The following is a 72,089-nucleotide window of genomic DNA, read 5'->3' as shown; positions in this document are numbered from 1 at the left end:
TAAGCAAGTAGATCTGATGTAATGTCTCACATCATCTGTAAGCAAGTAGATCTGATGTAATGTCTCACATCATCTGTAAGCAAGTAGATCTGATGTAATGTCTCACATCATCTGTAAGCAAGTAGATCTGATGTAATGTCTCACATCATCTGTAAGCAAGTAGATCTGATGTAATGTCTCACATCATCTGTAAGCAAGTAGATCTGATGTAATGTCTCACATCATCTGTAAGCAAGTAGATCTGATGTAATGTCTCACATCATCTGTAAGCAAGTAGATCTGATGTAATGTCTCACATCATCTGTAAGCAAGTAGATCTGATGTAATGTCTCACATCATCTGTAAGCAAGTAGATCTGATGTAATGTCTCACATCATCTGTAAGCAAGTAGATCTGATGTAATGTCTCACATCATCTGTAAGCAAGTAGATCTGATGTAATGTCTCACATCATCTGTAAGCAAGTAGATCTGATGTAATGTCTCACATCATCTGTAAGCAAGTAGATCTGATGTAATGTCTCACATCATCTGTAAGCAAGTAGATCTGATGTAATGTCTCACATCATCTGTAAGCAAGTAGATCTGATGTAATGTCTCACATCATCTGTAAGCAAGTAGATCTGATGTAATGTCTCACATCATCTGTAAGCAAGTAGATCTGATGTAATGTCTCACATCATCTGTAAGCAAGTAGATCTGATGTAATGTCTCACTACACAGCGCTACTCTCGTCGCTCTTACACGTGGTTGCGACAATAAGGACATTTGTATACGATCCACACACAAACACACGCACACACAAGCACACAACAAGCTTCTAGAAAATTCTGATAAAGACAAGATTAGGAAAAAACTAGAGATAAGTGCCTAGGATTGTTTGATGTAGCTGTAGTACTTTGGTACTGGTTGATAATTTTATCACTAGAAGGCTTGAAATACCGATACGTTTAGTTCGGTGGTATCGTATGGGTAGATACTTGATACGTTATCGATACTTTCATATCGTCGATACTTGAGATTGTTTTAGTATTGATCTGTTTGGTGAGTTGCCATCATCTCTGGTCAGTCAAAGTCTGTGGTCTTGTCATCAAAGTCTGTGGTCTTCTGATCAAAGTCTGTGGTCTTGTCATCAAAGTCTGTGGTCTTGTCTTGTCAGTCAAAGTCTGTGGTCTTGTCATCAAAGTCTGTGGTCTTGTCTTGTCAGTCAAAGTCTGTGGTCTTGTCATCAAAGTCTGTGGTCTTGTCATCAAAGTATGTGGTCTTGTCTTGTCAGTCAAAGTCTGTGGTCTTGTCAGTCAAAGTCTGTGGTCTTGTCATCAAAGTCTGTGGTCTTGTCATCAAAGTCTGTGATCTTGTCATCAAAGTATGTGGTCTTGTCTTGTCAGTCAAAGTCTGTGGTCTTGTCATCAAAGTCTGTGGTCTTGTCATCAAAGTCTGTGGTCTTGTCTTGTCAGTCAAAGTCTGTGGTCTTGTCATCAAAGTCTGTGGTCTTGTCATCAAAGTCTGTGGTCTTGTCAGTCAAAGTCTGTGGTCTTGTCATCAAAGTCTGTGGTCTTGTCATCAAAGTCTGTGGTCTTGTCATCAAAGTCTGTGGTCTTGTCATCAAAGTCTGTGGTCTTGTCATCAAAGTCTGTGGTCTTGTCAGTCAAAGTCTGTGGTCTTGTCATCAAAGTCTGTGGTCTTGTCATCAAAGTATGTGGTCTTGTCTTGTCAGTCAAAGTCTGTGGTCTTGTCATCAAAGTCTGTGGTCTTGTCATCAAAGTCTGTGATCTTGTCATCAAAGTATGTGGTCTTGTCTTGTCAGTCAAAGTCTGTGGTCTTGTCATCAAAGTCTGTGGTCTTGTCATCAAAGTCTGTGGTCTTGTCATCAAAGTCTGTGGTCTTGTCATCAAAGTATGTGGTCTTGTCTTGTCAGTCAAAGTCTGTGGTCTTGTCATCAAAGTCTGTGGTCTTGTCATCAAAGTCTGTGGTCTTGTCATCAAAGTCTGTGGTCTTGTCATCAAAGTCTGTGGTCTTGTCATCAAAGTCTGTGGTCTTGTCATCAAAGTCTGTGGTCTTGTCATCAAAGTCTGTGGTCTTGTCATCAAAGTATGTGGTCTTGTCTTGTCATCAAAGTCTGTGGTCTTGTCATCAAAGTCTGTGGTCTTGTCATCAAAGTCTGTGGTCTTGTCATCAAAGTCTGTGGTCTTGTCATCAAAGTCTGTGGTCTTGTCATCAAAGTCTGTGGTCTTGTCTTGTCATCAAAGTCTGTGGTCTTGTCATCAAAGTCTGTGGTCTTGTCATCAAAGTCTGTGGTCTTGTCTTGTCATCAAAGTCTGTGGTCTTGTCATCAAAATCTGTGGTCTTGTCATCAAAGTATGTGGTCTTGTCTTGTCAGTCAAAGTCTGTGGTCTTGTCATCAAAGTCTGTGGTCTTGTCATCAAAGTCTGTGATCTTGTCATCAAAGTATGTGGTCTTGTCTTGTCAGTCAAAGTCTGTGGTCTTGTCATCAAAGTCTGTGGTCTTGTCATCAAAGTCTGTGGTCTTGTCATCAAAGTCTGTGGTCTTGTCATCAAAGTCTATGGTCTTGTCATCAAAGTCTGTGGTCTTGTCTTGTCAGTCAAAGTCTGTGGTCTTGTCATCAAAGTCTGTGGTCTTGTCATCAAAGTCTGTGGTCTTGTCTTGTCAGTCAAAGTCTGTGGTCTTGTCTTGTCATCAAAGTCTGTGGTCTTGTCATCAAAGTCTGTGGTCTTGTCTTGTCAGTCAAAGTCTGTGGTCTTGTCATCAAAGTCTGTGGTCTTGTCATCAAAGTCTGTGGTCTTGTCTTGTCATCAAAGTCTGTGGTCTTGTCATCAAAGTCTGTGGTCTTGTCTTGTCAGTCAAAGTCTGTGGTCTTGTCATCAAAGTCTGTGGTCTTGTCATCAAAGTCTGTGGTCTTGTCAGTCAAAGTCTGTGGTCTTGTCATCAAAGTCTGTGGTCTTGTCATCAAAGTCTGTGGTCTTGTCAGTCAAAGTCTGTGGTCTTGTCTTGTCAGTCAAAGTCTGTGGTCTTGTCATCAAAGTCTGTGGTCTTGTCATCAAAGTCTGTGGTCTTGTCAGTCAAAGTCTGTGGTCTTGTCATCAAAGTCTGTGGTCTTGTCATCAAAGTCTGTGGTCTTGTCATCAAAGTCTGTGGTCTTGTCATCAAAGTCTGTGGTCTTGTCATCAAAGTCTGTGGTCTTGTCTTGTCAGTCAAAGTCTGTGGTCTTGTCATCAAAGTCTGTGGTCTTGTCATCAAAGTCTGTGGTCTTGTCAGTCAAAGTCTGTGGTCTTGTCATCAAAGTCTGTGGTCTTGTCATCAAAGTCTGTGGTCTTGTCTTGTCATCAAAGTCTGTGGTCTTGTCATCAAAGTCTGTGGTCTTGTCATCAAAGTCTGTGGTCTTGTCATCAAAGTCTGTGATCTTGTCATCAAAGTCTGTGGTCTTGTCTTGTCAGTCAAAGTCTGTGGTCTTGTCATCAAAGTCTGTGGTCTTGTCATCAAAGTCTGTGGTCTTGTCTTGTCATCAAAGTCTGTGGTCTTGTCATCAAAGTCTGTGGTCTTGTCTTGTCAGTCAAAGTCTGTGGTCTTGTCATCAAAGTCTGTGGTCTTGTCATCAAAGTCTGTGGTCTTGTCATCAAAGTCTGTGGTCTTGTCATCAAAGTCTGTGGTCTTGTCATCAAAGTCTGTGGTCTTGTCTTGTCATCAAAGTATGTGGTCTTGTCTTGTCAGTCAAAGTCTGTGGTCTTGTCATCAAAGTCTGTGGTCTTGTCATCAAAGTCTGTGGTCTTGTCATCAAAGTTTGTGGCCTTGTCTTGTCATCAAAGTCTGTGGTCTTGTCATCAAAGTCTGTGGTCTTGTCATCAAAGTCTGTGGTCTTGTCATCAAAGTCTGTGGTCTTGTCATCAAAGTCTGTGGTCTTGTCATCAAAGTCTGTGGTCTTGTCAGTCAAAGTTTGTGGTCTGTGACGTGTCACACAAAAACTGCCGCTTATTGGTAAAACAACTGAAGGAGGGGATGGGGTGAATGGGGTTAAACGTTGTTTATATTTTGCACCATGTCCTGTTGGTCCCAGTTCAATCCTCGTGTTGTGAGTTGTGACTGTCCGGTTTGTACCTGTTTGTGTGCGTATATATAAGGTGTGTGAGAACGTGTGTGATGTCCTCAGTTATTCCAGTATATAAGGTGTGTGAGAAAGTGTGGGGTTGCCTCAGTTAGTCCAGTATATAAGGTGTGTGAGAACGTGTGGAATTGCCCCAGTTCAGTCCAGTATATAAGGTGTGTGAGAACGTGTGTGGTTGCCTCAGTTTCGTCTAGATCTCACCCAAGGTTAGTGTAGGTTCTGTACTGTTAGATAGTCACTGTATCTTAGTTTGTGTACGTAGCGTGTGTATGTTGTGCTTAGAAAAGACTGTGTTAAACAGCCGTTTGTTTTATTCAGTCTTGTGTTTTGTGAATCGTTTCTGGTTGTTTGTCTTATATGTTGGGTGGGTCACTGGATCACCAGTAAGGGCGTGTCGTGTTCACAACAGTGACACAATGGATGCATGTCCTAACTAGCCCCCCCCCCCCCCTGTACAATCAACTGTTCCTAACATCCGGGTATCACGTGATCCACAATTACCCTAAGATGGTACTGACCCCCCCCCCCACCACTCTAACTACACCAGAAAAACTACATCCAATTTTTTCTCTTCTCACTATCAGCATCATTCACTGGTGGTTAACAGAACCATCAGCATGGGTCACTGGTGTTTTATCATTCTTTTATCTTAGCTGGAAAGTGAAAGTAAGATAAAACAAACGACAAGATCTACATCAGCTGACCTGCTTAAAAGGACACACACTCTCACACACACATACAAACACACATACAAGCACACACACAAGTATAAATACATAAAAACATAAGCATCAGGCTACACTCTTACACACTTGTTTAACGTTGTATTTACACACATTTTAATAACATATTACCCCCCTCACTTTTATACACAAACCCACATATATATATACACACACACACACACACACATATATATATATATATATATATATATATATATATATATATATATATATATATATATATATATATATATATATATATATATATATATATATCGGTATATTGCTATATGCAGTAATTGCTTCCTGTGAGTTATTATTCTAACCAAAACTACATGACGTAACAGTGTGTTAAATTCCTATAACTGACAAAAAACAGCGCGAGTGATTGTTCCTTGATGACTGTCAGCAGCAGTGAATGGGATAAACATGGGATATACATGGGATAAACATGGGATAAACATGGGATAAACATGGGATATCTGCCACTCTCTCCATCTGCCTGGTCAAGTGGCTAAAACACGTGTAGATGGCTAGTTGGTTAACACACACACACATATGTAGGACCTCACACACACATATGTAGGACCTCACACACAAATCAGTAGGACCTCACACACAAATCAGTAGGACCTCACACACAAATCAGTAGGACCTCACACACAAATCAGTAGGACCTCACACACAAATCTGTAGGACCTCACACACAAATCAGTAGGACCGCACACACAAATCAGTAGGACCTCACACACAAATCAGTAGGACCGCACACACAAATCAGTAGGACCTCACACACACATATGTAGGACCTCACACACACAAATCAGTAGGACCTCACACACAAATCAGTAGGACCTCACACACAAATCAGTAGGACCTCACACACAAATCAGTAGGACCTCACACAAATCAGTAGGACCTTACACACAAATCAGTAGGACCTCACACACAAATCAGTAGGACCACACACACACATCAGTAGGACCTCACACACAAATCAGTAGGACCGCACACACAAATCAGTAGGACCTCACACACACATATGTAGGACCTCACACACACATCAGTAGGACCTCACACACACATCAGTAGGACCTCACACACACATCAGTAGGACCTCACACACAAATCAGTAGGACCTCACACACAAATCAGTAGGACCTCACACACAAATCAGTAGGACCTCACACACACATCAGTAGGACCTCACACACAAATCTGTAGGACCTCACACACAAATATGTAGGACCTCACACACAAATCTGTAGGACCTCACACACACATCAGTAGGACCTCACACAAATCAGTAGGACCTCACACACACATATGTAGGACCTCACACAAATCTGTAGGACCTCACACAAATCTGTAGGACCTCACACACAAATCAGTAGGACCTCACACACAAATATGTAGGACCTCACACAAATCTGTAGGACCTCACACAAATCAGTAGGACCTCACACACAAATATGTAGGACCTCACACAAATCTGTAGGACCTCACACAAATCAGTAGGACCTCACACAAATCTGTAGGACCTCACACAAATCTGTAGGACCTCACACACATATGTAGGACCTCACACACACATATGTAGGACCTCACACAAATCTGTAGGACCTCACACACAAATCTGTAGGACCTCACACTCACAAATCAGTAGGACCTCACACACACATATGTAGGACCTCACACACACATCAGTAGGACCTCGCACACAAATCAGTAGGACCTCACACAAATCAGTAGGACCTCACACACAAATCTGTAGGACCTCACACACAAATCTGTAGGACCTCACACACAAATCAGTAGGACCTCACACACAAATCAGTAGGACCTCACACACAAATCTGTAGGACCTCACACACAAATCTGTAGGACCTCACACACACATCAGTAGGACCTCACACACACATCAGTAGGACCTCACACACAAATCTGTAGGACCTCACACACACATCAGTAGGACCACACACACAAATCAGTAGGACCTCACACAAATCTGTAGGACCTCACACACATATGTAGGACCTCACACACACATATGTAGGACCTCACACAAATCTGTAGGACCTCACACACAAATCTGTAGGACCTCACACTCACAAATCAGTAGGACCTCACACACACATATGTAGGACCTCACACACACATCAGTAGGACCTCGCACACAAATCAGTAGGACCTCACACAAATCAGTAGGACCTCACACACAAATCTGTAGGACCTCACACACAAATCTGTAGGACCTCACACACAAATCAGTAGGACCTCACACACAAATCAGTAGGACCTCACACACAAATCTGTAGGACCTCACACACAAATCTGTAGGACCTCACACACACATCAGTAGGACCACACACACAAATCAGTAGGACCTCACACACAAATCAGTAGGACCTCACACACAAATCAGTAGGACCTCACACACACATCAGTAGGACCTCGCACACAAATCAGTAGGACCTCACACAAATCAGTAGGACCTCACACACACATCAGTAGGACCTCACACACAAATCAGTAGGACCTCACACACAAATCTGTAGGACCTCACACACAAATCAGTAGGACCTCACACACAAATCAGTAGGACCTCACACACAAATCAGTAGGACCTCACACACACACACACATATGTAGGACCTCACACACAAATCAGTAGGACCTCACACACAAATCAGTAGGACCTCACACACACATCAGTAGGACCTCACACACAAATCAGTAGGACCTCACACACAAATCAGTAGGACCTCACACACAAATCTGTAGGACCTCACACAAATCAGTAGGACCTCACACACAAATCAGTAGGACCTCACACACACATATGTAGGACCTCACACAAATCTGTAGGACCTCACACAAATCTGTAGGACCTCACACAAATCAGTAGGACCTCACACACAAATCTGTAGGACCTCACACAAATCTGTAGGACCTCACACAAATCAGTAGGACCTCACACACACATATGTAGGACCTCACACACATATGTAGGACCTCACACAAATCAGTAGGACCTCACACACAAATCTGTAGGACCTCACACACACAAATCAGTAGGACCTCACACACACACACGTAGGACCACTGAACTTGATTAGGTTTCTATACTTCGTTTGAAACCAAATCTACATAGCTTTTTGTTCCATAAGAAACAACTGGAAACCAATTTGTTTTTCTGCTCCGCGGAGTAAGACAATGTTTATTTGGCGAGGTCAAGGATCAATTTGGTTGTTTCATTTTTAGTGTGTGTGTGTGTGTGTGTGTGTTCTCCGCGAAGTTGAAATGTTTATTTACGACATGTTTTCTCTCGCTTCCAATGTGAAGGTGTGTATCTATGTATGGGGGTGGGGTTGGAATCAATTACAGTGTGTGTGTACATGTGTGTGTGTATGTGTGTATGTGTATGTGTGTGTGCATGTGTGTGTGTGTGCATGTGTGTGTGCATGTGTGTGTGCATGTGTGTGTGCATGTGTGTGTGCATGTGTGTGTGTGTGTGGCGATGACACACGAGCTTGATAATTTATTTGTTTATCAACTCGTGTGCACCTAAAATGTTTTTCCTGGCCAACTCGCTAGCGCGTCAGTCTCAGCACCCTGCCGATCTGGAGTTGACAACCTCTCACAACAGGTGAACTGACGGTTCTAGAAATATTGACTGAAGGTCTCACAACAGGTGAACTGACGGTTCTAGAAATATTGACTGAAGCTCTCACAACAGGTGAACTGACGGTTCTAGAAATATTGACTGAAGGTCCCACAACAGGTGAACTGACGGTTCTAGAAATATTGACTGAAGGTCTCACAACAGGTGAACTGACGGTTCTAGAAATATTGACTGAAGCTCTCACAACAGGTGAACTGACGGTTCTAGAAATATTGACTGAAGGTCTCACAACAGGTGAACTGACGGTTCTAGAAATATTGACTGAAGGTCTCACAACAGGTGAACAGACGGTTCTAGAAATATTGACTGAAGGTCTCACAACAGGTGAACAGACGGTTCTAGAAATATTGACTGAAGGTCTCACATCTTGTGGGGCTTTAATTTCAAAAGAATTACGTCATATAAATCATCAATTATACTTTAAATCATAAATCATCAATTATATTTTGTGTGAATTTAAAACTTGAGCCGTGTGTCACATTTAGGAAATCTATTTTTAGCTTCCCGATAGGACGCACGTGTGTGTGGTGGCAGTCACGTGATCCATCGAGTCATGCGTCCGAGAGTCACATGTTACACACCAGCAAGTGACGCCACTCCTACTGTATCAAGCTAGCACTGCCTGACATAGATGACATATGACATAGATGACATGATAACATTATCAGCTACAAACACGATACGTTATCTTTGAAAGGACAGTCAAACGTCAGGGGCGGCAACTCTGGTGGTTACTTTCACCTGCTCAGTCAGGCCACTCCAGCTTTACATGACATGGCCAGAGTTGGTTTAACTATGGCCAGAGTTGGTTTAACTATGGCCAGAGTTGGTTTAACTATGGCCAGAGTTGGTTTAACTGTGGCCAGAGTTGGTTTAACTATGGCCCATTTGGCCACCTTCCCCAGCCGTATATGGATGAGAAATCTCGAAGAAAACACCGAAACGAAACAACTGCTGCCTTGTAAATCTTGATTTGGACAATGGCAGCGGAAATAAACATAACATGTTAACACACATACTTAACTGTGATTGGTCAAATCCCGTACTCAATAAAGAACGAAAGAGAAGAAGACTTGTCACTTCCGGTTCACCAAAAGGTGACCAAACCATGTGACGAGACCCAACAAAAGGTGACCAAACCATGTGACGAGACCCAACAAAAGGTGACCAAACCATGTCACATGAGACCCACCAAAAGGTGACCAAACCATGTGACATGAGACCCAACAAAAGGTGACCAAACCATGTGACGAGACCCAACAAAAGGTGACCAAACCATGTGACGAGACCCAACAAAAGGTGACCAAACCATGTGACATGAGACCTAAGTCTCACGGATTTGAGACCCACTCTTTTAACCCATGGAAAAGTCTCAAAAATCTCTTGCCAGATTTCTCTGGTGGGAAATACCAACGTTAGTTGCCACGTGATTTAACTTTAGGCTGTGATTGGTCGATATTTTAACACCCCCCCCCCCCTGTACGTGACGGTAGAAACTTCCGCATGAGGCAGCAGAGTTGAGCTGTAAGGATGGGACACTGCGTGCTGTGTCCAATGTTGTTTTTTAAACGAAAATTCTGTGACGTCATCTTTATGCCGGGGCGGGCAGTTAGTTTACGTATGATGATGAAATAGCCAATCAAAACAGACAAATCCTGTTTTAATTGAAGTAAAAACAGCTTATTATCTATAAATAGATCACATCACGTGATGCTGGGATTTTTGCCACTTGGCCCACACGGCTGCAGCTGACTTCATGGCCCCACCGCTCCCAACCCCAGCCCCACCAACCCCAGCCCCACCGCTCCCAACCCCAGCCCCACCGCTCCCAACCCCAGCCCCACCGCTCCCAACCCCAGCCACACCAACCCCAGCCACACCAACCCAAAGCCCCACCAACCCAAAGCCCCAGCCCAACCACTCCCAACCCCGGCCCCATCCCCCCATCCCCCCATCCCTAACAACCCCACACCATCACCCTACCCCATCCCCCCACCCCCCGTGACACATATCAAATGAAAATATGACAAACTAGTCGCCAACTGCGCATTCAGCATGTTGTAAACAGACGTGACCTTGATATGTAAATATACGTGACCTTGACATATAAACCGATGTGACCTTGACAAAACCTGCCAGTGACTGCTTGCTTCTGCTCGCGAATCTAAAAAAAAATTTAAAAATTCGAAAATTAAAAAAATGAATCAAAATATTTTCGCGATGTTGCTGCTAGACGTACAGCTAGACCTTGACAAGTTATTTGACATCTAGACCAGACGTCACAAGCTAGACCAGACGTCACAAGCTAGACCAGACGTCACAAGCTAGACAAGACGTCACAAGCTAGACAAGACGTCACAAGCTAGACCAGACGTCACAACCTAGACAAGACGTCACCAGCTAGACCAGACGTCACAAGCTAGACCAGACGTCACAAGCTAGACCAGACGTCTCAAGCTAGACCAGACGTCACAAGCTAGATAAGAGGTCACAAGCTAGACAAGAGGTCACAAGCTAGACCAGACGTCACCAGCTAGACCAGACGTCACAAGCTAGACCAGACGTCACAAGCTAGACCAGACGTCACAAGCTAGACAAGACGTCACAAGCTAGACAAGACGTCACAAGCTAGACCAGACGTCACCAGCTAGACCAGACGTCACAAGCTAGACCAGACGTCACAAGCTAGACAAGAGGTCACAAGCTAGACAAGACGTCACAAGCTAGACCAGACGTCACAAGCTAGACAACCATCTTACGGCTGAAGTCTAAATGGCTGTGTGAGACCTTCACAAACTTGTCACAAACTTGTCACAAACTTGTCACAAACTTGTCACAAACTTGTCACAAACTTGTCACAAACGGGACAGTTTGTGACACATTTTACTCTGGATAGAGGGATGGGCAGGGGGCATTTACATTTCAAACGGGGGGGGGGGGAGGGGAGGATTTAAATATTTTTTTCTATTTCTTTCCGAGGGGTCGGAATAGTGGACTTCTTCCTGTAAGCTTAGAAGAGATTCAGGACAGAAATATTTAGCAGCAGTCACCATTTGTCACAAAACTGTCACCATCGTGACACTTTGTTACATTCACTTCGTTGCTGTTACCACCCCACCCGCACAAGTTCATTAAAAAAAAAAACAGTCCCCACCCTACCCCGCCCACATACCCTCACCCCCTACAGCCCACCCCCCACCCCCCCCCCCCCCCACCTCTACACACCTCTACCCCGCCCACACACACCCCCACAAAGCTTCACTACCATCAGCTCACACATCAATCCGACCGCCGCCATTGTTGTTTACATCCAAGTCACGTGGACAATTCGCTCGCAAGCCAAGAGAAACAAAAACCCCGTGTCTATAAATAGCTTCAGCTTTCCTGACTGTAAAATTCCACAGGGAAATATTACTACAATTATTCCCTGGCTATTTTAAACTTCGTGTTTTTAAATCAGGCAACCTGTCTAGAAGATTAATTTATTCACGTGCAGGATGTTTAATTAATGGCTAAAACCCAAGTTGTTAAAAAAAAAAATGGCCATTGTTTTGGTCGAGTTTGGAACGTTTGACTATCGTCTGTAAGGCCATCTTTGGCGGGCTGCCAGGTCGTGGCGTTTGGCTGATTCAAAACTAAATTTAGAAAGATAACAAACGGTCATGTGACTGTGTTTACAATTTGTTTCACTTCACCGCGTGACGAATTAATTATGCGCGGATTCGGGTCACGTGGCTACGTTAGACACCCCCCCCCCCCCTTCCACACCCCTCCCCACTCTCACTTGGAAGGTAGTTGTTGTGTGATGAATGATATCCGGGGTTGTCGTTACTGCCACTTGTTGCCGTGGTTGGTGTGTGGTTGTCGTTACTGCCACTTGTTGATGTGATTGGCGTGTTGACGGGGTTGTCGTGTGGTTGTCGTTACTGCTACTTGTTGCCGAGGTTGTCGTGTGGTTGTCGTTACTGCCACTTGTTGCCGTGGTTGTCGTTACTGCCACTTGTTGCCGTGGTTGTCGTTACTGCCACTTGTTGAGGTGGTTGTCGTTACTGCCACTTGTTGCCGGTGTTGTCGTTACTGCCCCACCATCGGCCCTACAGTCTGCGTCTGCTGGTCGTCAGGTGTAGCACGAGGGAGGCTCTCTGGGATTCGAACCTCGGTCTGTGGAATAAGTAGATGCCAGCAGGAAGTGACGTAATGTACAGGTTCATCTCAATCAATACATTTTACATAACCATCAATCTTTACGACAATCATCAATCTTTATTCCACTTTAGTGGATGTTGATTGTTGTAGCGCTACAAAACTTGATCGACGCCCATTAAGTTTTGTTTACACTAGGAGCAGTGGCCAGTGCACAGTTTCCTGCAGGACCCCTCATCAACTCGTGTCCTGCAGGACCCCCCACCCCCATCAACTCGTGTGCTACAGGACCTCCCCATCAAGTCGTGTCCTACAGGACCCCCCCCCCCCATCAACTCGTGTGCTACAGGACCCCCCCCCCCCCCATCAACTCGTGTGCTACAGGACCCCCCCCCCATCAAGTCGTGTCCTACAGGACCTCCCCCCCCCCCCCACCATCAAGTCGTGCCCCCCCCCCCCCCCACCACCCAGCAGACGACACACAGGATGAAGCAGACGTTCTATTTTAAAGATAACTTTCCTCCCCTCCTCTGACGTCATACTATCCTCCCGTTGACCATGGCAACCAGAAACTTCTTGGGGGGGGGGAGGGTTAAATAAAAATCTCCTGCTTTTGGGATTTAACCGGGTAATTGCTAATTAGCTCGGGCATTCATTAAGGAATGACGAGCTCATTAGTGGAAAGGGGGGATGAGGGTTAGGGTTTAGGATTAGGATTAAGGGTTAGGGGTTGGGGATTAGGGATGAAGGTTAGGGTTGGGGTTAAGGTTAGCTTTTAGACAAATTTGACTGGCTAAAGAAAATTTCTTTTAGCAGTTACAGAACATAAGTAGCTGCCGTAAGAAGGCGTGAATTCCGCAAAAACCTTTAGAAATGTTTTTGAAAGTTGTGTGTGTATGGAATGTGTGTTAGTAAAATAATATGTGTGCATGTGTGTGTGTGCGTGTGTGTGTGTGTGTGTGTGTGTGTGCGTGTGTGTGTGTGTGTGCGTGTGTGTGTGTGTGTGTGTGGCTAGGTAAACAGCCGTCAGCTGACTGTGTCGTCTGCTATAGACAGCCTTCATCTTGACACACTCCCACACAAACATCAACAGGTACGTGACCTTGACCTATTGACACTGCCTTCACCCACTAGCGGCTGACCCTGAGCAAGTAAACAATTGGCTGGCCAGTGACAGCCAATCAAAACTGAGACGCTAAGTTTGGCTGGATTTGATTGGAGCAATCGTGTTGGTGTACTGAAGGTATGGAATATAGGCTACAGAAGTACTACGGAGAGGGGAGGCTGCGATGTGGGGTGGAGGGAGGGGGATCACTTCTGGAAATAACGTTGGTGAAGGTTTGGGGGGAGGGGGGTACTGTTTTTTCCAGCTAGTGGTGGGTGAGGGGTCAATTTAGTGGAATAAGTTGGTGAGAGACTTGTTTGTTACTTTATACCCGGGGTGGGGGAGGTGATGGGATCACTGGGGTGGGGGAGGTGATGGGATCACTGTGGTGGGGGAGGTGATGGGATCACTGGGGTGGGGGAGGTGATGGGATCACTGTGGTGGGGGAGGTGATGGGATCACTGTGGTGGGGGAGGTGATGGGATCACTGGGGTGGGGGAGGTGATGGGATCACTGTGGTGGGGGAGGTGATGGGATCACTGGGGTGGGGGAGGTGATGGTAGGACAGGAGAGGGTACGCGTACTGGGAATTTTGTGTGTGTGAGTGTGTGTGTGTGTGTGAGTGTGTGTGTGAGAGTGTGTGTGTGTGTGTGTATTGGGGGACGGGCGGATCCAAACAGTGGTTTAATAAGGTAGACACTATGGCGTGGTAAGTCTAGCACGTAGTTTGAGCAAACCAAACGACAACATCTGAAAGAAACACCTTAAGTCACCACCTTAGGTCACCACCTTAGGTCACCACCTTAGGTCACCACATTGCCTTAGGTGGTTGTGTCGCCACATAGCGGGGACTTTGTGTAGAGACCTAAACAAAAGGTCATCACAGTCTCACTAGCAGGGGGGGGGGTATGACGTGAAGACTGTAGCTCACCCGGAAGTAAAATCTCACCAGATGGCGGGATAAAGCTCGCGAGGTCAAGTGACTGACCTTGACCTCGCGAGGTCAAGTGACTGACCTTGACCAGGATTTTCGTTCTTGGAAAGTGTGCAGGAAGCACCATGTGACGTCAGTAATTTGAAACTTATGTAATGAATATGTTATCAGACGTTAATTGGTTCATTAATGTCCTCCACATAGCTCAGCACAATCTGTTGACCTCTAGGTCATCCCATTTTATAGGTCACCTCAACCTCTAGGTCATCCCATTTTATAGGTCACCACAACCTCTAGGTCATCCCATTTTATAGGTCACCACAACCTCTAGGTCATCCCATTCTGTAAATGATCTCATTCTGTAGGTCACCCATTCTGTAGGTCACCCATTCTGTAGGTCATCTCATTCTGTAGGTCTTCTCATTCTGTAGGTCATCTCATTCTGTAGGTCACCCATTATGTAGGTCATCTTATTCTGTAGGTCTACCCATTCTGTAGGTCATCTCATTCTGTAGGCCACCATAACCGATAGGTCTGTGTCTCACCCCTCGTCTCACCACTCCTCTCTCGCCCCTCGAACGAAATTTTAGTCCGCCCCCGAGAATTTTTATGTGTCCCCCCCCCCCCCCCACAAAAGGTTGAAAGAAACACTGTGCTGTTGTGAAACTTGACACACAAGTTTTGTTACGGAAACTCCAAGCGCGGCCCCATTGTGTGCCAAGTGTGTACCTGTTGCATCATCAGGGTCAGGTCAACCAGCACACCTGCCGTGTGACGCAATAGCCAGGTGTGTACTACACGCAGGCACAGGTAAACAGTCGACAGATGGGCGTGTCTATGTCAGGTCGATACAGTTCATGACGTCACTGTATGTCCACCATGTGGGTGAGTCCTTGTCAGCAATGTGAAGGTCAATAAATGGTGATCTTAGTGGTGATCTCAATGGTGATCTCAATGGTGATCTCAATGGTGATCTCAATGGTGATCTCAATGGTGATCTCAATGGTGATCTCAATGGTGATCTCAATGGTGATCTCAATGGTGATCTCAATGGTGATCTCATTGGTAATCTTAGTGGTGATCTTAGTGGTGATCTCAATGGTGACATCAATGGTGACATCAATGGTGATCACAATGGTGATCTCAATGGTGATCTCAATGGTGATCTCAATGGTGATCTCAATGGTGATCTCAATGGTGATCTCAATGTTGACATCAATGGTGACATCAATGGTGATCACAACGTTGATCTCAACGTTGATCTCAATGGTGATCTCAATGGTGATCTCAATGGTGATCTCAATGGTGATCTCAATGGTGATCTCAATGGTGATCTCAATGGTGATCTCAATGGTGATCTCAATGGTGATCTCAATGGTGATCTCAATGGTGATCTCAATGGTGATCTCAATGGTGATCTTAGTGGTGATCTCAATGGTGATCTCAATGGTGATCTCAATGGTGATCTCAATGGTGATCTCAATGGTGATCTCAATGGTGATCTCAATGGTGATCTCAATGGTGATCTCAATGGTGATCTCAATGGTGATCTCAATGGTGATCTCAATGGTGATCTCAATGGTGATCTCAATGGTGATCTCAATGGTGATCTCAATGGTGATCTCAATGGTGATCTCAATGGTGATCTCAATGGTGATCTTAGTGGTGATCTCAATGGTGATCTCAATGGTGATCTCAATGGTGATCTCAATGGTGATCTCAATGGTGATCTCAATGGTGATCTCAATGATGATCTCAATGGTGATCTCAATGGTGATCTCAATGGTGATCTCAATGGTGATCTTAATGGTGATCTCAATGGTGATCCCAATGGTGATCTCAATGGTGATCTCAATGGTGATCTTAGTGGTGATCTCAATGGTGATCCCAATGGTGATCTCAATGGTGATCTCAATGGTGATCTCAATGGTGATCTCAATGGTGATCTCAATGGTGATCTCAATGGTGATCACTCAATGGTGATCTCAATGGTGATCCCAATGGTGATCTCAATGGTGATCTCAATGGTGATCTCAAAGGTGATCTTAGTGGTGATCACTCAATGGTGATCTCAATGGTGATCTCAATGGTGATCTTAGTGGTGATCTCATTGGTGATCTTAGTGGTGATCTCATTGGTGATCTCATTGGTGATCTCATTGGTGATCTCAATGGTGATCGCAATGGTGATCTCAATGGTGATCTCAATGGTGATCTCAATGGTGATCTCAATGGTGATCTCAATGGTGATCTCAATGGTGATCTCAATGGTGATCTTAGTGGTGATCTCAATGGTGATCCCAATGGTGATCTCAATGGTGATCTCAATGGTGATCTCAATGGTGATCTCAATGGTGATCTCAATGGTGATCTCAATGGTGATCTCAATGGTGATCTCAATGGTGATCTCAATGGTGATCTTAATGGTGATCTCAATGGTGATCCCAATGGTGATCTCAATGGTGATCTCAATGGTGATCTTAGTGGTGATCTCAATGGTGATCCCAATGGTGATCTCAATGGTGATCTCAATGGTGATCTCAATGGTGATCTCAATGGTGATCTCAATGGTGATCCCAATGGTGATCTCAATGGTGATCTCAATGGTGATCTCAATGGTGATCTTAGTGGTGATCACTCAATGGTGATCTCAATGGTGATCTCAATGGTGATCTCAATGGTGATCTCAATGGTGATCTTAGTGGTGATCTTAGTGGTGATCTCAATGGTGATCTCAATGGTGATCTTAGTGGTGATCTCAATGGTGATCTCAATGGTGATCTCAATGGTGATCTCAATGGTGATCTCAATGGTGATCTCAATGGTGATCTCAATGGTGATCTCAATGGTGATCTTAGTGGTGATCTCAATGGTGATCTCAATGGTGATCTCAATGGTTATTTTAGTGGTGATCTCAATGGTGATCTCAATGGTGATCTCAATGGTGATCTCAATGGTGATCTTAGTGGTGATCTTAGTGGTGATCTTAGTGGTGATCTTAGTGGTGATCTTAGTGGTGATCTCAATGGTGATCTCAATGGTGATCCTAAAGGTGATCTTAGTGGTGATCTCAATGGTGATCTCAATGGTGATCTTAATGGTGATCTTAGTGGTGATCTTAGTGGTGATCTTAGTGTTGTTCTTAGTGGTGATCTCAATGGTGATCTCAATGGTGATCTCATATGTGATGTATCACCCTAACCCAAACCCTGACCAAACGTTTAGTGATCAGACAGAAGAGCACCAGGTTTATTTACAAAAACCTCCACCCCTATCCCCCCACCAACTCCCCAATCTCCCCCACCCCCTCTCTTCTAACAGATTGTGAGCACAAATGTCGCCGCCATACCAGCGGTGTAAAAATAAACATCGGGCTATCGATTGGTGGTGTGTTGGGCTGTTGCATCAGTTGAATGGCGTGCTCTCCACTGTCTTGTTACCTCCCCTGTCTTGTTACCTCCCCTGTCTTGTTACCTCCCCTGTCTTGTTACCTCCCCTTCAACAACAACACATATAACAAGTCCAACCTCAGCTGAAGGAAATATGCTGGTGATGACGTCAACAAAATCCGTCAAGACATTTCAATAGAAGTCTATTTTTGTCATCTCACTTTTATTGTTGTCTAGCGGACATCCCCCTCCCCCCCCACCGTATATAGATCCTCCCCCGCACATAACTATTGACAGATGTGTGACGTGTGTGGGGTCAGGTCCAGCCATTGATTGATGCCACAGCAGATGTGTGGGTCAAGTGACACAAGATAGCCTCCCAGGGACGGGTCTATTCACAGCCCGGGGGTGTCTCCCCGGGGGTCAGGATATCAGGATACCACGTGTGGGAGGGCTATGATACAATGTGTGGGAGGGCTATGATACAATGTGTGGGAGGGCTATGATACAATGTGTGGGAGGGCTATGATACAACGTGTGGGGGGGGCTATGATACAACGTGTGGGAGGGCTATGATACAACGTGTGGGAGGGCTATGATACAATGTGTGGGAGGGCTATGATACAACGTGTGGGATGATACAACGTGTGGGATGATAAACGTGTGGGAGGGCTATTATACAATGTGTGGGGGGCTATGATACAACGTGTGGGGGGGCTATGATACAATGTGTGGGAGGGCTATGATACCACGTGTGGGATGATACAACGTGTGGGAGGGCTATTATACAATGTGTGGGAGGGCTATGATACCACGTGTGGGATGATACAACGTGTGGGAGGGCTATTATACAATGTGTGGGGGGCTATGATACAACGTGTGGGGGGGCTATGATACAATGTGTGGGAGGGCTATGATACAACGTGTGGGATGATACATCGTGTGGGATGATAAACGTGTGGGAGGGCTATTATACAATGTGTGGGGGGCTATGATACAACGTGTGGGAGGGCTATGATACAATGTGTGGGGGGCTATGATACAATGTGTGGGAGGGCTATGATACAACGTGTGGGAGGGCTATGATACAATGTGTGGGGGGCTATGATACAATGTGTGGGAGGGCTATGATACAACATGTAGGAGGGCTGTGATACTACGTGTGGGATGATACAACGTGTGGGATGATACAACGTGTGGGGGGCTATGATACAATGTGTGGGAGGGCTACGATACAAATGTTGCTGTTGTTAAATGTTAATACACCAAATACCAGTTGAGACAGTGAACAGGAGATAAAAACAAATGCAAGGAAATAAAACACAAAAAATGAAAATTGTATTGGAAAAAAGTCACGGAAATAAAGCAACAGACAAATAGTCACAAAAGTGTATTGAGAGTTGTACGATTTTGGTCCTTGTCTGCTGAATGCCATGTCATGTGACCGGATGTGCCTGTTGATCCAAATACCGCTCCCCCTGACGCGACCAATGTCTGCACCCTCGTATATGTAAAACGGAAGCACCATTAAATCATACAAGCTTAACACTAAAAATCTTGTATGTGTGTTATAAATATGTATATAACCCGCGCATATATATCTAACATGTTTACATTACATTTATTCAATCGTAAGTTGATTTGCGTAATACATATACGTATCAACAAATTCCATGCAAATATACATTTGTGACTTTTTTTCTGTCACTTTTTTTCTGTCACTTTTTTCTGTGACTTTTTTTCTGTGACTTTTTTTTCTGTGACTTTTTTTTCCCTACAATCGAACAACCTCGTGTTCAGATCGGCACGACCTAGCCTGGTCGGGTGAAAGGATCAGCTATTAGACTGGGTGTCCCGTGAAAACAGACCCTGATTAAACACCCACCCCGTCCCCCCTCCATGAAATGACCAGAATGTATGAACCCCCTCAAGACCGCTAACCACAAAATGACCCAAAAGGGCCCCAACAAAAAGGTTAAAGAGAAAATGACTCCCGACTGCTTCCAACAAAAGAGCTGCGCCTGGCAATAAAAACAATGCCAAGTTTCCCGAAAGTTTCCCGAAAGTTTCCCGAGAGTTTCCACGATTAAAATATTTTTATGCTGGAACTCACCACCCCACCCCCCGCGTGACGTCACTAGTAAGTGGTTCGTAAATCTCAAAGCTCACACGACCTTGAAACACATGACTGACCTTGCTCTACATTTTTTTGTCAGGTTCACGGTTGACATGAAAGCTAAATATAGCACGCAAACAGCGAGATATTGAAGAAAGTAATTAGCTTTAATTAGCTTGCTGATATTTGAGGACGTCCATACCTGGAGCAGGTTCTGTTGTCTGGACAATTGATCGTCTGCTCCAGTCACTCAACCAAAATAGTTTCTGTTTTCTGAGAACTTGAGCACGGATCTATTTTTAGATCAAACTCTGGAACTCTTGTGTCCTGGAGAAATCAGCCTGGGGTGGGGGGGGGGGTGGGGGTTATTGATTTGTGGGTCACGTGGTCGGCGTACCGGGGAGGAGCTGACAGGGTGACACGTCAGTGATGCCAGGACCAGGCTCGTTACGCAACAGCCTGACGACTGACTGACGCCAGAAATAGGCGGGAAGCACAGCAGACGACATACGCTGGCTATTTCTGCTCGCTGGTTGCCGTGGAAAGTTCGAGACAGTTCCAACATAGAGCTGGGAAATTGATTTTTCCAATTTCTGCTTGAACTATGTTGATATCAAGTTTCAATCTTGATGTTATTGTTAGCGGCGGTCTGTTATTGAACCTGATGTTATTGAACCCCTTACACATAAACCCCTTACAGCTGAACCCCCACACCTCATCCAATTACATTTGCAACAACTGTTTAAAAACTCTCACACAACGCTTCACTGTGACGTCATGGGTGGTGTGGGGAAAACCCGTTGTGAAATCCACCACACTCGCTACCATTAGAGTAATCGCTTTACACCACACTCGCTGCCATTAAAGAAATCGCTTTACAACCCAATAACAAATTATTGACGATAATTATTTATAGACCACTAGGTCATGTGACCGCACATATTGTAACACCTGGCCGGTGGTGTGACGTCAGTGGACGACATACGGTAACGGACGACGGAAGCTTCAAGAGAAATGCGTCACTACACCCCCCCCCCCCCCACTTTACTTGCTATATGAATGTAAACACAAGAACGTCGTGACGTCATGTTGATCAGAGTTCGATCTGTGGTCTATTGAAGTTTGAGCTGGTCCAAATTGATGTCAAGACATTGGTCAAGTTTGACATAGACACAATTGGTCAAAGTTGATGGGTTGACGAGGGTTGGTTTAATTGACGGGTTGACTAGGGTTGGTTTATATGACGGGTTGACTAGGGTTGGTTTAATTGACGGGTTGACTAGGGTTGGTTTATATGACAGGTTGACTAGGGTTGGTTTAATTGACGGGTTGACTAGGGTTGGTTTATATGACAGGTTGACTAGGGTTGGTTTATATGACGGGTTGACTAGGGTTGGTTTAATTGACGGGTTGACTAGGGTTGGTTTATATGACAGGTTGACTAGGGTTGGTTTATATGACGGGTTGACTAGGGTTGGTTTATATGACGGGTTGACTAGGGTTGGTTAAATGACGGGTTGACGATCTACGCCTTAACGTCCCGCCTACACTTCTGCTGGGCAACAGATGGTGGGTATAATTGTTGTCAGCAGAAATATGTGGTGGATTTCACAACACACAGCAACTATACACTTATATTTACACAGCAACTACACATTTATATTTACACAGCAACTACACATTTATATTTACACAGCAACTACACACTTATATTTACACAGCAACTACACACTTATACTAACATCATAACGCACAATTCTATACACTTATTTTGATCTGTATTTATATGTGTCAGTTATAAGACAAATTACCGGTGAATTGAAAAAAACGTGTCAGCTTTTTGCCTTGATCCTAGGTCTTGTTATGTAATGAGCGTGATAAATGTGGGCGTAAAGGTGGTTGAACTATTGTAGCAATGAGTTCAGGACAGCAAATCATGTTAACTGTGTCTTCTTACCATTTCACGCTGATTCAAAGTTTGTATTTTAAAAACACGATGAAACTGAGTAGGTTGGAATATTCTACTTTATTCTATAACGGAGTTAAAACATAAATACTTCAGACAAAATGTTCGTACATATGCTACCGATACATATACATCAGACGCACATAAAACTAAATATTTTGCATTACATTTAATTAATCGTATGTTGATTTGCACTTTTGGGTAGCATAAAAGTATTAACAAATTTTATGCAAATACACATTTGTGACTTTTTCTTACAATAAAAATATCAATCACACACGCACAATAACTCACATTCCCACACACTCCCCCACACACAATAACACACAATACCACACACACTAATACCAATTCTAAACCACATTCACACCTATTTACACACACACAATACAAATTCCCACTCCCCACACAGTGCCACACACAATACCCCTTCCCACACAATACCACACACCAACACACATTTGCCCTAGGGAAAGTGACCGCCATACAACTGAGGTTACACAAGACGTACAAGATGTGATGTGAACACACCTTAAGGCAGCTTCACGTTAGGACTGACACACAAAATGGCGGGCTGCCTACACGTGAGCTATTTTTAGACGTCTAGCGTGAGTGGGAGGCTGAGAATACTAGCCAATAAATCGATCATTGATTGATTTTTTAAAATAAATTTTAAAATAAACTGCGAGATAACTTTAGACTGATGTCAAGTGTGAGATGACATTAGAGTGATGTTCAATGTGAGATGACATTTGAGTGATGTCAAGTGTGAGATGACATTTGAGTGATGTCAAGTGTGAGATGACATTTGAGTGATGTCAAGTGTGAGATCACATTTGATTGATGTCAAGTGTGAGATGACATTTGAGTGATGTCAAGTGTGAGATGACATTTGAGTGATGTCAAGTGTGAGATGACATTTGATTGATGTCAAGTGTGAGATGACATTTGAGTGAGGTCAAGTGTGAGATGACATTTGATTGATGTCAAGTGTGAGATGACATTTGAGTGAGGTCAAGTGTGAGATGACATTTGAGTGATGTCAAGTGTTAGGATTCTCCTGTGTGACAACGTGTTTTGGCCTGGTGAATTATGCGTGAGGCAAAAAATATCCGATAGTCTGCTGATGTACTGTATGTGTTGTCACGGTTTGTCACGTCACGTCACGTTTGTCACGTCTTGGTTGGGTGGGTGGTTGTCGTGTTAGGTTGCAGGTTGGGTGGTTGTTGTGTCGGGTTGGGTTGCAGGTTGGGTGGGTGGTTGTCGGGTTGGGTTGCAGGTTGGGTGGGTGGTTGTCGTGTTGTGTTCAGGTTGGGTTGCAGGTTGGGTGGGTGGTTGTCGGGTTGGGTTGCAGGTTGGGTGGGTGGTTGTCGTGTTGTGTTCAGGTTGGGTTGCAGGTTGGGTGGGTGGTTGTCGTGTTGGGTTGCAGGTTGGGTGGGTGGTTGTCGGGTTGGGTTGCAGGTTGGGTGGGTGGTTGTCGGGTTGGGTTGCAGGTTGGGTGGGTGGTTGTCGTGTCGGGTTGCAGGTTGGGTGGGTGGTTGTCGGGTTGGGTTGCAGGTTGGGTGGGTGGTTGTCGGGTTGGGTTGCAGGTTGGGTGGGTGGTTGTCGGGTTGGGTTGCAGGTTGGGTGGGTGGTTGTCGTGTTGTGTTCAGGTTGGGTTGCAGGTTGGGTGGGTGGTTGTCGGGTTGGGTTGCAGGTTGGGTGGGTGGTTGTCGGGTTGGGTTGCAGGTTGGGTGGGTGGTTGTCGTGTTGTGTTCAGGTTGGGTTGCAGGTTGGGTGGGTGGTTGTCGTGTTGTGTTCAGGTTGGGTTGCAGGTTGGGTGGGTGGTTGTCGGGTTGGGTTGCAGGTTGGGTGGGTGGTTGTCGTGTTGTGTTCAGGTTGAGTACCACCCAGTGCACGTCCAGGTTAGTTGTCTGTTGTTTGTTGTTTGTCGTCTGTTGTCTGTTGCCTGTTGTCTGTTGTCTGTTGTCTGTTGTCTGTTATCTGTTGTCTGTTGTCTGTTGTCTGTCGTCTGTTGTCTGTTGTCTGTTGTCTGTCGTCTGTCGTCTGTCGTCTGTCGTCTGTCGTCTGTCGTCTGTTGTCTGTTGTCTGTTGTCTGTTGTCTGTTGTCTGTTGCCTGTTGTCTGTTGTCTGTTGTCTGTTGTCTGTTGTCTGTTGTCTGTTGTCTGTTGTCTGTTGTCTGTTGTCTGTTGTCTGTTATCTGTTGTCTGTTGTCTGTTGTCTGTTGTCTGTTGTCTGTTGTCTGTTGTCTGTTGTCTGTTGTCTGTTGTCTGTTGTCTGTTGTCTGTTGTCTGTTGTCTGTTGTCTGTTGTCTGTTGTCTGTTGTCTGTTGTCTGTTGTCTGTTGTCTGTTGTCTGTTGTCTGTTGTCTGTTGTCTGTTGTCTGTTGTCTGTTGTCTGTTGTCTGTTGTCTGTTGTCTGTTGTCTGTTGTCTGTTGTCTGTTGTCTGTTGTCTGTTGTCTGTTGTCTGTTGTCTGTTGTCTGTTGTCTGTTGTCTGTCGTCTGTTGTCTGTTGTCTGTTGTCTGTTGTCTGTTGTCTGTTGTCTGTTGTCTGTTGTCTGTTGTCTGTTGTCTGTTGTCTGTTGTCTGTTGTCTGTTGTCTGTTGACCAACGAAAGAAAGAAGAGAGCTGTCAGGTCGTGACCTTGAGACATGTCAGCCACGCCCACAGTCCAGCGGGGCAGTTATTGATTGGTTCACGTGGACAGCGCGAGGATGCCGACCTTGAAGACAAGAGAAGATAACCCAGGCTGATGTTAAGGGGAGGAAACTCTACAAGACAAGTTTGATGCAACCTGTCTTGTGCGGCTTCGTTGTTTTAATGTCTTGGTGGGGGGAGGGGGAGGGGGGGGGGAGGGGGGGAGGAGGGGGGGGGGGGGAGTAGCAGGAGATTCTGGCAGTAAGTTAACGGACGGGAGACCATCTGCAGATACCGTAATCCGCCATCTCACAATATACTCACACACACTCACATATCCCATATATATATATATATATATATATATATATATATATATATATATATATATATATATATATATATATATATATATATATATATATATATATATATATATATATATATATATATATATATATATACTTCTTACACGTGTGTATGCTTGTAAAAACAAATGACCCCCATCTGACCCACGTCCCATCATACACGTCATTTTTTACACTTGCTGGACTGTCGCAGATTTGGTCGTGAGTTTTTCGACTTGGGCGACTGGTTTTTTTTTGTGACAGTCTAGCAGCTATACGACCAAACCAAGGAAATGTCAACCTTAATGGAATTAAAGGTCACTTGACATTTGGTGAAATGTCAAGTGACATTTGGTCGGTGAGGGCAAGTAGATTAGGGGTATGACGTCATTAGCCCAAGTTAAGAGGTGTGTGGTCAGTGTGTGTGTGGGGAGGAGTGATCTCTGTGGTCAGTTTGTGTGTGTGTGGTCAGTTTGTTGGTGGTGTGTGTGTGTGTGTGGGGGGGGGGGGTGATCTCTGTGGTCAGTTTGTATGTGTGTGGTCAGTTTGTATGTGTGTGTGTGGGGGGTGGTCTCTGTGGTCAGTTTGTATGTGTGTGTGTGTGGGGGGTGGTCTCTGTGGTCAGTTTGTTGGTGTGTGTGTGGGGGGGGGGGTCTCTGCTGAACAAGAAATCAAGTTAAAATGTTAGTATACCGACGTCACTAATCAAGTAAACAAAATGGCGCATTTTTCTATGACGTCATGTCCGCTCAATATCTGTGACAAGAGCAACATTCCAGAAGGTTCCAGCACGTTTCAGAACAAATAAAATTCCTCGCCATTTCATTTTAAAATTGCTCATGAACGATAACTCCGAGCTAATCAAAGCAAACAAGAGAAGATAACTCGAGTAGCCGCAGATACAAATTGTTGACAAACATCCCAGCCGGTGCCAACCTTGACCTTGGCGGCCCGACGGTCGTCTGCTCGCCAGCTTGACAAAATAGCAGACGTGAAAAATCCACTGGATCTTGGACCTGATTCAGACCTGCTAGACAACCAAATCATCGTCAAAATCACATTTTGCTCGTCTACAGGTAGGTGTGAGGATCACACTCTGTGGACTAAAATAGCGGTTAATGATTGTGTGTATTGTTGGGAGAGGGGAGCAAGGGGTGGGGTGTAGGGGTTGGGGTGTAGGGACTAATGGGTGGGGTGTAGAGGTGGGGTGTATTGGTTGGGGCGTATTGGTAATGTGTAGGGGGTGGGGTGTAGGGGATGGGGTGTAGGGACTAGGGTGTGGGGTGTAGGGTGTGGGGTGTAGGGTGTATTAGTAATGTGTAGGGATGGGGTGTAGGGACTAACGGGTGGGGAGTAGGGGGTGGGGTGTAGGGGGTGGGGTGTAGGGACTAGGATGTGGGGTATAGGGTGTGGGGTGTAGGGTGTATTGGTAATGTGTATGGGGTGGGGTGTAGGGGGTGGGGTGTAGGGACTAGGGTGTGGGGTGTAGGGTGTGGGGTGTAGGGTGTATTAGTAATGTGTAGGGATGGGGTGTAGGGACTAACGGGTGGGGAGTAGGGGGTGGGGTGTAGGGACTAGGATGTGGGGTATAGGGTGTGGGGTGTAGGGTGTATTGGTAATGTGTATGGGGTGGGGTGTAGGGGGTGGGGTGTAGGGTGTATTGGTAATGTGTATGGGGTGGGGTGTAGGGGGTGGGGTATTGAGCAAGGGGTAGGTCACTTTATTATTAAAACGTGAAAAAATTCACAGCTGTACTAAATTTAAACGATGTTTTTTTTTTAATTTCACATGTGGGGGGGGGGGGGTAGTCAGATCTCATGGTACCCAGAGGCTGGGACGTGTTTGATGAGAAGTTAAAGTAGACATTAGGGGAGGTCACTCTCAATGTTTACGTCGTGGTGTATTGGGGATAAGTGGGTGGTCAGTGGGGGGGGGGGGGGGTCAGTGGGTGGTCAGTAAATGTTAGACACTTGTTTCAAGGAATCCTAAACATCCCCCTCCCCCTCATCCCTCCTCCTCATCACCCTCCCCCTTCACGTACTCGTCGCTTAGCTTGACATATCAAATGTGTAACCCTAAACCAAACGTCTTGCATAAGTCGGGATTAGCGTGTGGGTGGTGTGGTTTGTTGTGTGGGTGGTGTGGTTTGTTGTGTGGGTGGTGTGGTTTGTTGTGTGGGTGGTGTGGTTTGTTGTGTTGTGTGGGTGGTGTGGTTTGTTGTGTGGGTGGTGTGGTTTGTTGTGTGGGTTGTGTGGTTTGTTGTGTGGGTTGTGTGGTTTGTTGTGTGGGTGGTGTGGTTTGTTGTGTGGGTGGTGTGGTTTGTTGTGTTGTGTGGGTGGTGTGGTTTGTTGTGTGGGTGGTGTGGTTTGTTGTGTGGGTTGTGTGGTTTGTTGTGTGGGTGGTGTGGTTTGTTGTGTGGGTGGTGTGGTTTGTTGTGTTGTGTGGGTGGTGTGGTTTGTTGTGTGGGTGGTGTGTTTGTTGTGTTGTGTTGGTGGTGTGGTTTGTTGTGTGGGTGGTGTGGTTTGTTGTGTTGTGTGGGTGGTTTGTTGTGTGGGTGGTGTGGTTTGTTGTGTGGGTGGTGTGGTTTGTTGTGTGGGTGGTGTGGTTTGTTGTGTGGGTGGTGTGGTTTGTTGTGTGGGTGGTGTGGTTTGTTGTGTGGGTGGTGTGGTTTGTTGTGTTGTGTGGGTGGTTTGTTGTGTTGTGTGGGTGGTGTGGTTTGTTGTGTGGGTGGTGTGGTTTGTTGTGTGGGTGGTGTGGTTTGTTGTGTGGGTGGTGTGGTTTGTTGTGTGGGTGGTGTGGTTTGTTGTGTTGTGTGGGTGGTGTGGTTTGTTGTGTGGGTGGTGTGGTTTGTTGTGTTGTGTGGGTGGTGTAGTTTGTTGTGTTGTGTGGGTGGTGTGGTTTGTTGTGTTGTGTGGTGTGGTTTGTTGTGTGGGTGGTGTGGTTTGTTGTGTTGTGTGGGTGGTGTGGTTTGTTGTGTGGGTGGTGTGGTTTGTTGTGTGGGTTGTGTGGTTTGTTGTGTTGTGTGGGTGGTGTGGTTTGTTGTGTGGGTGGTGTGGTTTGTTGTGTGGGTGGTGTGGTTTGTTGTGTGGGTGGTGTGGTTTGTTGTGTGTGTGGTGTGGTTTGTTGTGTGGGTGGTGTGGTTTGTTGTGTGGGTTGTGTGGTTTGTTGTGTGGGTGGTGTGGGTGGTGTGGTTTGTTGTGTGGGTGGTGTGGTTTGTTGTGTTGTGTGGGTGGTGTGGTTTGTTGTGTGGGTGGTGTGGTTTGTTGTGTGGGTTGTGTGGTTTGTTGTGTGGGTGGTGTGGGTGGTGTGGTTTGTTGTGTGGGTGGTGTGGTTTGTTGTGTGGGTGGTGTGGTTTGTTGTGTGGGTGGTGTGGTTTGTTGTGTGGGTGGTGTGGTTTGTTGTGTTGTGTGGGTGGTGTGGTTTGTTGTGTTGTGTGGGTGGTGTGGTTTGTTGTGTGGGTGGTGTGGTTTGTTGTGTGGGTGGTGTGGTTTGTTGTGTGGATGGTGTGGTTTGTTGTGTTGTGTGGGTGGTGTGGTTTGTTGTGTGGGTGGTGTGGTTTGTTGTGTGGGTGGTGTGGTTTGTTGTGTGGGTGGTGTGGTTTGTTGTGTGGGTGGTGTGGTTTGTTGTGTGGGTGGTGTGGTTTGTTGTGTGGGTGGTGTGGTTTGTTGTGTGGGTGGTTTGTTGTGTTGTGTGGGTGGTGTGGTTTGTTGTGTGGGTTGTGTGGTTTGTTGTGTTGTGTGGGTGGTGTGGTTTGTTGTGTGGGTTGTGTGGTTTGTTGTGTGGGTGGTGTGGTTTGTTGTGTTGTGTGGGTGGTTTGTTGTGTTGTGTGGGTGGTGTGGTTTGTTGTGTTGTGTGGTGTGGTTTGTTGTGTTGTGTGGGTGGTGTGGTTTGTTGTGTGGGTGGTGTGGTTTGTTGTGTTGTGTGGGTGGTGTGGTTTGTTGTGTTGTGTGGGTGGTGTGGTTTGTTGTGTGGGTGGTGTGGTTTGTTGTGTTGTGTGGGTGGTGTGGTTTGTTGTGTGGGTGGTGTGGTTTGTTGTGTTGTGTGGGTGGTGTGGTTTGTTGTGTTGTGTGGGTGGTGTGGTTTGTTGTGTTGTGTGGTGTGGTTTGTTGTGTTGTGTGGTGTGGTTTGTTGTGTGGGTGGTGTGGTTTGTTGTGTTGTGTGGGTGGTGTGGTTTGTTGTGTTGTGTGGGTGGTGTGGTTTGTTGTGTGGGTGGTGTGGTTTGTTGTGTGGGTGGTGTGGTTTGTTGTGTTGTGTGGGTGGTGTGGTTTGTTGTGTTGTGTGGTGTGGTTTGTTGTGTTGTGTGGTGTGGTTTGTTGTGTGGGTGGTGTGGTTTGTTGTGTGGGTGGTGTGGTTTGTTGTGTGGGTGGTGTGGTTTGTTGTGTGGGTGGTGTGGTTTGTTGTGTGGGTGGTGTGGTTTGTTGTGTGGGTGGTGTGGTTTGTTGTGTGGGTGGTGTGGTTTGTTGTGTGGGTGGTGTGGTTTGTTGTGTGGGTGGTGTGGTTTGTTGTGTTGTGTGGGTGGTGTGGTTTGTTGTGTGGGTGGTGTGGTTTGTTGTGTTGTGTGGGTGGTGTGGTTTGTTGTGTGGGTGGTGTGGTTTGTTGTGTGGGTGGTGTGGTTTGTTGTGTTGTGTGGGTGGTGTGGTTTGTTGTGTGGGTGGTGTGGTTTGTTGTGTGGGTGGTGTGGTTTGTTGTGTGGGTGGTGTGGTTTGTTGTGTTGTGTGGGTGGTGTGGTTTGTTGTGTGGGTGGTGTGTTTGTTGTGTGGGTGGTGTGGTTTGTTGTGTGGGTGGTGTGGTTTGTTGTGTTGTGTGGGTGGTGTGGTTTGTTGTGTTGTGTGGGTGGTATGGTTTGTTGTGTGGGTGGTGTGGTTTGTTGTGTGGGTGGTGTGGTTTGTTGTGTTGTGTGGGTGGTGTGGTTTGTTGTGTGGGTGGTGTGTTTGTTGTGTGGGTGGTGTGGGTGGTGTGGTTTGTTGTGTGGGTGGTGTGGTTTGTTGTGTTGTGTGGGTGGTGTGGTTTGTTGTGTTGTGTGGGTGGTGTGGTTTGTTGTGTTGTGTGGGTGGTGTGGTTTGTTGTGTTGTGTGGTGTGGTTTGTTGTGTGGGTGGTGTGGTTTGTTGTGTGGATGGTGTGGTTTGTTGTGTTGTGTGGGTGGTGTGGTTTGTTGTGTTGTGTGGGTGGTGTGGTTTGTTGTGTGGGTGGTGTGGTTTGTTGTGTGGGTGGTGTGGTTTGTTGTGTTGTGTGGGTGGTGTGGTTTGTTGTGTGGGTGGTGTGGTTTGTTGTGTGGGTGGTGTGGTTTGTTGTGTGGGTGGTGTGGTTTGTTGTGTGGGTGGTGTGGTTTGTTGTGTTGTGTGGGTGGTGTAGTTTGTTGTGTTGTGTGGGTGGTGTGGTTTGTTGTGTGGGTGGTGTGGGTGGTGTGGTTTGTTGTGTGGGTGGTGTGTTTGTTGTGTGGGTGGTGTGGGTGGTGTGGTTTGTTGTGTTGTGTGGGTGGTGTGGTGTAGTTTGTTGTGTTGTGTGGGTGGTGTGGTTTGTTGTGTGGGTGGTGTGGTTTGTTGTGTGGGTGGTGTGGTTTGTTGTGTGGGTGGTGTGGGTGGTGTGGTTTGTTGTGTTGTGTGGGTGGTGTGGTTTGTTGTGTGGGTGGTGTGGGTGGTGTGGTGTGTTATAAAATTGAACTATCGGATCTAAAATTGTCATCATTCTCTCCCCTCCATTACTTACCCGGCATTTCACAATTGGACTAGGATCAAGTTTAGCTCTGGCATTCAAACAAACAACAATACCAGCCTCGTTCTGGTGCTCGCTAACCGGGTCACTAGGTCAACTGCTAAGTGGGCAGATGAATATTAATAAGCGTTTAATAAAAGAGTTAATTAATTATGAAAGCAATTATTGACACGTGCGGCTGAAATTATTTTTATTTAAATTGGTCTGTTGCAACCTGGGGTGGAGGGGGGGGGGGGTTCCAGTAATAACAACAACAAGCAGTTAGATGGGGGGGGGGAGGGGGGGGGTTCCATTAATAACAACAACAAGCAGTTAGATGGGGGGGGGGAGGGGGGGGGTTCCATTAATAACAACAACAAGCAGTTAGATGGGGTGGGGGGGGGTTCCATTAATAACTACAACAAGCAGTTAGATGGGGTGGGGGGGGGGGGGTAAGTTTAGCATCATCAACCAATTAGGATGGAGGGGGTGGGGGTGTAAGCCACACAGGCAGCCCACAAGTTTAGAGAGGTGGTTGGGGGGGGCAGGGAATTATCAGCGCTGTGCCAGCCTGTCTGAGAGGGCTGTGACGTCACCAGCTGGCAGATCAATAAAGTTTATCGATCCTGGCTAGTACTGCGTCGTTTTATTCTCGGGCCTCACGGCGGGGAGGGGGGGGGGGAGGGGGGGGATTAGCTCACTGTCTGGCTTTAAGCTGTCTATCAGCACGTGAGCAGCAACAGGGCTGTCCAAGACAGCAGCAACAGGGCTGTCCAAGACAGCAGCAACAGAGCTGTCCAAGACAGCATCAACTGGGCTGTCCAAGACAGCAACAACAGAGCTGTCCAAGACAGCAGCAACAGGGCTGTCCAAGACAGCAGCAACTGGGCTGTCCAAGACAGCAACAACAGAGCTGTCCAAGACAGCAGCAACAGGGCTGTCCAAGACAGCAACAACAGAGCTGTCCAAGACAGCAGCAACAGGGCTGTCCAAGACAGCAGCAACAGGGCTGTCCAAGACAGCAGCAACAGGGCTGTCCAAGACAGCATCAAACTTGGATGTTTGGTACAATAGAGCTGAGATCAGTGTCAGTAAACATGCTAGGTAAGATGCGTTTGTTGGCCAAATCAAACTGTTGGCCAAATCAAACTGTTGGCCAAATCAAACTGTTGGCCAAATCAATCTGTTGGCTAAATCAAACTGTTGGCCAAATCAAAGTGCTGGCCAAATCAAACTGTTGGCCAAATCAAACTGTTGGCCAAATCAAACGGTTGGCCAAATCAAACTGTTGGCCAAATCAAACTGTTGGCCAAATCAAACTGTTGGCCAAATCAAACTGTTGGCCAAATCAGATTGTTGGCCAAACTGTTGGCCAAATCAAACTGTTGGCCAAATCAAACTGTTGGCCAAATCAGATTGTTGGCCAAACTGTTGGCCAAATCAAAACTCTGTTGTCTGTTGACGTTGATGGACGCCATTTAAAAAAAATTCGAACGTAGGCGGCGACATGTGTAAAATTTCAGATTGTAAACCTATCACGTGACAGGATTTAGGTTAGGGTTATATGGACCGTCAAGGCGGGGCGGGATGACACCGACTGATACCACTAGATGGGGTGACACCAAAATAAAGTCACTTAGTTTAATGCAATGCTGCCTAAGGCATTCAGATTGGTTGCTATTTATAGTTCATAATACATTTCTCAACTCTCCTTGATGTCTTTATGTCTTATTTCTCCGATGTCTGCGACTGTCTGCGACTGTCTGCAACTGTCTGCGACTGTCTACGACTGTCTGCGACTGTCTGCGACTGTCTGAGACGGTCTGCATAGATCGATGAGATCGATGGTTCCAATCGACTCAGACGATTGGGCCGTCAGCCACGCGGCCACAAAAGCGGAAAATTTCCAATTTTTATTTCTGGTCGACCGTGAGCAGACGCCTACTTGGCACCGCGCCATCAGCAGCAGAGATGGGAGGGGGTGGTGTGGGGGTGGGGGGTGCACCAATCGATACCAGGACTGAGGGAATGCGCATGCGTAAAGAATGCCTCGGATGGCTTCTTGCACTGACCACAAAAATGGATCGTCTCTAAGTAGGTCACACTGTCTACCCATCTCTAAGTAGGTCACTGACTGCCCATCTATAAGTAGGTCACTGACTGCTCGTCTAAAAGTAGGTCACTGACTACCCATCTCTAAGTAGGTCACTGACTGCCCATCTATAAGTAGGTCACTGACTGCCCGTCTAAAAGTAGGTCACTGACTGCCCGTCTAAAAGTAGGTCACTGTCTACCCATCGATTCTTTGACGTCTAAAAATATTCTGACATCGAATTTTCGATGCGCAGAAATGAATCAGATTGGGTTTTTTTTCTTTGCGTAACTGGTTGTTGTAGAGTTTAGTCCAGTGAACGTTTGGTTAGTAACTGGTTGTTGTAGAGTTTAGTGAACGTGTGGATAGTAACTGGTTGTTGTAGAGTTTAGTCCAGTGAACGTTTGGTTAGTAACTGGTTGTTGTAGAGTTTAGTGAACGTGTGGATAGTAACTGGTTGTTGTAGAGTTTAGTCCAGTGAACGTTTGGTTAGTAACTGGTTGTTGTAGAGTTTAGTGAACGTGTGGATAGTAACTGGTTGTTGTAGAGTTTAGTCCAGTGAAGGTTTGGTTAGTAACTGGTTGTTGTAGAGTTTAGTCCAGTGAACGTTTGGTTAGTAACTGGTTGTTGTAGAGTTTAGTCCAGTGAACGTTTGGTTAGTAACTGGTTGTTGTAGAGTTTAGTCCAGTGAACGTTTGGTTAGTAACTGGTTGTTGTACAGTTTAGTCCAGTGAACGTTTGGTTAGTAACTGGTTGTTGTACAGTTTAGTCCAGTGAACGTTTGGTTAGTAACTGGTTGTTGTAGAGGTTAGTCAACGTTTGGTTAGTAACTGGTTGTTGTAGAGTTTAGTCCAGTGAACGTTTGGTTAGTAACTGGTTGTTGTAGAGTTTAGTCCAGTGAACGTTTGGTTAGTAACTGGTTGTTGTAGAGTTTAGTCAAGTGAACGTTTGGTTAGTAACTGGTTGTTGTAGAGTTTAGTCAAGTGAACGTTTGGTCAAGTCTATATGTGGCACTGGTTGGGGAAAGTTTCTAAATGTGGCAATGGCTTGGTTTAATTAATTGAGGTGGCGGTTAGGTGTAATGAACTAATGTATGTGGAAATAGGAGAAATAAATAAAATGGTCATTTAATAAAAAGGTCATTTAATAAAACGGTCATTTAATAAAATGGTCATTTAATAAAATGGTCATTTAATAAAATGGTCATTTAATAAAAAGGTCATTTAATAAAAAGGTCATTTAATAAAATGGCCATTTAATAAAAAGATCATTTAATAAAAGGGTCATTTAATAAAAGGGTCATTTAATAAAATGGTCATTTAATAAAATGGTCATTTAATCAAATAGTCATTTAATAAAATGGTCATTTAATGAAATGGTCATTTAATAAAATGGTCATTTAATAAAATGGTTCTAAAACTACTGGTACTAAGTGCATAAAAAAATTAACATATTTAATCAGAACAAATCACCCTAGCTGTATTACACGACCAATGTAAAGTCATGTAGCCAATTAATTAACTGTTAGGGTGGATAGCCTTTAATTAATTAGATGTGTTCATTAAATGTTAGGGTGGATAGCCTTTAATTAATTAGATGTGTTCATTAACTGTTAGGGTGGATAGCCTTTAATTAATTAGATGTGTTCATTAACTGTTAGGGCGGATAGCCTTTAATTAATTAGATTTGTTCATTAACTGTTAGGGCGGATAGCCTTTAATTAATTAGATGTGTTCATTAACTGTTAGGGCGGATAGCCTTTAATTAATTAGATGTGACAAGCTCCCTAATGACACGAGACTAGTTAAAGTACACGACATGACCCCTGACCCCTGACCTCTGACCCCTGACCCCTGACCCCTGTCCTGTCCTCAGCTAAACTTGATCAAGACTTCCACAAATCAACTTTTGCTTGATAACAATAGCTAGAAAAAGCTAGAACCTACAGCCATAGCTAGACAAAGCTAGAACCTACAGACATAGCTAGACAAAGCTAGAACTTACAGCCATAGCTAGACAAAGCTGGGTCCCACAGCAATAGCTAGACAAAGCTAGAACCTACAGCCATAGCTAGACAAAGCTGGGTACCTCAGTCATAGCTAGACAAAGCTAGAACCTACAGCCATAGCTAGACAAAGCTGGGTACCTCAGCCATAGCTAGACAAAGCTAGAACCTACAGACATAGCTAGGCAAAGCTAGAACTTACAGCCATAGCTAGACAAAGCTAGACAAAGCTAGAACCTACAGCCATAGCTAGACCAAACTGTGACGACTATAGGGCTGGTAAGTAGATAACCAACCAGTTCCACGGCTCAATAAAACCTGCATGAGACATAGAACTGGTTGATGACCTACTTACCAGCCCTATAAGAACAGATGAAACAAAATATTCCAGACATGACGTCACAGCATCACTCACCGTCGGCCACTTATTTGTATTTTAATCAACCAATGACTTTCTAAGCATCAAAAAACTATTGTGTTGTCTTCAAAGAACAACATAAGAACATAGTCGTAAGGAAATCAGACCGAATGAAATCGATCAAAGTGTGTTCGATCTTTGAACTCAACCCCTTGCAAAAAGAGTTAAAAAGAACAAAAAATTGTTAATGAATGGACTACGAGAGTAACGACAGACATATTATTCGGTGAATTGTTAGAGCTTTGGTCGCCCAATAATCCGAGCAATATATTTTAACGACCATACCTGATGGAGCAATGTTTGAACCAACGGTGCGGGATCAAATCCAGCTTTTGCCAAGACCCAGATGTCGTCTCAGGTCAGAGACGTCACCAGCATGTATCATGCGTGTGTCGTCTGGTCAATAGCAAGGAAAACCTACATTAGTTACGTCATCAATCATGCGGTGACGTCAGCTCATCCAATCTTGCTCCGTGACCTAATGTTTGTTTGGGAAATAAATTCCTGCAATTCTTTTTTTCCAGGCTTCATGCTGATCCCAAAATTTGGGGCTGATCCCAAAACTGGATGCTGATCCCAAAATTTGGGGCTGATCCCAAAACTTGTTGATGATCCCAAAATAAATTCCTGCAATTCTTTTTTTCCAGGCTTCATGCTGATCCCAAAATTTGGGGCTGATCCCAAAACTGGATGCTGATCCCAAAATTTGGGGCTGATCCCAAAACTTGTTGATGATCCCAAAATTTGGGGCTGATCCCAAAACTGGATGCTGATCCCAAAATTTGGGGCTGATCCCAAAACTTGATGCTGATCCCAAAACTTGTTGTTGATCCCAAAACTTGATGCTGATCCCAAAACTTGATGCTGATCCCAAAACTTGTTGTTGATCCCAAAATTTGGGGCTGATCCCAAAACTGGATGCTGATCCCAAAATTTGGGGCTGATCCCAAAACTTGATGCTGATCCCAAAACTTGTTGTTGATCCCAAAACTTGATGCTGATCCCAAAACTTGATGCTGATCCCAAAACTTGTTGTTGATCCCAAAATTTGGGGCTGATCCCAAAACTGGATGCTGATCCCAAAATTTGGGGCTGATCCCAAAACTTGATGCTGATCCCAAAACTTGTTGTTGATCCCAAAACTTGATGCTGATCCCAAAACTTGATGCTGATCCCAAAACTTGATGCTGATCCCAAAACTTGATGCTGATCCCAAAACTTGTTGTCGATCCCAAAATTTGGGGCTGATCCCAAAACTTGATGCGGATCCCAAAACTTGTTGTTGATCCCAAAACTTGATGCTGATCCCAAAACTTGTTGCTGATCCCAAAACTTGTTGTTTATCCCAAAACTTGATGCTGATCCCAAAACTTGATGCTGATCCCAAACTTTGATGCTGATCTCAAAACTTGATGCTGATCCCAAAACTTGATGCTGATCCCAAAACTTGATGCTGTACCCAAACTTTGATGCTGATCTCAAAACTTGATGCTGATCCCAAAACTTGATGCTGATCCCAAAACTTGTTGTTGATCCCAAAACTTGATGCTGATCCCAAACTTTGATGCTGATCCCAAAACTTGATGTTGATCCCAAAACTTGATGCTGATCCCAAAACTTGATACTGACCCCAAAACTTGATGCTGATCCCAAAACTTGCTCCTGATCCCAAAACTTGATGCTGATCCCAAAACTGGATGCTGATCCCAAAACTTGATGCTGATCCCAAAACTATATGCTGATCCCAAAACTTGATGCTGATCCCAAAATTTGATGCTGATCCCAAAATTTGATGCTGATAATAAACTTGATGCTGATCCCAAAACTTGATCCTGATCCCAAAACTTGATGCTGATCCCAAAATTTGATGCTGATCTCAAAACTTGTTGTTTATCCCAAAACTTGATGCTGATCCCAAAACTTGATGCTGATCCTAAACTTTGATGCTGATCTCAAAACTTGATGCTGATCCCAAAACTTAATGCTGATCCCAAACTTTGATGCTGATCCCAAAACTTGATGCTGATCCCAAAACTTGATGCTGATCCCAAAACTTGATGCTGATCCCAAAACTTGTTGTTGATCCCAAAATTTGGGGCTGATCCCAAAACTTGATGCTGATCCCAAAACTTGTTGTTGATTCCAAAACTTGATGCTGATCCCAAAACTTGTTGCTGATCCCAAAACTTGTTGTTTATCCCAAAACGTGATGCTGATCCCAAAACTTTATGCTGATACCAAACTTTGATGCTGATCTCAAAACTTGTTGCTGATCCCAAAACTTGATGCTGATCCCAAAACTTGATGCTGATCCCAAACTTTGATGCTGATCTCAAAACTTGATGCTGATCCCAAAACTTGATGCTGATCCCAAAACTTGATGCTGACCCCAAAACTTGATGCTGATCCCAAACTTTGATGCTGATCCCAAAACTTGATGCTGATCCCAAAACTTGATGCTGATCCCAAAACTTGATGCTGATCCTAAACTTTGATGCTGATCTCAAAACTTGATGCTGATCCCAAAACTTGATGCTGATCCCAAAACTTGTTGTTGATCCCAAAACTTGATGCTGATCCCAAACTTTGATGCTGATCCCAAAACTTGATGTTGATCCCAAAACTTGATGCTGATCCCAAAACTTGATGATGACCCCAATACTCGATGCTGATCCCAAAACTTGCTCCTGATCCCAAAACTTGATGCTGATCCCAAAACTGGATGCTGATCCCAAAACTTGATGCTGATCCCAAAACTGGATGCTGATCCCAAAACTTGATGCTGATCTCATAACTTGATCCTGATCATAAAACTTGATGCTGATCATAAAACTTGATGCTGATCCCAAAACTTGTTGTTTATCCCAAAACATGATGCTGATCCCAAAACTTGATGCTGATCCTAAACTTTGATGCTGATCTCAAAACTTGGTGCTGATCCCAAAATTTGATCCTGATAATAAAACTTGATGCTGATCCCGAAACTTGATGCTGATCCCAAAACTTGCTCCTGATCCCAAAACTTGATGCTGATCCCAAAACTGGATGCTGATCCCAAAACTTGATGCTGATCCCAAAACTGGATGCTGATCCCAAAACTTGATGCTGATCCCAAAATTTGATGCTGATCCCAAAATTTGATGCTGATAATAAACTTGATGCTGATCCCAAAACTTGATCCTGATCCCAAAACTTGATGCTGATCCCAAAATTTGATGCTGATCTCAAAACTTGTTGTTTATCCCAAAACATGATGCTGATCCCAAAACTTGATGCTGATCCTAAACTTTGATGCTGATCTCAAAACTTGATGCTTATCCCAAAACTTAATGCTGATCCCAAACTTTGATGCTGATCCCAAAACTTGATGCTGATCCCAAAACTTGATGCTGATCCCAAAACTTGATGCTGATCCCAAAACTTGTTGTTGATCCCAAAATTTGGGGCTGATCCCAAAACTTGATGCTGATCCCAAAACTTGTTGTTGATCCCAAAACTTGATGCTGATCCCAAAACTTGTTGCTGATCCCAAAACTTGTTGTTTATCCCAAAACGTGATGCTGATCCCAAAACTTTATGCTGATCCCAAACTTTGATGCTGATCTCAAAACTTGTTGCTGATCCCAAAACTTGATGCTGATCCCAAAACTTGATGCTGATCCCAAACTTTGATGCTGATCTCAAAACTTGATGCTGATCCCAAAACTTGATGCTGATCCCAAAACTTGATGCTAACCCCAAAACTTGATGCTGATCCCAAACTTTGATGCTGATCCCAAAACTTGATGCTGATCCCAAAACTTGATGCTGATCCCAAAACTTGATGCTGATCCTAAACTTTGATGCTGATCTCAAAACTTGATCCTGATCATAAAACTTGATGCTGATCATAAAACTTGATGCTGATCCCAAAACTTGTTGTTTATCCCAAAACATGATGCTGATCCCAAAACTTGATGCTGATCCTAAACTTTGATGCTGATCTCAAAACTTGATGCTGATCCCAAAACTTAATGCTGATCCCAAACTTTGATGCTGATCCCAAAACTTGATGCTGATCCCAAAACTTGATGCTGATCCCAAAACTTGATGCTGATCCCAAAACTTGTTGTTGATCCCAAAATTTGGGGCTGATCCCAAAACTTGATGCTGATCCCAAAACTTGTTGTTGATCTCAAAACTTGTTGCTGATCCCAAAACTTGATGCTGATCCCAAAACTTGATGCTGATCCCAAACTTTGATGCTGATCTCAAAACTTGATGCTGATCCCAAAACTTGATGCTGATCCCAAAACTTGATGCTGACCCCAAAACTTGATGCTGATCCCAAACTTTGATGCTGATCCCAAAACTTGATGCTGATCCCTAAACTTGATGCTGATCCCAAAACTTGATGCTGATCCTAAACTTTGATGCTGATCTCAAAACTTGATCCTGATCATAAAACTTGATGCTGATCATAAAACTTGATGCTGATCACAAAACTTGTTGTTTATCCCAAAACTTGATGCTGATCCCAAAACTTGATGCTGATCCTAAACTTTGATGCTGATCTCAAAACTTGGTGCTGATCCCAAAATTTGATCCTGATAATAAAACTTGATGCTGATCCCAAAACTTAATGCTGATCCCAAAATTTGATCCTGATCATAAAACTTGATGCTGAACTTGTTGCGTCATCCGCGCCGTGAACCAGTGACCTCTGTCACGTGATAGGATTACGCCCTGTCGCAGGAATGACAGCCACAGGCTGAAACACTGACCTTGACCTTGTCTCCGGACAAATCCTGGAGTTTTCCGGTGGCTATCACGTGACACAGGGCACCCATGGAACCTGTGATCCAGAGTTGTCCCCCCTCCACCCGTCCCCCCCCCCCATCAAGGGCAAGCGTGCCACAGATCTGGTTCCAATTGTGACAAGGTGTCGGATAAAATGACGTCACAGTGGGGGGGGGGAGGGGGCACGTCTTGGGGAAGATTTGCATCTTCTGATGAAATATGAAACGTTTGTTGCGTGACTGTCGTGTCATTGTCCTAAGCCTGATATGAATGTCCTCGTGTCAATGTCCTACCTAAGTCTAATATGAATGTCCTCGTGTCAATGTCCTACCTAAGCCTGATATGAATGTCCTCAATGTTTAATTAGTTCGAAAACTGTGGCAATGTGAAACAACAATTGTGTTGCACTTATGCAACAAGCCTCTAGCTGGGGACAACGACAAATATGGAATGGACAAGACACTAGGTCGTATGTAGACATTTCGGTTTCATTAGGTCATCTGGGTTTCTTTCTGACATTTTTCTCCAGGGAGGGGGGGGGGGGCGGAAGGGGGAAATGACTTGGAGCTTCTTTGAGAGGGCATAATCGAAAATATAACTCTTTTAAAAAATATATTTAGTGTGAGGAACGATGGGGGGGGGGGGGGGTAGGGAGACTTGACTCCCCCCTCTCCCGCCGGAGAGATGCCTGAAAGAAACACTGGAGTAACTTTTGTCTTTGGGTAACTAGAGTAAGGATGGCTTACTGTATACGTAAGGATGGCTTATTGTATACGTAAGGATGGCTTACTGTATACGTAAGGATGGCTTACTGTATACGTAAGGATGGCTTACTGTATACGTAAGGATGGCTTACTGTATATGTAAGGATGGCTTACTGTATACGTAAGGATGGCTTACTGTATACGTAAGGATGGTTTACTGTATACGTAAGGATGGCTTACTGTATATGTAAGGATGGCTTACTGTATATATAAGGATGGCTTACTGTATATATAAGGATGGCTTACTGTATACGTAAGGATGGCTTACTGTATACGTAAGGATGGCTTACTGTATACGTAAGGATGGCTTACTGTATATGTAAGGATGGCTTACTGTATATGTAAGGATGGCTTACTGTATATGTAAGGATGGCTTACTGTATACGTAAGGATGGTTTACTGTATACGTAAGGATGGCTTACTGTATATGTAAGGATGGCTTACTGTATACGTAAGGATGGCTTACTGTATATGTAAGGATGGCTTACTGTATATGTAAGGATGGCTTACTGTATATATAAGGATGGCTTACTGTATATATAAGGATGGCTTTCTGTATACGTAAGGATGGCTTACTGTATATGTAAGGATGGCTTACTGTATACGTAAGGATGGCTTACTGTATACGTAAGGATGGCTTACTGTATACGTAAGGATGGCTTACTGTATATGTAAGGATGGCTTACTGTATACGTAAGGATGGCTTACTGTATACGTAAGGATGGCTTACTGTATATGTAAGGATGGCTTAATGTATATGTAAGGATGGCTTACTGTATACGTAAGGATGGCTTACTGTATACGTAAGGATGGCTTACTGTATACGTTTGAGGGGGCGAACAAGTCTAGGGTTTACAGTAAAGCTGGATTTAAACTGTCATCAATATAAGCAGGTGGGGGGGGGGGCTAATGATCATGAGGTGAGGGAGTGTAGGACAGCTGAGGTAGGCAAACATTAGTAGGCCGAGTTGAACTTTTCCACCTGGTGACTTGTAAATGACCCCTAATGACCCCTGAGTGACCCACCCATCCGTCACGCCTGAGAAGTGAGGCTAGTGCCGAGTGCAGTGGAGCGTGTCGGGCGGGTCACGTTAGTACCTCGTCACGGTCCGGTAGTCTTGTCCACCTACCCCTCGTGTCGTGACGTCACTACCATGTTGAGGTCAAGCCGTGGTTTGTGGGGCGGACCCCTAGACCCATAGACCCCTAGACCCATAGACCCATAGACCCATAGACCCATAGACCCATAGACCCATAGACCCATAGACCCATAGACCCATAGACCCATAGACCCATAGACCCATAGACCCATAGACCCATAGACCCATAGACCCATAGACCCATAGACCCATAGACCCATAGACCCATAGACCCATAGACCCCTTGACCCATAGACCCCTAGACCCATAGACCCCTAGACCAAACATAAATTAAACAACAGCCAATCAAAGACTCTCTTACAACCGTGTAACGTCAGTGTAACCCATGACGTTAGATGATTACAAACAGACAGACAGACGGACAGACGGACAGACGGACGGACGGACGGACGGACAGACAGACCGAGTAAACACCCATTTAAAGTGCGCCCAGTCTGAAATCTGTCGGTCAGACGATGACGTCATGAAAATATTATTGGCAGATAATCGATGACGTAATACTTTGAAGTGAAGGCAGACGGGGGGGGGGGGAGGGGCTGAGATTACACGAGAAAAATGTGAAACATGTTTTTACAAGGATTCGATCAGATCAGTGAGTAGACGATGTTTACAACACACACACACACACACACACACACACACACACACACCTGTGTACAAAGAGTTGTTGTGTTAGATTAAATTAACAAGTTAACGTGTGTGGTTGTGTGACAAGCCAAAAAAAAAAAACCTCGCTCCCTCCCCCCTCCAAAAAAAACCCAACAACTTTAGATTATAATTTCACCCTAATCATAGCATCAAACACAAACCATACATTCACACACGCACACACATACTCATACGATTGTAGGAAAAAAAGTCACAGGAAAAAAAAACACAGGAAAAAAAAAACACAGGAAAAAAAAACACAGAAAAAAAGTCACAGGAAAAAAAGTCACAGGAAAAAAAGTCACAGGAAAAAAAGTCACAGGAAAAAAAGTCACAAATATATATTTGCATGATATTTGTTAATACTTTTATGTATTAAATATTGAGAGAGTGCAAATTAACTTAGGATTAATTAAATGTAATGTAATGTGTGTAGGCTGTATACGCATAGGAATTTTTATAATTCATCTGAAAAAAGTTATTATGAAGTATGTAGATTGTAATTATTTTAAACTTAAGATTAGTAGCGTTTAATAGAATGCCACAAAGTCCATGTTTTTATTATCGTGTTTTTTTTAATACCAATATTAAATTACCGTGAAATGGTAAGTTCATCTGAATTGCTGCCTTCAACTCATGGCAGCAATAGCTATATTTAGTTCAACCACCTTTACTGCCCACATTTATCACGCTCATTACATAACAAAACTTAGGATCAAAACAGAAAGCCGACAAGGTTCAAAGGCTGTCATTGACGCATGACGTCAACAACACAAAATATGTTCGGACAATGACTACCGAGGAGAGGCCGACCAGAGAATAGCCTACGGCAAAATGTGCCTAAATTTCTTTTATAATTAACTTTTCTACCGCGTATTTAACTAAATATGTAACAAAAGTTGAGATTGTTGTGTTAATTATCTTAGAGTATTTTTACTTACAATTGTTATAAATCATAATGCTTTTAACGTCTATAAATAATTTATGCTATCAAAAAATACAACCCGCAACAATAAACACACAAAGTTTTACAATTCTTAACAAATTAATAAAAATATTTCTAAAAAGATTTTTGTGACTTTTTTTCTGTGACTTTATTTCCGTGACTTTTTTTCCGATAAAATTTTTCCACTGTGACTTTTTTTCTGTGACTTTTTTTCCTAGCAAAAACTGTGACTTTTTTTCTGTGTTTTTTTTCCTGTGACTTTTTTTCCGTTTACCACTCATACACACACACTCATTCCCCACCATTCACTCACACACGCACACACTATCAAACACAAACACACAAAATAATGAAAACCATTCCATGATGATTGAAAAACTAAACTCGATCATGTTCTGACATGTCTATGTGTGTGTCTGTGTGTGTGTCTGTGTGTGTGTCTGTGTGTGTCTCTGTGTGTGTATCTGTGTGCATGTCTATGTGTGTCTGTGTATGTGTGTGTCTCTGTTAGTGTATCTGTGTGCGTGTCTATGTGTGTGTTTGTGTGCGTGTCTATGTATGTTTCTGTGTGTCTGTGTGTGTGTCTGTGTGTGTGTCTGTGTGTGTCTCTGTGTGTATCTGTGTGCATGTCTATGTGTGTGTCTGTGTATGTGTATCTGTGTGCGTGTCTATGTGTGTGTCTGTGTATGTGTGTGTGTCTCTGTGTGTGTATCTGTGTGCGTGTCTATGTGTGTGTCTGTGTGTGCGTGTCTATGTATGTTTCTGTGTGTCTGTGTGTGTCTGTGTGTGTGTCTATGGGTATGTCTGTGTGTGTGCGTGTCTATGTATGTTTCTGTGTGTCTGTGTGTGTGTGTCTATGTGTGTGTCTGTGTGTGTGTCTGTGTGTGTGTCTGTGTGTGTGTCTGTGTGCGTGTCTATGTGTGTGTCTATGTGTGCGTGTGTATGTGTGTTTCTGTGTGCGTGTCTGTGTGCGTGTGTGTCGCTGTGTGTGTTTGAAGATATCAGCTACGTCTGCATGAGCTACTGCACTTTAACATGACCTTGGGAAATCTGACTGAAGGTCATCTAAAGTACGCGTGTCCTATGATATGAATCAAATTCTGTACACGTCTGCCAAATGAATCAACGGGTAGACGCTTCACGCATGCGCAGTTAGGTGTCGTCTGGTAGGCCTGGAGAAAGTGATTTATCACTTAGTGAAGGGAGGGGGGGGAGGGGAGGGGTGGTTCGACCTGACTTTTGGACAGTTGTGGGGTTTGGGGGGGGGGGTCAAATTCATCCTTATTGCCATACACGATATGAGGGGGGGGGGGGGGGCTAGTTTAATCTAGGATCTGCGACTTAGTGATGACGTCAGAGGACTTAAGATCAGAACCAAGCGGCCTGGTCAATGGATAAATCTAGGTCACATCTAGTTCAAGGTTACTGGAGAAAGCAAAACGTAAATTCTAGAATACTCTAGAATTGTTTCCCTCAGCCTGTTAAAGTTGTAACCAGGAAGTTTAGGTCGGGTGGAGGTGCACATGGCTGCCAACCTGAAGGTCCCGAGTTCGAAGCCCCGACTTTGGGATCACAACCCGTCCAGGAGAGAACATTCCAGAATCAAACAGCGGTGGTGCCGTAAGGGCCAGCAGATGACCGGATCTGGTTTCAGCAGTTCCTGCAACTAGACGGGGATCACGTGATCTCGTTATCTAATGCCCTGGCACTCGAGGCATCTAATGCCCTGGCACTCGAGGCATCTAATGCCCTGGCACTCGAGGCATCTAATGCCCTGGCATAATGATCTGTTTGACCTGCGTGATCACGACTCACCTAAAAACGTATCTCAGTCTTTAAAAAGACTAGGTGAGGTAGAGTTGAGGTCAACTTTAACCCAAGACTCATCTAGCAGAAACTTGGCTCAGTTGTTCGACAAGTTGTTCGACAAGTTGTTCGACAAGTTGTTTGTTTGACAAGTTGTTTGTTTGACAAGTTGTTTGTTTGACAAGTTGTTTGTTTGACAAGTTGTTTGTTTGACAAGTTGTTTGTTTGACAAGTTGTTTGTTTGACAAGTTGTTTGTTTGACAAGTTGTTTGTTTGACAAGTTGTTTGTTTGACAAGTTGTTTTTTTGACAAGTTGTTTGTTTGACAAGTTGTTTGTTTGACAAGTTGTTTGTTTGACAAGTTGTTTGTTTGACAAGTTGTTTGTTTGACAAGTTGTTTTTTTGACAAGTTGTTTGTTTGACAAGTTGTTTGTTTGACAAGTTGTTTGACAAGTTGTTTGACAAGTTATTGTTCGACAAGTTGTTTGACAAGTTGTTTGACAAGTTGTTTGACAAGTTTTACCATTGACAAAATGATAAGACCGATGCCAGGCCAACATATCAGATGTAAACACAACAGCTGTAAATGAACAAGCCAGACGAAGGTAGATGGATCAGTTTCTCTATGAAACATATCCCTTAGTTATCAGCGGTTATCAGGCCATTGTGACGTCACACTAATTAGTTACAAGATTAGTTATGGATTTGACCTTGTAGAAAGTACAAATAGAAGAGTGGCGCACAGTGGAGTACATTATTTTGTCAAATTTGGTTGTGTGGAGTGGATAACAGTAACACTGGCGACCGGAAAAATGTGGCGTATTACGTGTGGTGTGTGGTGTGTAGCGTGTGACGGTGGTGTGTGTACAATGGTGTGTGGTATGTGGAGAGTGGTTTGTAGTGTGTGGAGAGTGGTGTGTAGTGTGTGAAGAGTGGTGTGTAGTGTGTGGAGAGTGTTGTGTGGGGTGTGTAGTGTTTTGGTTTTGTTCGTGTCTAGAAATCTGAGTTAAAAGATACAAGTTCACACTTCACATTTTGTTCACATTTATCATTTTGTTCACATTTATCATTTTGTTTAAAATTTCATCCAATCATTCTCTTTCAAATAAAAACGGTGAATGCTGACGTCATAGCCATCTTATATCCGGGACATTTTGTCGTCTGCAGAAAGTGTAGCAATAAAAAAATGTTTTGGATAAAATTAGAGGACCAAACTTGTGTCGACAGATGGTGTCTTTAATATCACAAGAATGGCTGACTTTAATATCATAACAATGGCGCTCTTAAGTTAAAGACGCAAAAATTCTGTGACTCTATGACGCGCGTCATTTGTTCGGAGCTCAGAAAGATTCTTGACACCTGGGTCAGACAATGTTTGATCTCATGAGGTGAGTACAGTGTTAATGAAAGTCTTATCTGAAATCTGATCAGACTTTTTGTGTCTGCCGTCTTTTGTTTACCTCATGTTGCCGTTCCTAAATTGGCTAATTAGTTTTTAATGAATTACTAACCGTGTCTACGACTCAAACGGTACCATTGATGTGAGCCGGCTACAAAAGATTTACGACTCACCTCTAGACGAGAGAATTCAATCATAAAATTTACCTCCTTTTGACGCTTTGTGACGTCATTTACCCGTAGACGCCATTTTTGACGTCATTTACCTGTTGACGCTGCCAAACGTCCAGATATTTTTATGTTCACCTGGTCACGTGACTTAAGTGTGTGCTTTATCTTGGCCAAACCAAAGGGATAAACACACAACACACAACACACAGCACACAACACACAGCACACAGCACACATCACACAACACACAGTACACAGCACACAACACAACACACAACACACAGTACACAGCACACAACACAGCACACAACACACAACACACAGTACACAGCACACAACACAACACACAACACACAGTACACAGCACACAACACAACACACAGTACACAGCACACAACACAACACACAACACACAGCACACAACACAACACACAACACAACACACAACACACAACACACAGTACACAAAACAACACACAACACACAACACACAGCACACAACACAACACACAACACAACATACAACACACAGTACACAACACAACACACAACACACAGCACACAACACAACACACAACACACAGTACACATCACACAACACAGCACAACAAAAGTACTTAAGTATGTGATGACCTCAGTCGATTAGTCCATACCCTGCCCGCCCCAGGGCTTAACAGAGTGTCAGGTAGTTGACCCCGTCACCCCGACGCCCAGACCCCCGCCCCACCCGTGAAAGTACTATATCGTCTATAGGACCAGCACAGAGTACAGCCCCCCCCCCCCCCCCCCCATCATCAGTGACAGATACCTGCGTCATCATCACCGCCCAAGGGCAATAACCCAGATGTTAGTAAACACAGGACAAGTTTGGAGGACTTCATCGTGGCAGGAAGTCTTTATTGGTGAATAATGAATAGGACAATGAATAAGATAATGATAAGAAGGAAATGTGGAGCTAGGATAGGCAGCGGTGATTAAACGATAAAAACGTCATGACTAGGTAGATGAGAAAGTGAGGACTAGAAGCTTTGGTCTCTGTTTAGTTAGGTCTCTGTCTAGCTACAGGTTGATAGTTAGGTCTCTGTCTAGCTACAGGTTGATAGTTAGGTCTCTGTCTAGCTACATGTTGATAGTTAGGTCTCTGTCTAGCTACATGTTGATAGTTAGGTCTCTGTCTAGCTACAGGTTGATAGTTAGGTCTCTGTCTAGCTACATGTTGATAGTTAGGTCTCTGTCTAGCTACATGTTGATAGTTAGGTCTCTGTCTAGTTAGGTCTCTGTCTAGCTACAGGTTGATAGGTCTCTGTCTAGTTAGGTCTCTGTCTAGCTACAGGTTGATAGTTAGGTCTCTGTCTAGCTACATGTTGATAGTTAGGTCTCTGTCTAGCTACATGTTGATAGTTAGGTCTCTGTCTAGTTAGGTCTCTGTCTAGCTACAGGTTGATAGGTCTCTGTCTAGTTAGGTCTCTGTCTAGCTGCATGTTGATAGTCGGATATAGGGCGACACATATGCTGGACAGGGGAATTATAACAAGATAATTAATTCGAGTTTTTCCTTTAAAAAGTCCTGTAATTATGTTAATTAGACTGGGGCTAATGAGTTTGTCCCCAGAAAAGGTTGTTGAAGTGACTCCCGTACGACGTTGAACAAAAGCCGATGTCTGGTGCCCTAGCGACTCGACCAGTCGCCACCAAGTGGCTGGTGAATTATTCATCCCTCTAGGTGGCGCTACCGGGGGTTGGTGGCTGGTCACGTGGTTTTAAGTACAGGACAGACGGTGACGTCACTGCTTCACACACACCACCCCTCTTACATCACTCACAACAAACACTCACACAGTACAAGGCCACCCTACCCCCTACCCCCACCCCCCTCACACACGAGGACGGTGTGTGATTAACAACCAGACATTGATTTCATCAGCTGTGACGTCATGACCATTGATCTCTCATCGATCTGTCAATGATCGGTTTCTGACACAGTTTAACGCAGAGTTAAACCAGAGTTAAACCAGAGTTAAACCTCACCCCTCAGTTCCTGTCAGCGTTTGATGTTATCTGATTAAGTTTTATGTCACTTAAGGGAGTCAGCTCGGATATAGCTGAGAGTCAGTGGCGTCACATGTATGTGGGAGTCAGGGGCGTCACGTCCATGTGGGAGTCAGTGGCGTCACGTCCATGTGGGAGTCAGTGGCGTCACGTCCATGTGGGAGTCAGTGGCGTCACGTCCATGTGGGAGTCAGTGGCGTCACGTCCATGTGGGAGTCAGTGGCGTCACGTCCATGTGGGAGTCAGTGGCGTCACGTCCATGTGGGAGTCAGTGGCGTCACGTCCATGTGAAGTCAGTGGCGTCATGTCCTTGTGGAAGTAAGTGGCGTCACATCTATGTGGGAGTCACTGGCGTCATGTCCATAGAACTAAAAAATAAAACTGAACTTTACATGTCACGTAACACTGACCTCTCGCATTGTTTGTGACTTGACAACGTCTTCCTATGACACCCCCCCCCCCCTCCTCAACTGACCCTGACCCACCTGAGCGCCGACCCTGAGATAAGATCAAAGATTAAGGGGAGGTAACCAAATGACTCGAGGCAGTCTCGTGGGTGATCGCACCTGAACTGGATGATGAAATCAGACGAAAGCCGGGGTCAAGGTCGTGGCGGTCAGTACGGTGTGTGGAATGACACGTGACCTCCTGTGATTGGCTGGCCGCTCCCCGTGATTTCCGGTTAGATTAGCCTGATGGACAACCGTTTTCAGATGTCGCAGAAAGGCTCGAGTCATCTCTGTTTCATCATTTGCTCACGTCGGAAGCTGCAAGCTAGTGACGCAAGGCCACCCCAAGGTCATGACCTCCATGTTTGTTTACATCTCTCTAAGACTAGTGAGGTAAGGATTGTGTGACTGAGGTAAGGATTGTGTGACTGAGGTAAGGATTGTGTGACTAAGACAACTGAGGTAAGGATTGTGTGACTGAGGTAAGGATTGTGTGACTGAGGTAAGGATTGTGTGACTGAGGTAAGGATTGTGTGACTGAGGTAAGGATTGTGTGACTGTAGAATAAATTCCTTGATTTGATTCGACCCTGAGCTCATGTAATGTAAACACGAGCAGAGGTTCTTCCAGACACATCTTCAGGGTCCCCCCCCCTCCGAAAAAAGTCTACCGACCCCTCCCCCCCCCCCCCCAACGAAACGGAATTTATATCGAAAACCAGTGTCCGCCGTCCTCCTCCCACCCCCCCCCCCCCCGAAAATATCACGTGCCCCCCCCCCCCCCCCACCCACCCTGTCAACACGCGTCCGCTGAAGTCGACTTTTCCAGTCGCTCCTCCCTCGTCCTTCACAACACGCCCAGGCTATACACATTTCGTCTATGAAACCAATCCATCCCATATTTTCACAAATTCCCACACAACTTCAACTGCGCATCACAGCTGCGCATACAGACAGATTTACAATTTAACTCAAGTCCATAACGTTCCAGTTGGGAGAGTTCAATGTAAAAATATTTTCAGTCTAAATTTAGAAAGGTAAACATTCAGGCTGAAACAAGATGGCCGACATGAAAGAGCCGCTGCACCGGTCAAACGACCAGACGAGAGCATGTCACCTTGACCTTCACAACAAACAACTTGTTGTTAAAGTTTGGGTTTTCTGAAGTTGACCTTGGTGATGTTGACCTTGGTGATGTGGAAGTTAGGCCAAGTTCAAATCCTGGAACTGTGAATGTGTTAAATTAAAATATGCCAGTCCCTGGTGTGAATTCTAAAAAAGATGAACAAATCTTGACATACAAGTGTGTTCTTGTGTTCTTTCTGAACATCAACACACAACATAATGTTATATTAGCTGCTTCTGTGGTCACATTATGTTCATACATGGGGTCATTGTGTAGATACAAGGGGTCATTGTGTGGGGGTCATTGTGTGGGGGTCATTGTGTGGGGGTTATTGTGTTGATACATGGGGTCATTGTGTTGATATATGGGGTCATTGTGTTGATACAAGGGGTCATTGTGTTGATACATGAGGTCATTGTGTGGGGGTCATTGTGTTGATACATGGGGTCATTGTGTTGATACATGGGGTCATTGTGTTGATACATGGGGTCATTGTGTTGATACATGGGGTCATTGTGTTGATACAAGGGGTCATTGTGTGTGGGTCATTGTGTGTGGGTCACACATTTGAAACGATGAATTTTTCGTCTCGATCACGTGGTGACATCGATCTCCATAATCGATAGGTTTGATTAGTTCGCGGAGGTGAATAACCTCACAGTAACTAGGGTTACATCAGCAATTACCCAATTAATTAATTGACTCGGGGCATCTTGTCAGCAAGCATCATGTTGACTACAAAATACTAAAAGGTTTGCGGTTTTTTAAAGTGCATCTTAAAGTTTCTGATGATAACTTTTTATACTTCGATTCAATTTCTGGTTTAGTTTCGAAGAATTGTTAAAATGTAATGGTCAATCTCAACATACAACAAAAGTTGAATAGTCGACCCCCTCACAACAAAAGTTGAATAGTCGACCCCCTCACGACAAAATAGTCGACCCCCTCACAACAAAAGTTAAATAGTCGACCCCCTCACGACAAAATAGTCGACCCCCTCACGACAAAAGTTAAATAGTCGACCCCCTCACGACAAAAGTTAAATAGTCGACCCCCTCACGACAAAATAGTCGACCCCCTCACGACAAAATAGTCGACCCCCTCATAACAAAAGTTAAATAGTCGACCCCCTCACGACAAAATAGTCGACCCCCTCACGACAAAAGTTAAATAGTCGACCCCCTCACGACAAAAGTTAAATAGTCGACCCCCTCACGACAAAATAGTCGACCCCCTCACGACAAAAGTTAAATAGTCGACCCCCTCACGACAAAATAGTCGACCCCCTCACGACAAAAGTTAAATAGTCGACCCCCTCACGACAAAATAGTCGACCCCCTCACGACAAAATAGTCGACCCCCTCATAACAAAAGTTAAATAGTCGACCCCCTCACGACAAAATAGTCGACCCCTTCATAACAAAAAAGTTTAAGACCCCGATCAATACCCCAGGATATGTCTCTTGTGTATGATCTGCCTAGTGTTAACATTTATGATCTGCTCAGGTTTGTGATCTATTGTGAGATCATTTATAACTCAAAGGGAAATTATCAAAGTTGTGGGTTAACTTCAAAACTCTATGTATGAAGGAGTCAGATTTATGTGAGTGAGTTGTATAGTAGGTTTGTTTAGGCTGTTAATATTTTTTTATTTGGGTTTTATTTGGGGGGGGGGGGGGGGTAAACGCGTACACAGGCACCGAAGTTATCCAAAACGAGTCTATTTTTAGAGTTGGAGGTAGTCCCTCTTCCCCCCCCCTTCCTCCCTAAGTATACCAGCCCAGACTGAGTTGTCGTGACTCTTCATGAACCAGCTGATGAAGACGTGCCCAGCGAAACAAACTTGTTTCCACACGACGCTGCAAACCTCGTGTTCAGTCAAGCATAAAGGACAACTCAAATGATTCCCCGCTGGTTAGAATTATCTCCCCTTGAGTTGTATAATTTGTATCTAGCCGTACCCGTTTTATTTTACTTAGCTGTAGACTAATTTACAGGTGTTTTTTTTTTTACATGTAATCTATCCTCAATCGTCATCTTTGTTTACCCTCCCATACACAACCCCCCCCCCCCCCGCCCTTACAGAGAGATTCACCTACACATGGCGGATGTGTAAGCGGTAACGGTACTTATGCAATAAAATTATCGTAACCAAAATAAATAACAAAACAAAAAGCTAGAACAATATTTTATCAACTCGAAAATTGAACGATCTCTAGTTAAGACAAAGGTTTTCCATTATTCTTGCAACCCAATCATTAGATAGCCGGTGACACAATCGTCACCTACACAATCATTTGATTGTGTGACGCAACTTCTGAATAAACTGGACCAAATAACACTGCAACCGGTATCTATAACAGTCAGTCAAGTGTGACGTGTGCGTCATTTATTGTGTACTTACCATGTCAGGTGTAGTCACTAATGTCATGTCATGAGATGTCAAGCCTTATCGATGACGTCACACAAAGCCCATCAAATACATATAAAACATGAGCTAATACACACATACACATACACACATACACACATACAGACAGACAGACAGACAGACAGACAGACAGACAGACAGACAGACAGACAGACAGACAGACAGACAGACAGACAGACAGACAGACGGACGGACGGACGGACGGACGGACAGACAGACAGACAGACAGACAGAAAACATATCGAACTGTCTTCTACGTCACTGCTGACCTGCATAGCCTGACAACCAATCAGAAACCGTGTTACATATATGCGAGCCACCAAGATGACCCTGTACAAGAGGGGGTCGCTAGGTGTTAACATTTCAACTGTAGCGAGAAATGGGATTGGCCGGATGAGTGACCTTTGACGCCGGGGTGAAGGTCACACGTCCACCCCTGCCCCACGCATTCATCTGCAGGCTTCATGTTATCGATCAGCGATCTATTGATTTCTAACATAACGGTGAGATCGAACTTCGATTTCTGATCAATAAAAATGTTCCGCTGGTGAAACACGTACTATAGAAGGGGAGGGGGTGGTGGGGGTGTAGGATTGGTTGAGTGTAAGGGGTATGGGGGTGGTAGGGGACAGAGGTGGTCCTGGGGTGGGAGGGCTGTGCCACAAACCACCTTTAGGACTTGTGTTGTCATGCTTGACCTGACAGTCTAGTGGTCATGTCGTGTCACGTGACCTTTGACACTGACGTCAACCTAGGGGACCCATGCATGGAGGGAATGTTCTACTACCTGACCCTATCACGTGATGTGCATTAAGTCTGTTTACACCAGTCTTATCATAGATTCCTTCTTCTGTCAGCCTGTGGGGGGGGGGGGGGGGTGGGGTGGAGATGGTGTAAGCTCACCAGGTGGTCAACTACTGACAGCTGCCTGTGTCAGTACTGACGGCTGTGATCCATTAGCCAGGGACAGTAACCCACCTAGAAGAGAAACAAAAATCAAACAAAACATGTACTGGATCATTTTTTCTACATTTTCTTTTACAAGAGTTACCGTTCCTAGCTACATATTAATTTAAAAGTTATTAGCTTTCTACCCCAAGGCTTGAAATATGTTTTATTCTGCGCATGCCCGGAGCAATTAACCGGAAACTGTTGCGGGCCAGATAGTGAGTGACGTCAGATAAGTTTGTATTAAAAAAATCACCTTTAGATTGTCTGCCGCTAGTTAAGGTGCTTTTTACCTGTTTGTCTGCCCTTGTTTTAAACCACCACGTTGTAAATCTCTGTCGAGTCATCTGCTCTTGTAGCATCAACCCCCCCCCCTCCCCCACCCCTCTCTCAGCTCCAGAATCGAGATGGTATGACGTCACTCGTCGGTTGAAAATAAACGGCAGGAAATTGTAAACACGAGGTGGACGCCTGGGTTGACATCACGTGACACCCGTTGATTGTTTGGGTCGTGCTTCCATTCATCTCAGTGGGGTGGCTACGTCATCAAAACCTGTGTACCACCCTCTCTAGCAAGGTCAAGGCTAGCACGACCTGATGCCGTACTTCAATTACTTATTTCATTGAACATCTTTTATTAATTAAAAATTTGTGGTTAATCTAATTTAAGCCTAATTAAAGTCTAATTTAAGCCTAATTAAAGTCTAATTAAAGTCCAATTAAATTAATACAAATATGAATTGAAGATGTTGACACGAGTGAAACAATCGTGAGACCCCGGCCTGAAGATGACAAGTACACTTTGTGTACAAACACGTGTCACGGATGTGATCAGTGTTTTTGTCTACAGATGTGGTCAGTGTTTTGTCTACGGATGTGGTCAGTGTTTTGTCTACGGATGTGGTCCGTGTTTTGTCTACGGATGTGGTCCGTCCAGTCATTTGTGTCGTGAAGGGTGGGCCGCATTTTGTGGGCCGCATGATGTGGGCCGCATGGTGTGGCCGCATGGTGTGGGCCGCATGATGTGGGCTGCATGGTGTGGGCCGCATGTGGTTGGCCGCATGGTGTGGGCCGCATGGTGTGGGCCGCATGGTGTGGGCCGCATGGTGTGGGCCGCATGGTGTGGGCCGCATGATGTGGGCCACATGTGGTTGGCCGCATGGTGTGGGCAACATGTGGTTGGCCGCATGGTGTGTGTGGTTAGGTGTGGGCCGCATGATGTGGGCCACATGTGGTTGGCCGCATGGTGTGGGCAACATGTGGTTGGCCGCATGGTGTGTGTGGTTAGGTGTGGGCGGCATGATGTGGGCCGCATGGTGTGGGCCGCATGGTGTGTGTGGCCAGGTAACCCAACCAATGCCCCGTTACGATGTGATGGTTGTACGGGTCCTGAGTGCTTTTGTCTGTGTGTCTTTGTGTGTGTCTGTCTTTGTGTCCGTGTGTGTGTGTGTCACAGGCAGTGGATCACGTGACCTCAGTCGAATGTCATCAAACTTGACCTCTCACAGGTCACGATTGAAATATTGACGTCATATCCGCTCACAAAGCCAACGGGTACACACACACCCACGCACGCCCACACACACCCACACACACCCACGCACGCCCACACACGCCCACACACGACTGCTCTAATCTGATCTGTGCCACGCATAATTAATGAGCTAAATGGCAAAAATTAAAGTATGAATGTCAATCTTGTAAATAAATTCAATCTTGGTCTGATCGTTACTATGGCAACGGTAAAACCACGTAGATCAACACTGGTTATCTGGTTAAGTGGTTGGTTGTTTAACAGACCAACCCTCACAACCCCACACAACCCCACACAACCCCACACAACCCCACACAACCCCTCACAACCCCACACAACCCCCCACCAACCACTGACTAGCCCACACAACCCCACCAACCACTGACTAGCCCACACAAGCCCACACAACCCCACCAACCCCACCAACCACTGACTAGCCCACACAACCCCACACAACCCCACACAACCCCACCAACCACTGACTAGCCCACACAACCCCACCAACCCCACCAACCCCACCAACCACTGACTAGCCCACACAACCCCACCAACCCCACCAACCCCACCAACCTTTGACTAGCCCACACAAGCCCACACAACCCCACCAACCCCACCAACCTTTGACTAGCCCACACAACCCCACTAACCACTGACTAGCCCACACAACCCCACCAACCCCACCAACCCCACCAACCACTGACTAGCCCACACAACCCCACCAACCCCACCAACCCCACCAACCCCACCAACCCCACCAACCTTTGACTAGCCCACACAAGCCCACACAACCCCACCAACCACTGACTAGCCCACACAAGCCCACACAACCCCACCAACCCCACCAACCACTGACTAGCCCACCAACCCCACCAACCACTGACTAGCCCACACAACCCCACCAACCCCACCAACCACTGACTAGCCCACACAACCCCACACAACCCCACCAACCCCACCAACCCCACCAACCACTGACTAGCCCACACAACCCCACCAACCCCACCAACCCCACCAACCACTGACTAGTCCACACAACCCCACACAACCCCACCAACCCCACACAACCCCACCAACCACTGACTAGCCCACACAACCCCACCAACCCCACCAACCACTGACTAGCCCACACAACCCCACACAACCCCACACAACCCCACCAACCCCACACAACCCCACCAACCACTGACTAGCCCACACAAGCCCACACAACCCCACACAAGCCCACCAACCCCACCAACCACTGAATAGCCCACACAAGCCCACACAACCCCACCAACCACTGACTAGCCCACACAACCTCACACAACCCCACCAACCCCACCAACCACTGACTAGCCCACCAACCCCACCAACCACTGACTAGCCCACACAACCCCACCAACCCCACCAACCCCACCAACCACTGACTAGCCCACACAACCCCGCACAACCCCACACAACCCCACACAACCCCGCACAACCCCACACAACCCGACCAACCACTGACTAGCCCACACAACCCCACACAACCCCACACAACCCCACCAACCCCACCAACCCCACCAACCCCACCAACCACTGACTAGCCCACACAACCCCACCAACCCCACCAACCCCACCAACCCCACCAACCCCACCAACCACTGACTAGCCCACACAACCCCACCAACCCCACCAACCCCACCAACCCCACCAACCCCACCAACCCCACCAACCACTGACTAGCCCACACAACCCCACCAACCCCACCAACCCCACCAACCCCACCAACCCCACCAACCACTGACTAGCCCACACAACCCCACCAACCCCACCAACCCCACCAACCCCACCAACCCCACCAACCACTGACAAGCCAACACAACCCCACCAACCCCACCAACCCCACCAACCACTGACTAGCCCACACAACCCCACCAACCCCACCAACCCCACCAACCCCAGCAACCCCACCAACCACTGACTAGCCCACACAACCCCACCAACCCCACCAACCCCACCAACCCCACCAACCCCACCAACCCCACCAACCCCACCAACCCCACCAACCACTGACTAGACCACACAACCCCACCAACCCCACCAACCCCACCAACCCCACCAACCCCACCAACCCCACCAACCCCACCAACCCCACCAACCACTGACTAGCCCACACAACCCCACCAACCCCACCAACCCCACCAACCACTGACTAGCCCACACAACCCCACCAACCCCACCAACCCCACCAACCCAACCAACCACTGACTAGCCCACACAAGCCCACACAACCCCACCAACCACTGACTAGCCCACACAACCCCACCAACCCCACCAACCCCACCAACCACTGACTAGCCCACACAACCCCACCAACCACTGACTAGCCCACACAACCCCACCAACCCCACCAACCCCACCAACCACTGACTAGCCCACTAACCTCACACAACCCCACCAACCCCACCAACCCCACCAACCACTGACTAGCCCACCAACCCCACCAACCACTGACTAGCCCACACAACCCCACCAACCCCACCAACCACTGACTAGCCCACACAACCCCACCAATCACTGACTAGCCCACACAACCTCACCAACCACTGACTAGCCCACACAACCCCACCAACCCCACCAACCCCACCAACCACTGACTAGCCCACACAACCCCACCAACCACTGACTAGCCCACACAACCCCACCAACCACTGACTAGCCCACACAAGCCCACACAACCCCACCAACCACTGACTAGCCCACACAACCCCACCAACCACTGACTAGCCCACACAACCCCACACAACCCCACCAACCACTGACTAGCCCACACAACCCCACACAACCCCACCAACCACTGACTAGCCCACACAACCCCACCAACCACTGACTAGCCCACACAACCCCACCAACCACTGACTAGCCCACACAACCCCACCAACCACTGACTAGCCCACACAACCCCACCAACCACTGACTAGCCCACACAAGCCCACACAACCCCACCAACCACTGACTAGCCCACACAACCCCACCAACCACTGACTAGCCCACACAACCCCACACAACCCCACCAACCACTGACTAGCCCACACAACCCCACACAACCCCACACAACCCCACCAACCACTGACTAGCCCACACAACCCCACACAACCCCACCAACCACTGACTAGCCCACACAACCCCACCAACCACTGACTAGACCACACAACCCCACCAACCACTGACTAGCCCACACAACCCCACCAACCACTGACTAGCCCACACAACCTCACACAACCCCACCAACCCCACCAACCCCACCAACCACTGACTAGCCCACCAACCCCACCAACCACTGACTAGCCCACACAACCCCACCAACCCCACCAACCCCACCAACCACTGACTAGCCCACACAACCCCACCAACCACTGACTAGCCCACACAACCTCACCAACCACTGACTAGCCCACACAACCCCACCAACCCCACCAACCCCACCAACCCCACCAACCACTGACTAGCCCACACAACCCCACCAACCACTGACTAGCCCACACAACCCCACCAACCACTGACTAGCCCACACAAGCCCACACAACCCCACCAACCACTGACTAGCCCACACAACCCCACCAACCACTGACTAGCCCACACAACCCCACACAACCCCACCAACCACTGACTAGCCCACACAACCCCACACAACCCCACCAACCACTGACTAGCCCACACAACCCCACACAACCCCACCAACCACTGACTAGCCCACACAACCCCACACAACCCCACCAACCACTGACTAGCCCACACAACCCCACCAACCACTGACTAGCCCACACAACCCCACCAACCACTGACTAGCCCACACAACCCCACCAACCACTGACTAGCCCACACAACCCCACCAACCACTGACTAGCCCACACAAGCCCACACAACCCCACCAACCACTGACTAGCCCACACAACCCCACCAACCACTGACTAGCCCACACAACCCCACACAACCCCACCAACCACTGACTAGCCCACACAACCCCACACAACCCCACCAACCACTGACTAGCCCACACAAGCTCACACAACCCCACCAACCACTGACTAGCCCACACAACCCCACCAACCACTGACTAGCCCACACAACCCCACACAACCCCACCAACCACTGACTAGCCCACACAACCCCACCAACCACTGACTAGCCCACACAACCCCACCAACCCCACCAACCACTGACTAGCCCACACAACCCCACCAATCACTGACTAGCCCACACAACCCCGCACAACCCTACACAACCCCGCACAACCCCACACAACCCCACCAACCACTGACTAGCCCACACAAGCCCACACAACCCCACCAACCACTGACTAGCCCACACAGTTTCCCGTACATTCCAAGACGACTAAAGTACAAACAGCTGATCCATCAACTTCCCAACGGTTCTCGAACTCTCGTCCTTTGTTCTCATGGAGCATCTCACTACCCTGTGAGATGTCACTTGATGACGTCACGCTGGCTGGAACTACAGCTCCTCCCGAGAACCAGAGTTTACGTGTTTTTTAAAAAGAGATTTTTTGGAGTATCTCACGTTTTTTTAAACGAGATTTTTGGAGTATTTCACGTTTTTTTAAACGAGATTTTTTGGAGTATTTCACGTTTTTTTAAACGAGATTTTTTGGAGTATTTCACGTTTTTTTAAACGAGATTTTTTGGAGTATTTCACGTTTTTTTAAACGAGATTTTTTTGGAGTATTTCACGTTTTTTTAAACGAGATTTTTTGGAGTATTTCACGTTTTTTTAAAAAGAGATTTTTTGGAGTATTTCACGTTTTTTTAAACGAGATTTTTTGGAGTATTTCACGTTTTTTTAAACGAGATTTTTCGGAGTATTTCACGTTTTTTTAAACGAAATTTTTTGGAGTATTTCACGTTTTTTTAAACGAGATTTTTTGGAGTATTTCACGTTTTTTTAAACGAGATTTGTTGGAGCATTTCACGAGTTTTAATGAGTTTTCACGAGTGTTCAAGAGTCAGCATTAAGTGGCACCTGAGTCTCTAGGTCCAGCTTCATCACCACAACGATGGGGTGAGGGGGGGGGGGAAGGGGCTAGACGTTTAGAACCTTCCAGCACTTTAAGATGACCTCCGACCTGGTGACCTCTGCCCTGTCGCGGCTGTTAAGATTTACGAGCGTGTCCTGGCGCACTTTAGCGTCGTCTGCTGTGGAGGGTTCGTTGAAAGCTAGGGGTTCGGTTCGTTGAAAGCTAGGGGTTCGGTTCGTTGAAAGCTAGGGGTTCGTTTCATTGAAAGCTAGGGGTTCGTTTCATTGAAAGCTAGGGGTTCGGTTCGTTGAAAGCTAGGGGTTCGTTTAGTTAAAAGCTAGGGGTTCGTTTCGTTAAAAGCTAGGGGTTCGGTTCGTTGAAAGCTAGGGGTTCGTTTCGTTGAAAGCTAGGGGTTCGGTTCGTTGAAAGCTAGGGGTTCGTTTCGTTGAAAGCTAGGGGTTCGTTTCGTTGAAAACTATGGGTTCGGTTCGTTGAAAGCTAGGGGTTCGGTTCGTTGAAAACTATGGGTTCGGTTCGTTGAAAACTATGGGTTCGGTTCGTTGAAAGCTAGGGGTTCGGTTCGTTGAAAACTATGGGTTCGGTTCGTTGAAAACTATGGGTTCGGTTCGTTGAAAGCTAGGGTTTCGGTTCGTTGAAAGCTAGGGGTTCGGTTCGTTAAAAGCTAGGGGTTCGTTTCGTTAAAAGCTATGGGTTCGGTTCGTTAAAAGCTAGGGGTTCGTTTCGTTAAAAGCTAGGGGTTCGGTTCGTTGAAAGCTAGGGGTTCGGTTCGTTAAAAGCTAGGGGTTCGTTTCGTTGAAAGCTAGGGGTTCGGTTCGTTGAAAGCTAGGGGTTCGGTTCGTTGAAAGCTAGGGGTTCGGTTCGTTGAAAACTATGGGTTCGGTTCGTTGAAAGCTAGGGGTTCGGTTCGTTGAAAACTATGGGTTCGGTTCGTTGAAAACTATGGGTTCGGTTCGTTGAAAGCTAGGGGTTCGGTTCGTTGAAAGCTAGGGGTTCGATTCGTTAAAAGCTAGGGGTTCGTTTCGTTAAAAGCTAGGGGTTCGGTTCGTTAAAAGCTAGGGGTTCGTTTCGTTAAAAGCTAGGGGTTCGTTTCGTTAAAAGCTAGGGGTTCGTTTCGTTAAAAGCTAGGAGTAGTATATTAGGTCACTTTTGGTTATCATTTTTGGCGGAGCAGGGGATGGGGAGGAACAATGACATATAGTAAAATACTCGGGAGCAGGGAAGGGTGAAGGTACAATGACATATAGTAAAATACTCCCAACCTGGCGCATCGGGATGGGGAGGGTGGGTGAGCAGGATGCGCTGCAGGTACAACGACATATAGTAAAATACTACGCCAACTGGGGTTGGCGGAGCAGGAGCGTGAGTCACCTTTTGGTGACCTTGTGACGTAATCATTGACCTTGTGACGTAATTAGTGACTTTGTGACGTAATCATTGACCTAGTTACGTAATTTTAATGCGTTTTTTAATGAGTTTTAATGAGTTTTTAAATTTTTAATTAATTTTTATTATCGAGTTACGTAATTTAATTACTTTGATTGTATTTTTATTTTGTTTAATTTGTTTGTTTACTTGTTGTTTAATTTAATTACTTTGTTTATATTGTGTAATTTTTATTAACGAGTTACGTAATTTGATTATTTGTTTACTTTTTAATTATTTTTATTTTGTTTATTTTTAATTTAATTTTATTTTATAATTAGTTAAATTATTATTAACTAGTTACGTAATTTGATTTTAATTACTTTTGTTTATTTATTTATTTGATATATTTCTTTTCTTTGATGTATGGTATTTAAAATAAAAGACACTGTTTATTTGATTTTAAACGGATAGGGGTGTTGGTGGATGAGAGGGGGAGTAATGATGGGGTTTGAGGGTAGGGGTGCGTTAGCGTGTACTTTGTGAATAACATCCATTAACCAGACATGTAACACCTGTTACGTATCGATCTACTAGTGAGGTTTTCTCGCCGCTGCCCGTTTTAATGGGAATGTATTGATCGCACCCACGGGGCCATGAGAGCCTACCTAATTAAATTTGATCACGCATCATCGATTTATGTGGGTTCACTGACAACAGCTGGTGCTGTAATTAGGCTGAACAAACGGGCTTTTTTACTACCTTGTTGTAACTATTGATTTTAATTAAGTTGATTTTAATTACTTTGTTTATGTTTTGTATGTTTATTTTTAATAAGTTTAATTAATTTGACGATCAGAGCGGTAAAGGGATATTTCCAACTCGGTATCCAGTATTTTAAATGGTTCATTTTGATTCCAGTCATACATCTTATAGGTAATTAAGGCGAGCCATTAAGCGCGTCTCCACGTTAACTGTGGTAACAGATGTTACGTATCGATTCACCAGCAAAGTTTTTTTAATATTGATCCCACCCACGGGCCATCACAGCATGATGTCCCGCCTAATTAAATTTTGTTACGCATCGTCGATTTTATGTGTTGTTCACGGAAGCGAACACCGTAGGGTCCGGTGTTTAATGAGGTCCATTAAGCGCGTCTCCGCGTTAAGTGTGGTAACAGCTGTACCACTTTAATTGATTTTTCCCCGCTCGGTTACTAGAGTGGGAAGCCATCACGTAACAGCTGGTGCTGTAATTACGCTGAGTAAGGACATTGGTTGTAACTATGCGCTTATTGCGAGGGTCAGCGAAAACAAAATATATATTTAAGGGTTGGAATTTTCTTTCAACCACCGTTAAATCAGGTTTTGAGACGAACCGAAGTCTCCGTAGGTTCGTGTTTTTTAACGGACGACAGGGTGACTTGGTGCGTTGGTACGTGAGGTATGCGGGGTAGACATGTTTTATACAAGTCTGGAAAAGTAATTAAGTTTTTTATGACCGTTCCGATTTTCTTTTGATCTGACCACCATTTGACCACCCTGAGCCAGATAAATTTAACAATTGTTCAATACATAGTCGCTTATAGTAACATGGGTGAGGGGTGTAAGCAGGCGGGTGACGGTGTGAACAGGTGGGTGAAGGGGGAAATATTAACAAATGTTCAATACATACTCGCTTATAGTAACATGGGTGAGGGGTGTAAGCAGACGGGTGAAGGTGTGAACAGGTGGGTGAAGGGTGAAAGGTGGGTGAAGGTGGAGAAGGTGGGTGAAGGGGGACCACGAGTAGGAGTAAAGGATATATAGTAAAAGACTCTACCACCTGAGTGAGGTGGGTGAGGAGGCGGATTTTAATTTTAATTTTTTATTTTATTTTTTCATCATCTGTTAACTTTAAGGTTCTATAACTCTATATATTTAAATACATTTTTTGATTCAAACGAGTTTACTTTTCCTAATGTAAGTACAGGTAAAGAGGGATTTCCTATAGATCTGTAATGAAGTAGGCCTTGTTGACTATGACTGGTTGTCCAGGTGTTGACATGATACACTTTTTTGAGATACACGTACACACACACACACACACACGCGCGCGCGCGCGCGCGCGAAATTCATACTAGGTCGATAAAGGCGGAGAGAACTTATAGGTATACATTATCATGGTGACAACAAAAAGCGATCCTTATTTTATTTACATGAAAGCGTGTTTTCCAAAAAGTGTCACCATGCCGTTGTCATTTTCGCAGCGGGGTTTATTTTAAGTGCACCTCGTGCACGCTTGTTTACATTTTAAAAGTCGTGTCGCGTGTCTTCCCTAATAGAGAAACGAGAGGAAAGACAACTGTTCTAAAATTAGAACAGCCTTGTTTACAGCCACGAGTAGCGTCCCTTGTGAAAAAACTCGCGTCAGAATCCTTAACTAAACATTCAATTTCTTTAACAAGTTAAAAAATAATTTAGGAAGACAAGGGTTAACAACATTAGACGCCACCGTTTTTGTTTCCTGTGACGACAAGGCACAATACACTTTTGTAGTTTATGTCTCAAGTAGAGGGGTGGGATATTTTTTCTTTGTAAGCGTGTTGTAAACAATAGGTAGAGGAAGCGATTACTAGGTAAGAGGGGAGAGAACGTGACGTACATCGCGATATTTGAAAACATGGCGATGTTTAACCTCAACCAAAAAAGGCAATGAACCTAGAAGGAAGACGAATATATATCTTAGTCTTGCAGCAGATTACCTTCCCATGTTCGCTTTAGTATTACAGTTTTCATCAAACTTCTTTTTGACTTGAACTTCTTTAATTTTTAAGAAAGTTTACTTATACATAATTCATTACGTCTAATGACAATTTTTTTATTTTTACCACTCAATGTATTTTGTTTTTCTATATCTTACATTGTCATCTTAATTTTTGATCACCTTAGTAAAAATTTGCTTAAGATTATAAACTTCAAGTTTTAAAAAAACAACAACGTCGTGTCAAATGACACACCGTTTAAAATGTCTACATTTAAAGTTCACCAAAATAATGACGTAAAAACTAAATATGATATGACATTAGCATACATATCATTCAATCTAATCACTCTAAAGTACAAATCAATAATTTTGATTGATTAAGGGGCTGGGTGAGTTATTTTTATTCGGGTGCGCAGGGAAGGTTTGGAGTTGGTTGGGACAGATTTTATACACGAGTCGGTGACGTTTTCACCGAGCCAGGGTTCGAAGCTAGTCCATACATGTTTTAGAATTGTTAGGGGTCGAGCCTATAGTAGGGTCGGGGGAGTTTTGTTAACACAGAGTGATGTTGATACATGCATGTTTTAGAATTGATAGGTAGAGAGTTTATACGAGAGTCGTGGGAGTTTTCACCGAGGTTGGTTTTGAACTCGGACCATGGATGTTTAGGAGTTGGATGCGGCAGAGTTTACACTAGGGACGGAGGTGTTTTGGTTACACCGAGGGTGGTTTCGAAGGTCGTACATGCATCCTTGGAATTGTTAGGGGCCGTGTTCATACTAGGGTCGGTGAAGTTTTCACCGAGAGAGCTTTCGAAGATGGTACATCCATGTTTTGGAATCGCTAGGTGTAGAGTCCATACTATGGTCGGTGAAGTTTTCACCGAGGCAGGTTACAAAGTTGGTACATGCCTGTTTAGGAATTGTTGGTAGCTGAGTTCATACTAGTGTCGGTGAAGGTTGGTTTTGAACTCGGAACATGCATGTTTTGGAATCGGTAGGTGTAGAGTCCATACTAGGGTCGGTGTAGTTTTCACCGAGGCAGGTTACAAAGTTGGGACATGCATGTTAAGGAATTGTTGGTAGCCGAGTTCATACTAGGGTCGGGGAATTTTGTTAGCACTGAGGCAGGTTGGAAAGTTGGTACATGCATGTTTGGGAATTGTTGGTAGCCGAGTTCATACTAGTGTCGGTGAAGGTTGGTTTTGAACTCGGAACATGCATGTTTTGGAATCGGAAGGTATAGAGTCCATACTAGGGTCGGTGAAGTTTTCACCGAGGGTGGTTTCAAAGTTAGTACAGGCATGTTTTGGAAGTGTTAGGGGCCGAGTCTATACTACGGTGGGATGGTTTTTGTTTTCACCGAGGCCGGTTTCAAAGTTGTTACAGGCATGTTTTGGAATCGATTGGTGTAGAGTTTAAACTAGCGTCGGGGGAGTTTGGGTTTCACCGAGGCGTGTTTCAAAGTTGGTACAGGGATGTTTTTGAAGTGATGAGGGAAGAGTTTAAACTAGCGTCGGGGGAGTTTGGGTTTCACCGAGGCGTGTTTCAAGGTTGGTCCAGGGATGTTTTGGAAGTGTTAGGGGCCGAGTCTATACTAGAGTGGGAAGGATTTTGTTTTCACCGAGGCAGGTTTCAAACGGGGACCATCTCTGTTTCGGAGTTGGTCGGGGTAGAGTTTACACTAGAGTGGGACGGTCTTTGTTTTCAACAAGACAGGTTTCAAAATTGGTACATGGATGTTTCGGAGTTGGATGCGAACGTTGTCACTTGTGACAGTAAACGAAGGGGGATAAATGTTTGTCTGTTACTTTGTCTGTCCAAGTAATAGTGTGGGTAGAGGTACGGTCTGTTTATCAAGCGGGTGTTTAGGGACGGGGGCGAGGGCGGCGGACATAGGTGGCTAGGGTGCAAGAGATATTCAACGAGGAGTGGTGTCTACAAGTTATGTATCCCAGTCTGTTGGAGTGGTTTCTAGGGGGTTGTGATATTAGTTGAATAAATATTTGTCTGTAGGATTGTCATACAGCCTTTGTCTCTTAAATGGAATAGAATGGGTAGTGTTATGGTCTGTTTATCTAGCGGTTGGTATTGAGGTTAGTGTGATGACGCAAGGTTGGATGGGAGAAGGGGAAAGGGGTTGCGTACAAAGGGAAGGGGAAGGGCGAATAGCGATAAAAATAACTCACCCAGCCCCTTAATCAATCAAAATTATTGATTTGTACTTTAGAGTGATTAGATTGAATGATATGTATGCTAATGTCATATCATATTTAGTTTTTACGTCATTATTTTGGTGAACTTTAAATGTAGACATTTTAAACGGTGTGTCATTTGACACGACGTTGTTGTTTTTTTAAAACTTGAAGTTTATAATCTTAAGCAAATTTTTACTAAGGTGATCAAAAATTAAGATGACAATGTAAGATATAGAAAAACAAAATACATTGAGTGGTAAAAATAAAAAATTGTCATTAGACGTAATGAATTATGTATAAGTAAACTTTCTTAAAAATTAAAGAAGTTCAAGTCAAAAAGAAGTTTGATGAAAACTGTAATACTAAAGCGAACATGGGAAGGTAATCTGCTGCAAGACTAAGATATATATTCGTCTTCCTTCTAGGTTCATTGCCTTTTTTGGTTGAGGTTAAACATCGCCATGTTTTCAAATATCGCGATGTACGTCACGTTCTCTCCCCTCTTACCTAGTAATCGCTTCCTCTACCTATTGTTTACAACACGCTTACAAAGAAAAAATATCCCACCCCTCTACTTGAGACATAAACTACAAAAGTGTATTGTGCCTTGTCGTCACAGGAAACAAAAACGGTGGCGTCTAATGTTGTTAACCCTTGTCTTCCTAAATTATTTTTTAACTTGTTAAAGAAATTGAATGTTTAGTTAAGGATTCTGACGCGAGTTTTTTCACAAGGGACGCTACTCGTGGCTGTAAACAAGGCTGTTCTAATTTTAGAACAGTTGTCTTTCCTCTCGTTTCTCTATTAGGGAAGACACGCGACACGACTTTTAAAATGTAAACAAGCGTGCACGAGGTGCACTTAAAATAAACCCCGCTGCGAAAATGACAACGGCATGGTGACACTTTTTGGAAAACACGCTTTCATGTAAATAAAATAAGGATCGCTTTTTGTTGTCACCATGATAATGTATACCTATAAGTTCTCTCCGCCTTTATCGACCTAGTATGAATTTCGCGCGCGCGCGCGCGTGTGTGTGTGTGTGTGTGTGTGTGTGTGTACGTGTATCTCAAAAAAGTGTATCATGTCAACACCTGGACAACCAGTCATAGTCAACAAGGCCTACTTCATTACAGATCTATAGGAAATCCCTCTTTACCTGTACTTACATTAGGAAAAGTAAACTCGTTTGAATCAAAAAATGTATTTAAATATATAGAGTTATAGAACCTTAAAGTTAACAGATGATGAAAAAATAAAATTAAAAATTAAAATTAAAATCCGCCTCCTCACCCACCTCACTCAGGTGGTAGAGTCTTTTACTATATATCCTTTACTCCTACTCGTGGTCCCCCTTCACCCACCTTCTCCACCTTCACCCACCTTTCACCCTTCACCCACCTGTTCACACCTTCACCCGTCTGCTTACACCCCTCACCCATGTTACTATAAGCGAGTATGTATTGAACATTTGTTAATATTTCCCCCTTCACCCACCTGTTCACACCGTCACCCGCCTGCTTACACCCCTCACCCATGTTACTATAAGCGACTATGTATTGAACAATTGTTAAATTTATCTGGCTCGGGGTGGTCAAATGGTGGTCAGATCAAAAGAAAATCGGAACGGTCATAAAAAACTTAATTACTTTTCCAGACTTGTATAAAACATGTCTACCCCGCATACCTCACGTACCAACGCACCAAGTCACCCTGTCGTCCGTTAAAAAACACGAACCTACGGAGACTTCGGTTCGTCTCAAAACCTGATTTAACGGTGGTTGAAAGAAAATTCCAACCCTTAAATATATATTTTGTTTTCGCTGACCCTCGCTATAAGCGCATAGTTACAACCAATGTCCTTACTCAGCGTAATTACAGCACCAGCTGTTACGTGATGGCTTCCCACTCTAGTAACCGAGCGGGGAAAAATCAATTAAAGTGGTACAGCTGTTACCACACTTAACGCGGAGACGCGCTTAATGGACCTCATTAAACACCGGACCCTACGGTGTTCGCTTCCGTGAACAACACATAAAATCGACGATGCGTAACAAAATTTAATTAGGCGGGACATCATGCTGTGATGGCCCGTGGGTGGGATCAATATTAAAAAAACTTTGCTGGTGAATCGATACGTAACATCTGTTACCACAGTTAACGTGGAGACGCGCTTAATGGCTCGCCTTAATTACCTATAAGATGTATGACTGGAATCAAAATGAACCATTTAAAATACTGGATACCGAGTTGGAAATATCCCTTTACCGCTCTGATCGTCAAATTAATTAAACTTATTAAAAATAAACATACAAAACATAAACAAAGTAATTAAAATCAACTTAATTAAAATCAATAGTTACAACAAGGTAGTAAAAAAGCCCGTTTGTTCAGCCTAATTACAGCACCAGCTGTTGTCAGTGAACCCACATAAATCGCTGATGCGTGATCAAATTTAATTAGGTAGGCTCTCATGGCCCCGTGGGTGCGATCAATACATTCCCATTAAAACGGGCAGCGGCGAGAAAACCTCACTAGTAGATCGATACGTAACAGGTGTTACATGTCTGGTTAATGGATGTTATTCACAAAGTACACGCTAACGCACCCCTACCCTCAAACCCCATCATTACTCCCCCTCTCATCCACCAACACCCCTATCCGTTTAAAATCAAATAAACAGTGTCTTTTATTTTAAATACCATACATCAAAGAAAAGAAATATATCAAATAAATAAATAAACAAAAGTAATTAAAATCAAATTACGTAACTAGTTAATAATAATTTAACTAATTATAAAATAAAATTAAATTAAAAATAAACAAAATAAAAATAATTAAAAAGTAAACAAATAATCAAATTACGTAACTCGTTAATAAAAATTACACAATATAAACAAAGTAATTAAATTAAACAACAAGTAAACAAACAAATTAAACAAAATAAAAATACAATCAAAGTAATTAAATTACGTAACTCGATAATAAAAATTAATTAAAAATTTAAAAACTCATTAAAACTCATTAAAAAACGCATTAAAATTACGTAACTAGGTCAATGATTACGTCACAAAGTCACTAATTACGTCACAAGGTCAATGATTACGTCACAAGGTCACCAAAAGGTGACTCACGCTCCTGCTCCGCCAACCCCAGTTGGCGTAGTATTTTACTATATGTCGTTGTACCTGCAGCGCATCCTGCTCACCCACCCTCCCCATCCCGATGCGCCAGGTTGGGAGTATTTTACTATATGTCATTGTACCTTCACCCTTCCCTGCTCCCGAGTATTTTACTATATGTCATTGTTCCTCCCCATCCCCTGCTCCGCCAAAAATGATAACCAAAAGTGACCTAATATACTACTGCTAGGGGTTCGTTTCGTTAAAAGCTAGGGGTTCGGTTCGTTAAAACCTAGGGGTTCGTTTCGTTAAAAGCTAGGGGTTCGGTTCGTTGAAAGCTAGGGTTTCGGTTCGTTAAAATCTAGGGGTTCGTTTCGTTAAAAGCTAGGGGTTCGGTTCGTTGAAAGCTAGGGTTTCGGTTCGTTAAAAGCTAGGGGTTCGGTTCGTTAAAAGCTAGGGGTTCGTTTCGTTAAAAGCTAGGGGTTCGGTTCGTTAAAAGCTAGGGGTTCGTTTCGTTAAAAGCTAGGGGTTCGTTTCGTTAAAAGCTAGGGGTTCGTTTCGTTAAAAGCTAGGGGTTCGTTTCGTTGAAAGCTAGGGGTTCGGTTCGTTAAAACCTAGGGGTTCGTTTCGTTAAAAGCTAGGGGTTCGTTTCGTTGAAAGCTAGGGTTTCGGTTCGTTAAAAGCTAGGGGTTCGTTTCGTTAAAAGCTAGGGGTTCGGTTCGTTGAAAGCTAGGGTTTCGGTTCGTTAAAAGCTAGGGGTTCGTTTCGTTAAAAGCTAGGGGTTCGGTTCGTTGAAAGCTAGGGGTTCAGTTCGTTGAAAGCTAGGGGTTCGGTTCGTTGAAAACTAGGGATTCGGTTCGTTGAAAACTAGGGGATCGGTTCGTTAAAAGCTAGGGGTTCGGTTCGTTGAAAACTATGGGTTCGGTTCGTTGAAAGCTAGGGGTTCGGTTCGTTGAAAACTATGGGTTCGGTTCGTTGAAAGCTAGGGGTTCGGTTCGTTGAAAACTATGGGTTCGGTTTGTTGAAAGCTAGGGGTTCGGTTCGTTGAAAACTATGGGTTCGGTTCGTTGAAAGCTAGGGGTTCGGTTCGTTGAAAGCTAGGGGTTCGGTTCGTTGAAAACTATGGGTTCGGTTCGTTGAAAGCTAGGGGTTCGGTTCGTTGAAAACTATGGGTTCGGTTCGTTGAAAGCTAGGGGTTCGGTTCGTTGAAAACTATGGGTTCGGTTCGTTGAAAGCTAGGGGTTCGGTTCGTTGAAAGCTAGGGGTTCGGTTCGTTGAAAACTATGGGTTCGGTTCGTTGAAAACTATGGGTTCGGTTCGTTGAAAACTATGGGTTCGGTTCGTTGAAAACTATGGGTTCGGTTCGTTGAAAGCTAGGGGTTCGGTTCGTTGAAAACTATGAGGTCACTTGACATGGAACCTACCACAATTGTTGGCGTCCCCCTGACAGCTCTCATTAAAAGATGGCAAGTTATTTTTGGCGACTTACAAATGTCCAATTTTTTTGGCGACTTACAATTGTTTACATTTTTTGGCGACTTACAATTGTTCACATTCCTCACGAATTTATATGGTGCTTGCTTCCCCTGTTGTAAAACGTCATCCATATCAAATGTGAACAGAATGTAAAAGTTGAGTTGCGTAGCTTCCCTTTAATTTATCTTAGAGAGCACTTTTAGGTAATGTGTTGTCTAACTTGCTGTTACGTTCCCTACCTCCCCCCCTCCCACCGCGAATGTTTTTTTTTAGCGATACACATTCTAATTGTGGAGGTATGTCGACCTGAATTATCCCCCTTAAAAGTGCTATGCCGGCAGTTATAAGGTGGCTGAGTTCAGTCCCCTGACCAAATGTCTGAAAGAAACCTTGACATGACCACACGTGTGGTTGCTGGCCCACATGTGGCTGTGTTCTCTTTATTTGACCACATTCAATCTTTCGATGACTTCCCCTCTTAGGTTGTCTCCCTTTCAATTCCCTCCATTGATAGGGTGAAAGTTGAATGACTATCTTCCGCTATTTGGATTCTAGATCTAGAGATTCTAGATCTAGACTAGATCTTGATCTA

The sequence above is a fragment of the Physella acuta genome, unplaced genomic scaffold (genome assembly GCF_028476545.2).
Source record: "Physella acuta isolate Inbredline_101_S28 unplaced genomic scaffold, ASM2847654v3 ptg001326l, whole genome shotgun sequence".
Lineage (NCBI taxonomy): Eukaryota > Metazoa > Mollusca > Gastropoda > Physidae > Physella > Physella acuta.
Note: the sequence above shows the minus strand (reverse complement) of the source record.